General features: G+C 58.6%; 1 protein-coding gene across 2 annotated transcripts; it reads right to left on the bottom strand.

Annotated features, from left to right (window-relative positions):
• Positions 1-476: 476 nt before the first annotated feature.
• HTRA3 (HtrA serine peptidase 3) lies at positions 477-29,961 on the bottom strand. 2 transcript variants are annotated; one of them, XM_040237630.1, is made up of 9 exons: positions 29,344-29,959; positions 16,158-16,257; positions 13,160-13,382; positions 11,091-11,285; positions 10,139-10,171; positions 9,081-9,195; positions 4,973-5,021; positions 3,187-3,282; positions 477-1,606 (listed from the first exon to the last, which is right to left on the bottom strand). In XM_040237630.1, the coding sequence occupies exons 1-9, from the start codon at positions 29,726-29,728 to the stop codon at positions 1,441-1,443; spliced, it is 1,362 nt and encodes a 453-aa protein (XP_040093564.1). In that variant the 5' UTR covers positions 29,729-29,959; the 3' UTR covers positions 477-1,440. The 2 variants fall into 2 exon arrangements, with proteins under 2 accessions (XP_040093564.1, XP_040093565.1); XM_040237631.1 differs by lacking the exons at positions 477-1,606; positions 4,973-5,021 and having other exon boundaries at positions 3,188-3,282; positions 29,344-29,961.
• Between the last annotated feature and the right edge of the window lie 30,987 nt (positions 29,962-60,948).

Raw genomic sequence — 60,948 nt, 5'->3', positions numbered from 1 at the left:
GTCCCTGCCGGCAGCCCCTGCTGGGGTCCTGGGCAGCTGGCTTTGCTCCGCCCTCCCCGGTTCTGCCTCGAGCCCCCTTGCTGGGTGGTCTGCAGTGAGGGTGACGCAGGGAGACTTCACCCCACGGCCTGACCGGGCACGCACTGCACACTCAGTGGGCTCGCCGTGGCCAGCCAGACACCTCTCCAAGTGGCCAGGGGGCACTGCCAGGGGGCAGGTGGTCTCAGGACCCTCCTATGTCAGGGGAGAGGCTCCTGCAATGGGGAGGGGAGGCATCTTGCTGGGGACCAGGGGCCAGGAGTCAAAGTGGGGAGCCTGGGGCTGAAGGCAGACCGGCTGGGGCATGGTGATGTTCAGGCGCTGCCCCTGGCGGTGGACCCCCCGCTGTCTCTGTGCCTGCTGACGGATAGGTTGGCTCTGGGTCAGGAGAAACTGTGCAGCAGCGGGCAGGGGGCCCCAGACACGCCCTTGCTGGCTCAGAACCACGTGCTTGTAAACTTTAATTTCCATACAGTAGAGAAACATACAGTACAAGCAACCGGGGGTCAGACTGCACTGGGGAGCTCACGGAGCCACCTGGAAACAGGCTCCCCGCCGAGAGGGGACCACCTGAGCTCCTGGGCATGCCACGAGTCTCCGCTGCCCGCAGAACAGCTGGGGAGGCCAGCGGCTCAGTCCTCGCCTCCCCTTGCCCGCGGGCCCCAGCTTCCTCCGCAGCCGCCCCCCCCCCCACCACCCCAGGGTCTTCTCCAGGAGGACAGGCCAGCCTCCCGGGAGGTGGGGGTGGGAGTCACTCTCTGCTCCCTCTCTGCTTGCTTCTCTCCCACCTGGAAAGCCAGGGCTGGTCGCCAAGCCCTAAGGCTCGGATAGGTCATCAGGGGATGCTTCACAGTGCCAGCTGCCGGCCAGACCCGCCACACCGGACTCCTCAGTGGGAGCAGGTGAGCCGGGCAGACAGCCCTGGTCATTTAAGGTGATGGGCGCTGTGCTGGGGGCGGGCAGAGGGGCACCCCAGGGAGAGGAGGAGGCTGGGGGCCTGAGACCTGATCAGTGAGAGCTGGGGAGGTGCGGATGGGGAAGGAATGGCAGGCGTTTACAGAGAAGTACCCTACGGACGGGTGCAAAGGCAGGAAGGCGGGAGAGAGGATGGGCTTTGGGCGGAATACGAGAGTCTTCTAGATCTGGGAATGTGGGGGACCCCCCGGAGTATTTGGGGGTGGGGTGGGGGACACCGTGATGCGGCTGAGATGTGGGCCCCCGGCCAAGCCCAGCCAGCCTGTGGCTCCGGTCCTGGACGCCGGGAAGAGTCTGCTGGCTGTGCTGAGGACCGACTCGGGTCCTTCGTCCTGATCCTGTGAGGGGCAGCGGCTCTGGAGGGAGCCAGCCCCAGGGGCCCCCAGTCCTTGGCAATGGGCGGGGTGGGGGGAGACGGCCCCGCCTTCACAGGACCACCTCGGGCGCGATGCTGAAGAGCAGGTCGTCGTTGCCGCGCCGCACCTCCAGCAGCAGGGGCGACTCAGTCAGCACGGCCTCCTGCAGTTCGCTCGAGTCAGCCAGGGGCCGCCCGTTGACCTTGACAATGATGTCTCCATCTTGGATGCCCCCCCCTGCCAACGGGAGAGAGAGGCGGTCGCAGCTCATCCCTGGGTGCCTCTAACAGCCGCAGGTTTAAGGAAAGTCATTGCAACAGGCGAGGACAGGGCTGTGACCGCCAGGCTCTCACCCCGGGCAGAGACCACCGTCCAACCACCGGCTAGCACTTTGTCGGTCGACTTTTCTGTACAGCAGAGGGACTGGGGTCACATTCTGGCTGTGGCCTCCCCACCTGGGCCAGGGACGCAGGCCCGTGAGTCTCGGTTCCCACCACTGCAGCCCTGGATGGGGATATTCTTGGCAAATTACAGCGAGGTCCGGGGTATTGGTTCCACCACCGCTGCAGTTACTAAGGCTTTCCTGTTAGGGCTGGAGCGAGCGAGGCCAGCCCCCTTCTGCACCTGACTTGCCGTGACCTTCCCCTCCATCCAGAGGGCAGGCAGGGTGGCACCAAGGTCAGGTTCACGGGTGACAGGACCCAGATCCACACGGGCTAGCTGCATGACCTCGGAGGACTGACTGCGTCAAGGCTCAGTCTTCCCGTCTGAGCAATGGGACGAGAGCCCACACCTCGCAGGCTGCAGTGAGGAGCCCCTGAGGGGACACACCTGGAACGTCCAGCTCACGACCCAGCCTGGGTCAGCCGCAGCCACCGTCGCCACCAAGCTCCCCTGTCCGGGGCACCCTGCATGTGGCCACTCCCCCTGATGCTGCCTGCTGCCCCAGCACCCCCAAATAGAGACCCAGAGTTGGGGGTGATTATTCTTTGGCATCACAGATCTGTATCTCAAAAATTTTTACTGCAGGGCGGCTGTGGGCTGAGCACGCGTGCCATGTTCCGGGCAGAAAAACTCCAGGGATCTGCGTCTTCCAGCCCAGCACACAAAACAGAGAAAACGGGTCCTGTTGGGTTGAAGGGGCTGGGGGACCCTCCTGCCTGGCTCCACTCGCCCCCCCAGAGGGGCCCCAGACCCTACATGGGCCACTTCTTGCTCCTGAAGCTACAGTTTAGAAGCAGGATGCAAAGGACCGCACCCACTGCGCAGACGGACGCCCGGGGGGAGAAGGGGCGGGCGCTTGTTCAGAGATGATCCAGGGCACAGGCTCACACGTGCCATCACACCCGGCAAGCCTGCTTCAGTCCACCAAGCTGCAACATCCGACCTTTCTCTCATACTCGGTTTCCGAGAAGGCAAGGCTTTGTTCCCTAATTGATCTTGACAGTGTCCCATGGGGGAGGAAGAGTAGGCAGAATCATACCCATTTTGCTGATGAGGAAACTGGCCAGGAAAGACCCAGGCTGACCCGCAAGGCTGGTGAGAGTCAGGCTGGCATGCAGGTCTCAGCTTGGAGGGCGAGGACCTCCACTACACTATCTCTCTAGACCCAAAGGGAAGGACATTCTGGGCCAAGGAGGGGACGGCCTTCACCCTCCAGCCTGAGCCCAGCTTAGAGGACTGGCCAGGATCCCGCCTGCCACTTTCACGTTACACCACGTTGCCAGGAAGCTCAAGGTCATGCAAGGTCAGTGAAGTCCGGCCCAGGCCCCAAGCCCGCCCGCCCAGCCTCCTTGCTTCCTCTGGTGGAGCCTACCTCTGAGAAGGTGAATTCGGAACAACCTCTTGCACATAAATCCCACTGCTGACTGCCGGGAAGTCCGGGTTACTGGCCTTTAGCTCCTCCACCAAACTGAAAAGACAGTTCCACCGTTAAGGCACTTCTTCTGGGCCTCTGAGCTGACTCCTCAGTACAAAGCTGCCCCTCGTCCCCTCCTCCACCCGGGACAAGGAGTCTCCTCTGTGACCCCACGCTGCCGGGTCCTGCCACTGGCCACTCTGGGTTGTCACTGGTTCTTGCCTGTGACCCCCACTCAGCTCGGGCTCCTCGAAAGAACTCTCAGTGAGGGTGGATGATTGGAAGTGTGGAGAGGGGAGAGTGACAGACAGATGGGAGGGTGAACGGGAGGAGGGTTAAGGAGGGAAGGAAAGGAAGAGGAATGTGTGATCAGATGGCGGGACGGAGGGAAGGAAAGAGCGATGGATAGACGGGCAGACAGAAGGAGGACGAACAGACAACGGGTGAATGTGGAGAGACAGAAGGCTGGACGGAAGGCCAGGTGGATGGATGGCAGGACGGAAGGGAAAAATAACACCTTTAGACGGTGAATTGGCACATTGGTCTTGATTCCAAATTGCTTTCAGATTTACTCCCTAGAGGAACGGTTGCCGACACAGGCAGGAATGTCATCTTAGGGACTGTGTGGGTGGGAGGGTCCCTCAGGTGAGCTGAGTTCTCAGGTCTCCCCAGCACAGTGACCTCTTCCTTCTCCAAACCCCTGGACTTTGCAGCTTCTTCCCTTCTGCCTCCCTTCCTTCCTCCCTGTCCCTCCTCTTCCCCAGCCCCTCCCCTATTTCACACACTCAGAATTTGCAGACGCCTGCTGTGTTATAGTCCTGGTCCTGGGGATGAGCAGGACACAGCCCTTGCTCACAAAGAGCTCATGGTCAAGGTTGCAGGTGGGCAGCTCTGCCACCAGAGGACCCAGTGCAAGCTGGGGAGGGAAGCGCAGCTGTGCAAGAGGAGAGGAGACATCTCCTCCCCTCGAAGTGGCCTCGGGGGAGGGAGGATGGTGTCCCATTCCCAGAATTCAGGTCTGCTCAGGCCTCAGAACGTGACCTTGTTTGGATATAGGGACTTGGCTGATGCGGCCGGTTAAGAATCTTGAGATGAGACTAGCCTGACTTAGGGTGGTTCCGAAATCCAATGGCTGGTGTTTTTAATCAGAGAAAGAAGAGGGCGAAGGCAGCAGGGGCCACCCTCCTTGGGCCAGCCCAGCTCCTGCGTGATCAGGCGCTCAGAGTCACCTCTCCCCACGTGGCTGCTCTTGAGAGTCTGGGAGATATCCTGGCTCTAATCTGGGGGCTTTGTGCCCACCATGCAACGAGAAAGGCAGAGCTTGTAGTGATGCAAATGCAACCCAAGAAACACCCAGAACCACCAGAAGCTGGGAGATACAAGGAAGGACCCTTCCCTGAAGCATCGAGGGAGGGCAGCCCTGTTGACCCCTTGAGTTTGGACTGAGGGCTTCCAGAACTGTTGACAGGAAAAAATTTCTGTTGTTTTGAGCCAGTAACTTGGGGGTGATTTGTTGTGGTAGCCCCAGGAAAACTAATCTGGGAGGCTTCCTGGAGGAGGAGCACCTGAAAGGAATCCTTTGGATCAGGCTGAGGGGGAAAGGCGTTCCAGGCTGAGGAACTGACCTGAGCAAAGGCTCAGAAGCCTGGTGCGTCTGGTCCACGGGAGCACCTGCTGGTGGCCAGGGCCCGGGAGGAGGGTGGGGGTGAGGAGCGGCCGGTGCCGGCGTCCTTCAGACACTCACCTTGGCGTGATGGTCCGCATCCGGATGCCGATGAAGCGCTTCTTCCAGTCTAGAAACAGAGCGTGTTGGGACTCGGTTAGAGCTGCCGTGGGAGCCTCAGCGCTCCCCGAGGGGCCTGGCCAGGGAGCAGAGGGCAGCAGGGGCCACCCTCCTGGGCCCAGCCCGGCTCCTATGTCACTAGGTAGCCACAGGCACCTCTCCCCACGTGGCTACTCCTGAGGGCCCAGGAGAGGTCCTGGTTCTGATCTGGGGGCTTTGGGCCCACCCTCATCGTCAGGCACTATTCACCCACATCAGCTCTGACATCTGCTCTCTTGCTGGGCCCGAGTGGACAGTGGAGCTCCAGCCTCCATCCCACAGGCTCCCCAAGTCGCCTTGCTCTGATCTGAACTGGTCACCTTCTCCTGCCTTCTCCCCAAACCAGATATTAATTGATAACACCCAGTGAGCTCTAACGGTGTGGCAGGGCCCCTGGCTGGAGCAATACAAACATAGAAGGCTGAGGTGGTAGCTCTGTGCCCCCAGCCTCTCCAGTCTGTGACTTAGCAGATGCCTTAGACTCCAAAACAACCTCACACAGCCTAACCCTAAACCTGGTGAAGGACAGGGAAGCCTAGCATGCTGCAGCCCATGGGGCCACAAAGAGCCAGACACGACTGAGCAGCTGAACAGCAACAGCAAGCGCTAAACAAGTCTCAGCACGTTTCAAAAATGTCGTATCACAAAAATGTGCTCCCTGGCCACAGCGGAACTAAACTACAAGGTATCTATAAGGTTCACAATAACTGGGAAAGTAAATATACATACTTCTAAATAACCCAACTTTAAGGAATAGAGCAAAAGAGAAATTAGAAAGCATTTTAAATTGAAAAAACAAAACAAAATACAACGTACCGAACGTCGTGGGATGGAGGTAAAGCAGTACTTAGAGGGAAATTAATAGCACTGAAGTACCAATATCAAAAAAAAAAAGAGAGAAAGATATCAAATCAGTGACTTCAGCCTTCTCCTTAAAACTAGAAAAAGAAGATCAAATGAAATCTAATGCAAGCAGAAGAAAAGAAATAATAAAGAATAGAAATCAAAGAAGTAGAAAATGGAAAAAGCAGAGAAAATAAATGAAAACCAAAAGTTGATTTTTTGTAATCAGATACGTTTTTTTAGCCAGACTAATTAGGGGGGAAAAAAGAGACAATGATCAATATCAGGAATTGGAGAGGTGACATCACTACAGATGCTATAGGTTTTAAGAAGATAAGAGACTAATATGAACAACTAGATCTCAATAAACTTGACAACAGAGATAAACGGAATAAATTTCTTGAAAATTTCAGACTACAACAGTTCCCTCAAGAAGAAACAGATAACCTCCATAGCCCTATAAGGGCTTCCCTAGTGACTCAGACAGTAAAGAATCTGTCTGTGATGCAGGAGACCTGGCTTCCATCCCCGGGTCAGGAAGATCCCTTGAAGAAGGGAACGGCAACCCACTCCAGTATTCTTGCCTGGAGAATGCCATGGACAGAGGAGCCTGGTGGGCTACAGTCCAAGGGACTGCAAAGAGTCAGACAAGACTGAAAGACTAACACTTTTTATAGCCCCGTACCTATTAAAGAAATTGAAGTAGTTAAAAATCTTGCCACAAAGTAACTTCAAGCCCAGATGGTCTTACAGGAGAATTCTGATGCTTAAGGAAGATATATATCAGTTCTACACAAACGGCTCTGGAAAACTGAAAATGAGTGACTATTTCTGTGATTCTGTGACTAATAATAAGAAATATATACATATTTTGGTCTTCATCCAGGGTTCCTAACACATAGCTCCTAAAACTTTTGTACTTCCCTAAAGTGATCAGATTTCTAAGGGACATTTTTTTCTCACAGCTCCTGAAATAGTTCCCAGACTCTAAAGGTGAAGTTGTTATCGTTGTTCAGTCACTAAGTCGTGCCCGACTCTTTGCAACCCCATGGACTGCAGCACACCAGGCTTCCCTGTCCTTCACCATCTCCTGGAGCTTGCTCAAACTCATGTTCATTGAGTCAATGATGCCATCCAACCATCTCATCCTCTGTTGTCCCCTTCTCCTCCTGTCCTCAATCTTTCCTAACATCAGGGTCTCTTCCAACGTGACAGCTCTTTGCATCAGGTGGCCAAAATACTGGAGCTTCAGCTTCAGCATTAGTCCTTCCAATGAATATTCCATTGTTGATTTCCTTTAGGATTGCCTGGTTTGATCTCTTTGCTGTCCATGGACTCTCAAGTGTCTTCTCCAGCACCACGTTTTGAAAGCATCAATTCTTTGGTGCTCAGCCTTCTTCTTCTTCTTTTTTTTTTTTTTTTGGTGCTCAGCCTTCCTTATGGTCTAACTCTCACGTGGCTTTTCATTCTACGCAAGTCCCTTTCAATCACATTTGACTTTATGTCAATGAGGTGACCTTTGGAAAGTCCCTAAGGGTGTCAGTTGGTTACAAGGGGAACCGACCACGTAACTGGAGGATTGGAACGTTTCTCCTCAGCCTTCTCTGCCTTGCTTCGGGGAGAGGAGATGAACTAGAGGTTGGATCAATTGCCAGTGGCTAATAACTTATTCAGAGGCTTCCCTTGTGGCTCAGACGCTAGAGTCCGTCTGCAATGCAGGAGACCCAGCTTCAACCCCTAGGTCGGGGAGATCCCCTGGAGGAGGGCATGGCAATCCACTCTGGTATTCTTGCCTGGAGAACCTCATGGACAGAGAAGCTACGGTCGACAGTAGATGGGCGACAGGCCATGGGGTCGCACAGAGTCACACACAGTAGCTTAGTCAACCATGCCTATGTCACGCGGCCGCCACAGAAACCCAGAACGATGGGTTTGAAGAGCTTCTGGGTTGGCGATCGTGTGGAGGTGCACCCAGAGACCATGGGCTCCACATCCTTCCCTCACACCTTGCCCTATGAATCTCTTTCATCAGGCTGTTCCTGAGACATATCCTTTACAATAAACTGGTTATCTGTTGAGAAAACAGTTTTCCTGCTCTAGCAAACGATCCAACCCAAGAAAGGGGTCATGGGCAATTCTGGTTTATAGTGACGTGTGCAATGGACGTCTGAAGGCAGGGCTGAGGGCAGTCATAGGACCAAGCCCTTAACTTGTGGGGTCTGATGCTATCTCCAGGCAGACAGTGTCCGAATTGAGTTAAATTGTAAGACACCCAGCTTGGCAGGGAGAAACCCCACATATTGCTGACCGGATGTGTCAGAAGTAAAATAGCACTGCAGTAGAAAATGGAAAGTAGAAGAGACAGGCAGGGGGAATGTTTTTCCTAAGCCACTTCTCAGCTCATTATCCCAACACCAAAACCAGAAAGAGAACTAGACCCACATTCCTCATGAAGATAGATGTGGAAAGTCTTGAAATGCTTTCAGCAAATCCAGCCTAGCAATATATAAAGCAGGATAATACATCATGACTAAGTGAGGTTTATTCCAGGAATGCAAGGATAGTTTAATATTATAAAACCAACCAAAGAAATTTACCATATCAAAAGATGAAGAAGGAAAACCATCATCTCAAAAACTAGATAGATAAAAAGATGCAGGAGGGGTGGACTCATGAATGAACAGAAGGAAGGATGGACGGAAGGAAAGCAAGAAAAGAAGGTAGAAAGGAAGGACAGGTGGATGAAGGGATGGGTGGATGGATGGATGAGTTGGTGCGTGGGTGGGATGGTGGGTGGAAGGATGGATGGGTGGGTTCGAGAGTAGGTGGATGGGTTGCTGGGTGGGAGGGCAGATGGGTTAATAGGATAGAAGGAAGTTTTTTCTGGGTCTGGCAACTGTGGAGTGGCTCAGACAAGTGAAACCTAGGGGCCACCACCTTAGAGGCGGGAGGTGAGATGGATGATCCCCAGCCAGAGGGGACCGTCTAGAGAGGTGGGGGTGATCATCGTCATGGGGTGAGGAGAGGATGGGAGAGAGGCTGAGGTATCCCGGGTGGGGGTCTCGGGACATCAGGGTGGGCTGGGGAGTGGTGACATCACAGAGCACTGTGGGATCGCCTGGCCCTGCTGGAGGCTGTGAGCTCAGCCCTGGGACAGCGTCCCTGACCCCACGTGGGCGCTCCGTACCTTTGCCGGTCTTGTCCTGGAACTCTGAGAGGAAGCGCGTGATGCGGTCCGAGGGGATGGCAAAGGAGATGCCGGCCGCAACCTTAAGCGTGTTGATGCCAATGACCTCACCGTCCTGGGGAGGAGATCAGAGCGGGCGGTCACTCCGAGAGCCCAAGCGGCCGCTGCCCTCAGTGGCAGAGCAGCGTGTCTGTGCAACTTGGCTCCCAGATGGGGGGCCCTCCCTGAGAAGTTCCCTAAAGGTGCTCCAGGGTCCAAGTCTGAGTCAGGGACCCCCGCCTCTCCTGCCATCTGCCTCCACACCTGACCCCCTGGCTGCATCACTGCAGCCTGTCGGCCTGGGAAGCTACAGTCTGCCCCCGAGAAGCTGTGTCTACTGACAGAGGAATCCCCCAGCCAGCCTTCTGAGGGGCTGGAGCCAAGAGGGACGTGGTGAGGACTGAGGGACCCTCTATCTCCTCTTTCAAGAAGCAGGGTGGGTGGACATGGGGCCAGGGCAGCCCCCAGCATTCTCCACTGTCTGTCCCTTTCGAGCTGGGCTCCCTCCCTGTCCTGCCCCCTCCCCGACATAAGGAGGCAGGTGCAGCTTCGCCTGATCTGCCACCTGAGACCCCACTCCTGGACGTAGCTCCTCCCAGGGGTGCCCGGCAGACACCCCTGCCCCAGAGCTCCTGCGGGACCCTGCCTCCGTCTATCCTTACATGGCCCAGACACCAGCCCCAGGGAGCCTGGGGGCCGAGGTGCATGGCAAGCCCAGCTCCTCTCCCGTCAGCATGATGTCGAGGGGACTGGCCCCTGACCCGTGTCCCCTGCCCCAGGCCCACCACAGGCACCAGGTCCTGCTGCTCTGAGAACTCCCTTGCTCCGCCGACAGCACCAGCTCCCCTGGGGGCAGCACATGCTTGGGGTCGCATCCTCCTCCAGGGCCCGCAGACCGTTGGGTGTGAAGGCGCGAGGGCTGTGTTCTGGGTCCCAAGTCCCCCTTGAGGCTGTGCCGCCCACCCCAGTGTGAACAGGGCCCCAGAAAACCCAAGGCTCCCGCTCCAGGGGACACTCACCAGGTTCACCAGCGGTCCCCCGGAGTTCCCGTACTGCAGGGAGGGAAAGCACGTCAGCTGGACCCTGCACCTCCCCTCCCGGAGGGCTTCTGAAGTTTTTTCTTTAGAAACTACCATCCAACCAGCCCAGAAACACGTAATTGAATTTCCTCCCCCAACAGGGTTGAATGGAGAAGGAAATGGTAACCCATTCCATTATTCTTGCCTGGAAAATTCCATGGATAGAGGAGCCTGGCAGGGTACAGTCTATGGGGTCGCAAAGAGGCAGACACGACTGAAGCGACTTAGTACAACAGGCTTCAAAGGCCTCAGTGCCCATTCCACAGACAAGAAGGCTGAGGCCCACAGCGGCCAAGTAAGTGCACAGCCGTCTCTGATCATCGGGGTCTGAGCTGGCTGGTGCTGTCCAACCAGACCTCATAGGCTCCCTCCAGCCTCTCATCCGTGTCTCTACTCTCCCCAGTGGATGCAGGGCAGGGCACCGTTTCTCATCCCACTGGCATCGAGAGGTCTTTTAAAGACCAACACATCCCAGAAGAGGGTCTAAACCATGGTAAAGCAGAGAGGTGGCGGGTGCTGGGTGTCTGGGCAAAGGGCTTTGTGAATGCAAGAAGTGGCATCCAATAAAATAATAATAGTAGCAGCAATAATAGTGGTAATGATGTTGATGAGGTGTGTGATTTAGGCAAAGATATTTCTGAGGTCTTGGCTGCATTTCTATGACTCTGAAGGGCTGTCCCAGATCAGGGCTGCGGCCTCTAAGACTGCAAGGGCCGGCCTGGTGCCCACGGGCAGAACTCCCGGGAGTCAGAGCTCTACTTAATGTAAAGAAAGAACTTTCAGCCAGTGGACATATTAGAGAGACAGAGGGGCTCTGGGGGGCGGGGCCCTGGGGGCGGGGCTCCGGGGTGGGGCTCCGGGGACCGGCCTTGAGGCCGCTATGCGGACTCACGTTGATGATGGCGTCCGTCTGGATGTAGTCCATGTCCGAGTCCCGGAGGCCCAGCTCCCGGCCGTCCCGCTGGGCTGTGCTGACGATGCCAGTGGTCACCGTGTTCTGCAGGGCGAAGGGGCTGCCGATGGCCACCACGAACTCGCCGGGCCGCAGGTCTGCCGAGTGGCCCAGGAGCAGCGCCGGGAGCTTTTTCTGGGGGTGGGGAGAGGCGGGAGGACACGGGAAGGGAAGCTCAGTGGGGGGCCTTTGGTGGGACTAGAGCCAAATTATGGCCAGGCCCCCGGCAGGGTGGTCCCTGGAGCAGCAGAGCCATCAGGGTGCAGGCCAAAGCAAGGCTTGGGGCCACCAGACCCAGGGCTGGCATCCGCAGAGCAGGGGCTCAGCCCACCAGCGACCACAGTTCTCCCCAAGGCAGGCCACAGGGCCCACGTCAGGGAGGACACAGAAAGGTCTGGCTGGGCACAGCCAGGAGGCACAGCCACGCCCAGATCCCAGGGGCCTCTGCTGACTCTGGAGGTCAGAGGGCAGGACCCTGAGCCACAGACCCTCAGGACCTTGGGCTCCATCCATCTGGCCTCTCCTCCCGTGTCAGGAGCATCCCCTGTGTACTCTCTGCCTCCAAGTCAAGTAAGAAGTTTTCTGCTCTTCACAGCAGCTCTTGATAAAGCAGGAAAAATGCTGTACACAAAAGTGAGGGTTACGGAGGCGTTGAGCAGCTGTGCCCACGTGGGAGGCATGGAGCCTCAACGGGCCTCGTTCTGTGCTGCTGGGCAGTGAAACCTCTGCAAGAGCCACACCAGGTCCCAGGTGAGGACCCAGGGAGTGGCATCTGGGAGGAGGACCCAGAGGGGACAAGGCAGGTCAGCAGCTTTCCCCAAAGCCCAGTTTAATGCAGGGCTGGGGGCTGGAAGTCAGACTGCGGTCAGGAGAACCCCATCTGGGCACCAGGGTACCTGGTCTTACTGACCCTGCCAGCATCTTTGGTGGCTGCTAGGATGCACCCCTCCACTCCCCAGGGGGAGATTCCAGTGCCTGGAAGGGGAGAGACCCAGCGGCCGCCCACCCAGGGCTCTGAACGGCTCTGCCTCTCCCCACAGGGGTCCTCGGGCAGGGGGCGCATACTATGGCCCTCGGCCAAATCCAGCCAGATCCAGCAGCCTCTTCTGTAAACACATCTTTCCCTGGACTGCAGCCCAGCCATCTGTCTGGCCTGTGGCTGCCTTCCCAGGACGGTTCCGAGTGGAGAGGTTGCGACAGAGACCACGGGGCCTGCAAAGTCTACATCGCGCACTGTCCGCGCTTCACGGAAAATGTCTGCCAACCTCTGACCTTGAGTACGGCCCTCCCGTCACCCCCAGTTTCCCCGCCTCCAACATAGAGGTGGTGCCCCAGGCTCAGGAACAACTGTGACAGGGCTCTGAAAGTGGGCGAGGGTCTCCCTTAGGATAATTTCGTGGAGTCACTGAATTCCCTCTCGCATGACCAGGCGAGAGGAGGCCTCCTTGCAAGACATTGATCATCTCAAGTCCTGGCAACTTTTATTCAGAAAGAGCAGAAGTTGGGTGCAAGCTCAACCAAGCTGGACTCACCAGCCCACATGGGCCCACCCCCAGCCCCACCCCCCTGCCACCGCCTCCATGGACTTCATGGCGTGGGCAGGGCACAGGTCAACCCAGGTGAGCCCACAGTGCCCCATGGAGCTGGGACCATGAAGCTGAACAGCAAGAAGCATGCAGGAGGGAGTCTCCCCTTCTGTGACCCCCAGGGGGACAGTGGCATCTCCAGGAATAGGCCCAGGAGGGACAATGGAAGTGTCCCCAGCCCTGGAGACCCTCCACCCTCTGTGTGGGAGCGGCATATTTCCTGGACGGCAGCCTGCTCTGCCCTGCATGGGCCACTTAGGGCCCTGCAGGGCGGTGTCCAGATATCGGGGTTGTAGTCTGACTAGACCCAAGACTAGGACATGTTGCCAGTCCCCAGGGGCCTCGTTCCTCTGAGTGTCTGACAGGAAAGGGGCTGAGAGGTCCCTGAGCCCCAGGGTGCAGGAAGGGCTCCCCCCCACTCACCTTGGGGTGGATCTTGATGGTGGCGATGTCCGACTTCTTGTCGATGTCCTTGATGGCGGCCTCGTAGGTGTCACCATTCTGCAGCTGCACCTTCAGCTGCTGCCGGCCTGAGACGGTGTTGGTGCTGGACACCACGTGAGCGTTGGTGACGATCAAGCCCGCCTCTGACATGATGAAGCCTGAGCCGCTGGACAGGGGCACGTTGCGGCCAAACAGAGGGTGTCTGTGGGAGGCAGGTGGGTGGGCTGGGTCAGGACTGTGGGTGGCGGCAGCCACAGCCAGGGTCTGGGGGAAACGAGCATCCACCAGGCCTTAGGATTGAATCCTGGCTCTGCCACCTACTGGCTGTGGCCTTGGCCAGTCGTTAAGTCTGGACCCATTTCACAGCCACAGAGAGGGGGACAATGGCCTGTGACTTGCCATTTGCGAGGACGAGATGTGAGGCCTGTGAATGTCAGCGCCATGATGGTGCAGCAGGCACTTCCTGCCCTGGAGCCAGACAGACCAGGATTGTAACCTTGAGTCCAATCCCCACTTACACCTGCCTGACTGTGGACAGCCAGGAGGCTGACCCCTCTGGGCCTCAGTCTCCTCATCTTGGAAATGGGCCGATACCACCTGCTCCACCAAGCAGGTGCAGGCAGTTGGTCAACAAGCCATAGGGAAGACAGGAGGATGTGCACCCAGCTCCACGGGACTCAGCAGGTCCCTGGGGAATGTCAGCGTCCTAGATCTCCAGCTGCACAGAGAGAGGGTCATAAACACTGAGGGGCCCACGCTCCCACCTCCCTCCGGTGCCTTGGCTGCCTGCCCCAAAGCCCTGGAAGGCTCAGGGCCTTCCCTGGGGAAGGTCGCCTCTGTCTCTGGGGCCACAGTGTAGGGTCTGGACGGGGCAGGTCAAGCATGCCTGAGGCCGCTGGACAGACGCCAGCCGTAAAGGCTCTAACTGTGACACCAGCCATAAAGCAGAAACGCCCCCTCCCCAGCAGGTCAGGGACTACCAGGGTCACCAAGAGTGCCCACGGAGACAGGGACCGAGTCCCACCGTGCCCACGGCCGCCCTACAAGAGAGAGAGGCCCCCCAGTTCACAGGTGGGGAAACAAGGCCTGCAGCCGCCCGGGTCAGTGGGGGTGGTGTCAGCCCCTTTCCTGGATGAGGAGACTGAGGCTCAGAGGGGTCAGCCTCCTGCCCACAGTCAGTTCACAGGTGGTGACCCAGGCCCGGTGACATGAACCAGCCTCCCGGGTCAGGGGAGGTGGTGTCAGCCCATTTCCTGGATGAGGAGACTGAGGCTCAGAGAGGTCACCCTCCTGCCCACAGTCAGTTCACAGGTGGGGACCCAGGCCCATGGACATGAACCATCCCCCCGGGTGAGGCAGGGGAAGGGCAGAGCCAGGCTTTGACCTGGGCAGCCTGGCCACTCAGCCCCTCCAGTGGTGACCAGAGCATCTGTCTGCTCAGGCCTGAGACCGGCTCCTGCCTCCACCCGGTTCCGTGCGGTTCCCTGAGCAGTGGCTGCACCCGATTGCAGGGCCTCTTGGGTGCAGGACTCGCCTCAGGTCTGAGGATGAGCCCCAGGCAGTCCAGGGCCTCTCCCTGTGCACTCCGAGGTCACAGCCGGAGGTGCCTGTGCTGGAGGACCATGCTGCCCGTGTCTGGGATGGTGTCCACCTCGGCCTCACCCTGCCCCCACCCCAAGACATCAGCCTCCAAGGAAGGCTGGACCCACCATTGCTGCCTCCCACTGTAGTCAGCAACTATCTGGTTCAAGGGCTGGTGTCTGGAAGGACGCTGCCCCCCAACAAGCCACCTGCAAGGCCAAGAATGGGCCATTCACACGTTCGGCTGTCGTTTCCTTAAAGACACATTTCAGGGTCTGGGGCCCGTGGAAAAGGCAGTGAGGGGTCAGCGTGTTGCAGGGGGATGGGCTTGGCTCTGAGATGCCAGAGACCCGGGGGGCAGCCCTGAGCTTGGGGCAGCTGCCTGGGCCTCTGTTTCCACATCCAGAAATGGGGACATGGGAGCCTGCCTTCCTGACCCGTGGGAGGGCCTCGGAGTACGGTGCACGTGCTGTCGGTCAGCGCTGAGGTGTGGGCTGCTGGGCCTGGCTATCTCCTCCGGGAAGCGGCACCAGGCTGGGGCGATGGGAGAAGCTCAGAAGGGCAGGAAGGGCAGCCCGTGTGGCGATGGGCACAGAGCAGGTTCCGAGGACCGTGCTGAGCTCGTGCCCGGCATCTGCTCAGCCCCTAGGCCTCCAGAGGTTGGGGGCGGGACACAGGGGCTCCCACTGATCAAGCTCCACGGCCAGTGGGCAGGGGCGGGGTCCCGTGCCGGGGTCAGGAGTCAGCGTGGGAGCGATTCTGCCCACTCCTGGCCCCCTGCCCGGGGGTGGGGTTGGGGGCGGGCTGCCTCGTCCCCTGTGCTTTGGGGGGCTTGATGACGCTGGCTGCCCCCACTGCTTGGGGAAAGCTGTGAAGTCAAGTCAAGCGAGGCCCCGGGGTTGTGGCTGAGGCCTTGGTAACAGTCCCCTCGAGCAGCATGGCATGCAAGGGGCTGGCTCCCTCCGACCCCAACAGGATGGAAGGGGGGGGTCTGATCCTGTGTGTCCCGTCTGGGCCCCTGCCAGCCCCCTCCACACACAGCGGCCGTGAGGTTAAGACAGAGCTGCAGTGTCGAAGTTGGTCTGGGAGGAGACCCCAGGATTCCACGGGAGCCGGGGGTTTGCAGGGCGCTATCAGCTGAGACAACCCCCGTGACCCTGCAGCAGCTGCTACAGCTGGGTCAAGTGCGAGCTGCTTTCTGCCTCCTTAGGCCACGAGGTCAAGGTCGGGGAGGGGCGTCCTCCCCAGGACAACAGCGACCAGGAAGTCTGAGCAGGGTCCGCTGGACTCCACAGCCACTCTCGTCTCTACTGGCCCCCTTCCCCCCAGTGCTGGGGTCGAGCCTAGTCTGGGCCCAGCAGATGGTGGGGGTGGGGGTAGGAGGGGCTCCACGCACCTCAGGAAGAGCTCTATGTGGACCACAGCTGGCGCGATCTTCTCCACCACATCAGCAATGAAGTTGAACTTGTACCTCGGGCTGGTCAGCTGGTGGAGACCTGCACTGGCAGGAAGAACGAGGTGCATTAGTGCGGCCCAGGCCTCCAGGCACAGGGCTCCTCGTCCCAAGGGTGGCGGATGCCCGGCTTCCCCACCTTATATTGCCAGGGCGGCCAGGAGGCTCAGAGAGGCCAGGACACTTACGCTAGGACACATAGCACTCACAGAAAGTTCGGGCTGGATCTATCTGGGCCAGCCGCCAAGGGCCCTTGCCCTTTCTCTCCTAGACAGCAGTGTGCTGGTGTGAGGAAACCGTCCCCCACCCCAGCTTGCAGCTCTGGCCTGTCCCTGCAGGCCCTGGGCCCGAGCAGTGGTCGGACAAGATCACGGCCGAAGACCCCGGCCGTGGGGCGGCCCCCTCCTGGGCCACGTCGGGCTGCCGCCATCTGAGTTGCCAGGGCCCCTCCACATGTGTCGAGCTTGGCCCGGCCCCAGGACGGCCTGCCAGGCAGCTCGCGACCTTCCCTGGAGCTTTCACTGGCTCAGATTTCTGCTGCCATCAGCAGCCGCCTGCCAGGACCGCAGGCCTGAGGCATGTGGGTGCCACGAGACCCACTCCCCTTGGTCTCCCTGTGGGCACGTGCTGGGGTCTCCCAGGTCCTCCACTAGACAGCAGGGTCATCTGGAGCCCGTGCTGCTCAGCACTGCTTCTAAGAGGCTCCCAGGGCCCGAAAGGAGCAACAGGCTGGGCTCCAGCTGTGTGGCTTTAGGCAAATCGCTTACAGTCTCTGGGCCTCTCCACCCCTGCCCGCTCCAGGGAGCTGAGGGAACAGGCCGTGACTTTCAAACCTTAGGCTCCCTGAAGGTGCTGAGCAAAGAGGGCTCAGCCCGTAAAGCCCAGCTCTGTAGCTGAGGGTCTCTGGGAAGTGACTGGACACCAGGATCTAGAGAAAATCTGGTTTTTCCGGACGTCCAAAGGGACGGGAAGGAGCGCATGCCCACGGTCAGGGCCTCGGAAGCCTCTGTGGACAAGTGAGGTCCCCACCCACAGCCAGACTCATCTCCCCAGCTGTCCAGGGGGCGGCCAGGGCAGGGGTCATCAGTTCCATCCTGAAGGTAGAAAAACAGAAGCTCCGTTGGAGGAGAGCCAGGCTCTGGACGGGGCCACAGATCTCCCTTAGGTGACCCTTAGGCCACCCACCTTAGGGACCCCCTCCCTGCCGGATCCCCCACTCAAGGCCCTGACTGTGCATTAAAGCCTGACTGGGACTCGGGGCCCAGAAGAGAGCTTGCCTTGGGCTCTGTGGTCAGGGGAGGCGAGGAGGGCCCACCCCACTGATCCTGTGATGTCTGCCTCTCAATCAGCCCATGGTCACTGACCGTTCAGGACCCAGCCTCCCGCAGTCAGCCTGAATCAAAGGCCGCCTGTCCAGGGTGGCGGAGCCTAGCTGGGATATGCCCCACTCTTGGCTCCTTGACGATCAAACTGCGGGCCGCCAGGGACCCCCTGCAGAGGCAGAGCCCAGTGGAGGGGTGGCATTTCAGGTTCAGAGGTCGTGGTCAGAGACCTGGGGCCCACCCCAGGCTCCCAGCACACACAGGTGCCCAGCACGCTTATTTCCATGTGGATTGCTAGTGGTCCCCGAAATTCTGGAGGAGAAGCTACTGGCCAGCTAGCCCGTGGAGGCTGAGCCTAGCTCTGCGGCCCTGTCCAAGGGCGCTGGGAACCTGCATTCACGTCTGCCTTCAAGGCAGAGGGGCCACTTCAGGTTCTGTGGTCTCACAAAGTTCTCCCCTACCAGGCAACCCCATGTCCCCAAGGTTCCCTGACAACCCAGGCAGGGGAGGGCTTGGCACTAGGCCTGGATATTCTTTAGCCTGGGCTCGTGCCCACCCCCCCTCTGCACTGGGGCAGGCAAGGCCAGGTGTCGCCCCTCCCGGTGGGGCCACTTACCCCCAGGCCCTGCTCCGTCACCCGCTGTCTGTGCCTCCTCCCACCCGCATCTCCCTAGCCCTCCCCACCACGATGCTCCGGCCTTCCCAGGTGCAGCTCAAGCCCCTCCTCCTCCAGGTAGTTCCCCCGCCCTGCCGGCAGGTTTCTCCCAGATCCTCCTTGGGGCTCCCGGCATAAAGCCTGGTCTGCTGCGCTCGCTCTCATGGGGTGCCGAGCGCCTTCTGGGCACACAGCCCATGCTGGGAACGGGTCAGTGACCGGCCAGTCCCAGCACTGTGCGACCAGCGATGGGACTGAGGCAGGCCTGGGGTGTGCTGTGGAGTCCAGTGCCTGGAAGGGCGCACTGGGTGGTGGGAGCAGAGGTGCAAAGACACAGCACGAGGGCAGCTCCAGGTGGGTCTGGCTGAGCGCAAACTGGACCCAGTGTGAACAAGGCAGAGAAGGGTGAGAGCATCTGGCCAGAGGCCGTGCCACCATGCAACCCCGTTCCTGGCCTCGGGGACCCCGTCCCCAAACTCAGGGGCTCTGACTCCATCCCTAACCTCAGGAACTCTGACTCCATCCCCGACCTCAGGGACCCCGTCCCCGACCTTAGGAACCCATCCCCAACCTCAGAGACCCCACCCCTGACCTCAGGGACCCTGTCTGTCATCTCAGGGACCGCGTCCCCAACCTCAGGGACCCCATCTCCAACCTCAGGGACACTGACTCCATCCCCAACCTCAGGGACTGACTCCATCCCCAACCTCAGGGACTCTGACTCCATCCCCAACTTCAGGGACTCCATCCCCAACCTCAGGGACTCTCACTCCATCCCTGACCTCAGGGACCCCATTCCCCATCTCAGGGACCCCATTCCCAATCTCAGGGACTTCATCCCCGACCTCTGGGACTCTGACTCCATCCCCGATCTCAGGGACTCCAGAGCTTTAGGTACGTCTGCTCCCCGCCAGCTGACCCTGCCCAGCAGGTCCTGCCAGCTGGCAGAGCGTGCCCCAAGCTGCCCAAGCCGCTGAGGCGCTGACCCGGCCGCCTGCAGATCCGGACCTCACATGGACCGTCCCCCAAATGCTCTTCTTTCCAATGCAGCCTCTCCAGAGATGAGCTGAAATAGGCCACACTCGATTTCATGTAACGACTTGAAAACAAAACCCCCCTGTAAAACATTCACAGGTTACAGGCTGGTGGGAAAACACATCACAAGATTTCATGGTGGCCACCAGGGCAGAGGCAGAGCGATGGGCGACTGTGCTTCGGTTTGTGGATTTCCTGAAGGTTCTCCCCTAGGCAAGTTAGACACAGATAAAACAGAGACGGGAGAGAGGGAGGCCTGGCCCGGGCTGTGTGTGCATGCGTGTGTGTGTGCTCGCGCACACGTGTGTGCATGTGTGTGCACAAGTGTGTGCATATGTGTGCACAAGTGTGTGTGTGTGCGTGTGTGTGCTCGCGCGCATGTGCGTGCATGTGTGTGCACAAGTGTGTGTGTGTGTGCGTGTGCGTGTGTTTGCATGTATGTGTGTGCGCATGTGTGCGCTGGGCTAGGGGGGTGTGAGAGCAAGAGGTTGCACGGTGTTTCCAGTGCCGCAAGCGGCAGGGCCCTGGTGGCTGCAGGAACCCCAGGGAAAAGGTGGGCAGGACTTACCTCCCACCCATGCACCAGCTCCTTTGGGACACAGCAGACCTGTTGGGATGCCCCACAGCCCAGCTGTCACCAGCAGAGGCGACCCCCAAGGCAGCCCCTGAGAGGGGGAGGGTGGGAAGGATGGAGAGCAGGGATGCTCTGCCAGACCCCAACTGACCCAGCAGCACACAGTAGGTCTACAAACACCACCACAAAGGTTGTTCAGCCTGCTAAGCAGGTCTCGCCGGCTGGAGATAAAGACAGTTGAGGGTGGACACAGGCCTGGTGCCTCCAGAACCTCTGTCCTCCCTGACCCTGGGCCCCTGCAGAGCTCCTGGGTCAGCCAGCTGGTTCACAGCAACCCTCCCCTCCCCGGAACCAGGTCCTGTCCCTTTAAGAGGGCGAGGTGGGTGGTGGGAATGGGGGGGGAGGCGGGGCAGGGCGGGTTTCCTGGGCCGCCTCCCCACACACAGATGAATCATCCCATGAATCAGTGGGAAACGAGAGACGCGGTTCCCACCGCCGCGCTCCACATGAAAACCTTGGGCCCCACGGCTGGGAGGCGGACTCTGTTTATTTGGGGGGTTTTTGACAACCCCCACCCCGGCCTCACCCTGTCCTGGAGCCAGAGTTCTGAAGTCAACAGTCAGTCTTGACCAGATTCAGCTGTTAGCATTTTGTGTGTGTGTGTTAGCTCTAGTCCGCAGGCCTTGGAAGTCCTAGCCAGGAAGAACTTGAAAACAGAGCAAAGCAGTCAAGGCCAGGTGTCCAGGGGCACCTCCTGGGGATGGGAAAAGAGCCAAGTGTGCCCAGGGCCCGCCTCCTGCGTTTCTGTGTGGCAGCGCTTCCCGGAGGGCTGACAGTGGCGGACCCTGAAAGAGGCTCTACTGTGTGTGCTGACTCTGGGTGCTCACAACGGCCCGGGGAATGGGGGCGGGGGAGTCCCAGCCCAGGAAGGCAGAGGGACTGGCCCAGACACCCCACCCAGGGCCACTTGTATTGCCGCACAGGTTGTGAACTGTACAACCCCGGGGCCATTATTAACAGAGATCACAGCGTGGCAGCTGCCCTTGGAATTGTGCAATGCGCAACCTGCCCAACTGTACACCTCACCTGTCTAGCACACAGCGGGCAGAGCCAGGACTGAGACTCAGGTCTTTTCCCTCTAACTCGGAGGTCACTGCCCATCCTGCAATCAGAAGACTCCCCCGCTACCCCCGTCATCACCCAGCAGTCAGCTAAGAACTGAGGATGGAGGAATCATCAGCAGGTGCCCACAAGGCCCCAGGCTGGGCCCATCCATCCACAGTGCTGACAGCCTGCAGGCCGGATGGCAACCTCTCCCAGGGCTCGGGGACCGGGGCTTCCCCTTTAGTCCTGCAGCCTTCTTAGTGCCGTACTCGCCTCCCGGTGGCCTCGCCTGTGTTTCCCCAAGCACGCATGTTCTGAAGTGGCCCCCTGCCTTTGTAGTCAGTCCTTCTCCTGCAGACCCCCAGGCCCAGGCCCACACACTGCCCCTGGGGAGGCCGCCCTGCCTGACTCAGTGGGCTCAGGCACCAAGCTGTCTCATCTGGGGCCCAAGGTCCTGTGTGACCCCCTCCCAGACCTGTCCTTCGAGAAAGTCCCCATGGCCTGGGCACCCCGACCCACAGCAGTGAGCAGAGAGCCTCAGGGAACGGGGGCCCTGAGAGTGGGTGCATCGTCCCAGGGGCTCCTCCGCGGCCTCTCGTCCACACCCCCAGGCCCCACCCACCACCCACAAGGGGCCGCTTTGCAGCCCCAGGGGCTGCCTTCCGGATCTAATTAGTTCCCAGGATGGCTCCCTGCCTGTGTTTTTCTTTTTCTTGAAAACATGCCTGTCCCGGAGTGAACTGTCTCCCCGCAGCCAAAGACGGTGACTTCAGATCCTGCTGCGGCTCCAGGGGTGGGGTAGGAGGGAGGGGGGACCCCTGCTGTCTGTGACCCCCAGGCTCCCATCCCTGGAACACAGGGCTGAGGGCTGCAGCCAGACCTCCACTCCACAGGCCACGCCAGCCCAGGCTCCGGGCATTTAGGCTTCAGGGATTTTTCACAGCTGTTCTGCAGGGCAGGGATCATCACGATTGTACAGGCGAGGAAAAAGGCTCAGAGAGGTCAGGGCACTCAGCAAGACTCCCCCAGCCAGGTCCCCCGACCCCTGACACGTCTCTTTCTCCTCGTTTGTCCTTGTCCGGGGTGGCGGGCTGTCCCATTCCCAGGAGAGCCTGGCATGGCCGGTCCTCAGCTTGGGGCCAGCCCAGCTCTTCCGGCTATGAATCCCACTGCAGCTGCAGCCAACACCACGGAGCAGAGGGCTCTTCCACCAGCCTGTTTGCGCTTTATGAAGGGGCCCCACAGGCCAGGCAGGACTCCAGGCCACCCAGAAGCTAAGGTGGGGTCAACCCCCTGGTCTTCCTCTTACAGGAAGCCCTCCCTGCCCTACTGGCCCATCAGTTGACTCCTCTGGCCCATCAGTTGACTCAGCTGTGACGTGGGGGCTAAACGAGGCCAGTGGAACCCCCGTGGGCAAGGCCTGGCACATGGCAGCCTTTCTGCCAGCGCTGCCTTCTGGCTCCTTCCCATCCTCAGTGGCCCTGCCTCCCTCTCATAAACTCCATGCACGTCAGAAACGTCCGCTTGGCAATGTTTAGGTTTGTTCCCACCAAGGCCTGTTAACCCTTACATGGGGGTAAACTATCTCATCGACTGTCAGTGATCCAGGGAGGAGGGTCTGTTGGCCCCCCCTTCACAGATGGGGAAGCTGAGGTGTGGAGAGCCTAGACTTGCAGGGCCTCACCTCGGGAAGTGGTGGAACTCAAACAGAACTGGGTCTCAGTCCTGGCTCTGCTAGAGGGCTAAAGCATACAGTCGGGCAGGTTGTGTGCGGCACAACTCCAGGGGCCCCCTGCTCCCCTCTGCAGCAGACCTGGTGTTCTTTTGGGGAGACACACACCCACACGTCCTGGCCATGTCTATGCTACTCTAGGACAAGGAGTCTGTGCTTTCTTTCTTTCTCCAACTATTCAACCCTTTTTTCAAAGCTGGGAGGCCACTCCTCAAGGTGCTGGAGGCCTGCCCAGTGTCCAAGACCAGTCTCAGGGCAGAGCTGTCTCTTCCCACCTGCTGATCTTGGGCAGGCCACTGCACCTTGCTGGGGTCTTTTCTTATAAGGGCCATGACAAATACACCCAGACACGACGGGCATTTAGCCTGCAGCACAAGGCCTCACCTTTGACCCTGGTAAAGCCTGCTGGCTTCTCTCCATCAGAGCAGCCTAGGAAGAGGTGGCTTTCAGTCCCTCTGGCGGGACTCAGCCAGCGGCCCACCGCTCCACACCTGGTTTTTATGAACCCCGGGCCTGCAAGGAGGCCACGTGACTCTGCTTGTCCTCATTTCTCCCAGCCTTTCGGCAGCCGAGGGGCACGTGTCAGGCCAGGTGGACGCCGTCAGTGGGTTGAGCCTGGCACACTTGGACTCCGGCTCCCCCGGCACAATGCTCGCGGCATGACAGACTCAGGACAGTTCATCCCCCCAAGTGGTTGGGTGGTCACCATCGGGTTCCCTTGGGATGTGGACTTACTTGAAGACAAGCTCAGACCTGGATTTGGACGGGGTGGGGGTGGGGCTCCATGGGCCCCGCAGGTCATGGAGGGGCCCCCCACAGTCTGGAGGGGCGATGAGCCTGCGGCCCTGCCCCAAACTCGGCCGCCCCCTCTCAATGGTGCAAACAGAGCAGCACAGCAGCACCAACCCAGGGACAGGGCCGCTCGCCAGCCAGGCTCCTGCCGCAGAAGCCCGTCTCCCACTGGACACCCTCCACGCCAGAACCCACGCCAGAACCTAAGCAGAGCTCTCCAAACCTGCTCTTTCAGGACAGGCCCAGCCACCCGCCTGCCCTGCGCCCTGCCCTCTCAGTCATGAGACCCCAGAGCCTCTGGGGCCTGTCCCCCTCAGCTGCTAGCCGAGCTCAGACCCACTCAGGCACCAGACTCCCACGAGCTGGGCCCCATGCCCCGCTCTGCACACCTGTTACCCAGAAGCTTCAGGGGTCTCTCACTTCCTGAAGATGGCTCACCCTCACTGCTCCTCCCGCCTATGCTTAGCATTTCCTGCTATCCTCCTCTGCACAGGCTCTGCTTGCATCGGCCATCTCCACAGCTGTTTAGATGCCACCTCCTCTAGGAAGCTCTCCCTGATTGCTCCCTCTTCTCATCCCAGAGATGTGTTCTCCCTCCCCTTCACGGCACAGATGATCAAGGATTTCACAGGGACTTGGCTGGTGGTGGTGGTGGTCAGGAAGCAGAGCCCAGGATATACTGAGCCGGTGGGCTGCATGGAAAGTCCTGCTTGGTCCCCAAAGGCAAGAGGGGGTCCCGTGTGGAGGTGCATGGGAAGGGGACAGGCCTGGGGAAGGCAGGACCGGATGGGGTGCTGTGGGATCCCAGCGCACCTCCAGACCAGCTTTAGGGAGTGCGAGGCAGCGGGGTGAGGGTGCCGTCCAGGCCAAGCCCTGGCCGGGAAAGGATGGCGGCACAGCAGTCCAGGCCCTAAGCTCCTCTTGGCCGGATCCCTGGCTCCTCACGGGTCCTCAGGAGCCACCAGAGGCTGCAACTCAGCCCCTGGTCTGGGCAGGGGGAGGGGAGAGGTGGGGGCCCTGGTGAGTCCTGAGTGCAAGGCCCGGGAAGCTGCTAAGAGGATTAAACACCGAAAGTCAACAAAGCTCTTAAATAAACAGAGCCCAGAGTCTCCACTGGCACCTGCTCTGGGGCTGAACAATAAAAGCTGATGATTAAATGCCACGTTGTGAATTGCCCTCCAGGATTCTTGCTGGGAAAATCCCAGGGACAGGGTCGGACAACTGACCTCTCAGCGACTGAGAACGAATGAACTGCCCCAGGGCTTGAAATTCTGAATTGCAGACGCGCAGGCCTGCTGGTCTGCAGCTGTGGGCAGAGGCTGTGAAAAGGGACCTCTCTGCTCCATGCAGACGCAGCTTTCTGGCCTTTACTTTCCCCTTGATGGATACTCATCCCCAACACGTAGCATCTGCCTTGCACAAACATGGGAAGGTGCAAAAGCTCCCTGGGTAGGTAGTGAGCCCACCATCACTGGGGGGTATGCAAGGAGAGACACCCACCATGTGGGCCGGCCTTTCATTCTAACGGCACCAACTGAGCTCAGCTGCTGGACCAGGCCTGCAGAGAACAAACAGACCAGACGTCCGCCCTGTGAGGCTCAGAGCCTGGTGAAGTTGAAAATAAGACATTGAGTCAGAGAAGAAATGAGAGGTGGTACAGAGGAGTCCCCATGGTGTGCCCATGAGGCTGATGCAAGGGACTACCCAGGCAGTCAGGCAGGGCCGCTCATCTAGGCTAAGGCAAGTTGAGGACTCGGTCCTATGAAGGTGAAGGAATGGGAATTTGGTGCAGCAGACACTGCATTTGCAAAGACCCTGAGGTGGAAAGGAGCCCAGTGTGGCTGGAGCAGGGGAGGAGACGGTGTTGGAGGGGTGGGCAGGGCCAGACGGCACAGGGGTTTGGGGCCCAGGGTAGGTGCTGGGAACTGCTGCAAGGGTCCCACCCGTGATGGGCAGCACGGATTTATCACGGTCACCCTGGCCGCCGTGTGAAGAAGTGACCGAAGGGAGGATGAGGGAGGCGGAAAAGGTCCGCGGAGGCCAGCATGGCTGGAGGGACCCTGGGGGGAGCATCTCAAGGTCGAGCTGAGGACCCTCCTGCAGACAGGGAGTGAGAAATGAGGGGAAGTAAGGGGTCAAAGCGTGACGGAGCCTTCTGACCTAAACTCCTCAGGGGTGGTCCTGTCGGTTGAGGATAAGGGCCAGCTGAGACTCAAGACTCCGGCTCAGGGAAGGAGGGGGCTGGAGACAGGACCCTGCGTGCATCCGAAGGCAAGTGAGGGTGGAGCCGGCAGGACTCACGTCCAGGGGGATATGCTGGAGACAGTAGCCCCTTACCTGCGGCTACACGTGGACATCACCCAGTGATTTCTGACCAGGCCCTGGGGAGGGCCCGGGCTGGGGGAGCGGGTAACACCGCCAAGGTTGCTCTATAGAGGTTGAGCCTATTGGCGCTGGAGACCCAGGCCTGATCCTGACCCCAGACCTCGGGGGCCCGCCGCCCTGCCTGAAGAAGAGCGCCAGCTGGACCCGGGCCAGGCCTGCCTCTGTCATTTCCCAGCCGAGTGACCTCAGCCCCATCACTTGGCCCTTCCCTGCCTCCATGAGCACATCTCGGGTGCATGAGTAAGGAACCTATTCGCCAAGTGAGACGGCGCCGGTCGGAGCCCGGGATCGGCTCCAGTCCCACAGGGGCTGGACTCTGCCCCTGCCGCCTCGCGGGAAGCCGGGTGTCTGAGGTCCCAGTTCCCCGGGCGCCGGGAGCAGGGGCGGGCCGCACGCAGACCAGATCGAGGGAGGCTGGGCCCATCTGGCCCCGCCCACCCAGGCCGCCCCGCCCCGCCCCGCCCCGCCCCGCCCCGCCCCGCCCCGCCCCTCCCCGCCCCGCCCCGCCCCTCCCCGCCCCGCCCTCCAATGGCCGCAGCCCCCTCTGGGCGTCCCCTACCCTGGGGGACTCTGAAGACAGGGCTTGCGATCTGAGCGCCCGCCCGGTGCAGCCGGTCCCTCTGCCTCTGCCCGGCTCACAGCTCCTTGCGTCCTCCCCATCACCTGTCCAGAGAGCCCGGGTCACCTCCCGCCGCTCAGCACTGGAGCTCCGCCTCTGGGGTGGCTCCCAGGCCTCACCAGCTGATGGAAAGGGTGGTGGGAGGCGTCAGAAGTGCGATCATGACACACAGAGTAACCGGCCGTCTGGCGACCGCTGGTTGGAGGCTCGTGTCTGCGAGCCGCAGCTCACTACTCTCTGCACCAATTCACCTAAACTGAGCATTCGTCCCGCTTGACAGATGAGGAAACCGAGGAGCAGGGCCTCGCGGGCAGCACCGCGTTCGGAAGAGGGGCAGGGCCAGCCCCAGCTGTGGGCCTCCCACTCCGCCCCTGAGCCCTCTGCGTCTGCCTGTGGCCGCCACGCTACCATTCTCCGCTCAGCCTCCCGTGTCTCCCTCACCATCCGTTTCTCCAGGGCCCAGCCGGGCTCTGCCTCATTGCAAGGGCCTTGTTGCCAGCCCACAGCGAGCAGGACACACAGAGCAGGGGCTTCGCAAGGTGGGACTCCATCAGCCAAGAAGAAAGGCTTCATGACACCCCTGGTGGTCCAGGGGCTAAGACTCTGTGCTCCCAAAGTGGGGGGCCCGAGGTTCAACCCCTGGCCAGGGAGCTAGGTCCCACTTGCTACAACTAAGAGTTCACCAACCACAACTAAAGATCCCCTGGGCCTCAACTAAGACCCGGCGCAGCCAAGTAAATGAACATTTTAAAAAAGAATACAACATTTAAGTTATTAAAGAAAATAAAGGCTTCAAAATGCCTAGACCACCTCCAACCCACTCCAGCCCCTGGTGCCCTGGAGCCTGACTCTAAGAGCATCCACTACTTGGGAGAGTTGGCTTTGGGGAGCCCACCCTGAGCCCTCTGCCTGTCTGACCTGCCAGCATGGCCTGAGATGGGCCCGCTGGCTCTGAGCTCCAAGGCAGAGGGTGCAGTGGGCACGCAGTAAATGATAACTTCCACCCCTGTGACATCGAGTGGCCCCACAGCCCCAGTCTCCCAGGCACAATCCAAGCACAAGCCTGACCACGTCACACTCACTTCTCTTAAAAACCTTCAAAGGCGGTCCCATATAATCACGGCTAATCCCACATAATGTTTCCCAAACCAGGCTCCCTGGAACCCCGGCGTGCCAGGGGGAGGTCCTGTGCATTCTCCCAGGAAGGAGCTCTTTGCTGAAGTTCTCTTGGGAAACCCTGGGTTTTTATCATTTTGGGTTTTTTGTTTTTTTTTTTAACCTTGTTGCAGGCTTTCTCAGGAGCTCTGAAAGACTCAAGTTGAATGTGACTCCCCACTGCAGGGCTGGAGTTTACTTTCAAGAACGTTTGGGCCCCAGGACACTTGTTTTCAGAATCCCAGACCCGATTTGGGAAGCCTGGCCTACAGGGTGAAATCTAAGGTACAGTGTTTATGGGACATGCATGGTCCTGGTCCCTGACAAGCTGTCCAGCCTTGGGTGTCACACACATGCACACATGCATACACGTGCACACACACACACACACATGCACGCACACACACCCACATGCACACACACAAGGGCATGCACACACGCATGTGCATGCACACATTCGCACACACGTGCACACACACACCTCTGCACACCAGCTGCTCTGGGCTGCCTGTTCTCCCTGACCTGGCTCACCACACACGGTAAGGTCTCCATGCGGCGGTTCACACTGCCTTCTCTTCCCAGAAGAGCCAGATGGCCTTGTGCCCGCGGTGGAGCCCATCCTGGGGGTCAGCATCTCCCCAGCTGTGGGCTGAGGGCACACACGGAGCCTGATTCCTCTCGGTTGCTGTGAACTCAGCGCAGGGTGCTGTGCTCAGAGCGCCTAGGAACCAACGGGGGAGCCTGCCTTCCCAAGAGATGCCCCAGACGATCATGGGCACAGCAGGGTTTTCTAGCATTTTCTTTCACAGGGTCAGCCTGTGTGGCAAGAAGCCACCTGGAGCCAACCCCAGGTTAGGGGGTCTACTCTAAGATTGGGCTTCTCCCGTGGCTCAATGGTAAAGAGCTGGTCTGCCAAGGCAAGAGACGAGAGATGTGGCTTCCATCCCTGGGTGGGGAAGACCCCCTAGAGGAGGGCATGGCAACCCACTCCAGAATTCTTGCCTGAAGAATGCCATGGACAGAGGGGCCTGGTGGGCTACAGTCCCTGGGGTCACAAAGACACGACTGAGCGACTTAGCACACACACACGCACGCATGCTCTAAGCTTTGATGGGACTGAGAGATTTCTTACCCCACGGCCTGTCCACCCCGGCCTTGTAAGGGAGGAGCCACCCGCATGCAGGCCGCGGGCAATCTCTGACCCGGCCCAGTTCGTGTCCAGAGCCCCTCACGCAGTCCAGAGACCCCACCCGCTGGCTCACCATTCCTAAACGACCTTCCAGAGACATATTTTAAATGCAGTACAAAAAAAAAAAAAGAAAACGCTGTATGTGGCTCAACTGCTGTCCTATGAATATCCAGACATCGAAGGCCAGAAAAGAGTGCTTTGCATCCAGCACCCAGGCAGCGCAGGGATATGGGGACCAGGGGAAACGAGACACAAGGTGGGTACATTTTAATGAGGCTGGAGAAATGCTGGGCGGACTAGGCCCACGGGGGTGGTCAGAGAGCCCCTGGTCTCACCACCGGTGGGCTACTTCTGCGACCTTGGGGACAGCACTTTACTTCTCCCCGTCTTGGTTCCCCGACCTGAAAACCGGAAGCCTGGTTAGAGATCTCTAAAAGAAATCGTCACTTGTTCCCTGGGGAGCGCTCCGCCCTGGCTCTGAGCCCCGTTTCCCAGGAGACGCTTCTTCATCCGCCCCCCCTATCCCCCTCAGCGATGCTGGCGCTCCCTCCCCGGCCGAGCGCTTACCCGATGGGCAGGCGCCCTTCTGCAGCTGGCGCACTGGCGTCCCAGAGAGCTGCAGCGCGCGGCGGCTGGCCGCCTGCAGCGCGCACACGTTGGCGTAGGTGTGCCCGTCGGTGCCACACACAGCGTGCGCCCAGCGGCAGCGACACAGCCCGCGCACGCACTCCAAGCTCTCCCCGCACGGCGAGTCGACGGCGCGGCCGCACGGCTCGCCCTCGGTGGCGGCGCACACCAGGCAGCAGTTGCAGAGATCCGGCACGTAGCCGCCGGGGCAGCGGGGGCTCGGGCACCGCGACACGTCGCAGCGCGCGGGGCACGACGCGGCTGGGGGCTCCCGGGCCAACGCCAGGGTGGCCAGCGCGGCCAGGAGCAGCGCCCGCGCCTGCATGGCAGACCGGCCGGCGGCGGGCGGCAGCGCGGGAGACCGGCCCGGGGAGGGGGCGCGCACCGAGGCCGCGGCTCCGGGCGCCGACGGAGGGAACGCGGCCACCTGCGCCGGCGGCTTGGGCTCAGGCGGGCGGGCGCCGGGACCGCAGGGACATGCCCGGGGCGCGGGGAACGCGGCGGCGGGGGACTAGAGAGGCGCCCCGTGCCGGCCGGGCCGACGGTCTGCGGGGCGGCCGGCCCTGCCGCGTTTTAAGGCGCCGGCCGCCCGCCCTCGCAGAAAGGGGGCGGCCCGGCCCCTCCGCCAGCCCCGCCCCGGCCCAACCGCCGCCCCCCTCCACCCCCGCGCCGGCCTTCCGGGGCCTGGACCCACCCGCGGCCAAAAGCTGGGCCTGCCTGGCCTGGGGAACCGGGTGATGGTTATACAGCGGGCCCGCCCGGCGTGTCAGGGGCCTTGTAGGGGAGGAGCCACCCGCGTGCAGGCCCCTGGCAATCTCTGACCCGGGAATCTCTGACCCGGCCCGGTTCGTGTCCCAGTTCCAGTGACCTCAGCTACTCCTCCGGGTTCCCCCCTTCAAAGAATGGGCAAGGCCAGACCGTTAGTCCCGGGCCCTCCTCCCCAGCCTGTCTCCTCTCCCTGCCCTACAGCCCAGCGCCCCCACCCCCACCGCGGGCCTCCTGGGCCTGGGTGCCCTCAGGACTCACAGGCCTGGCCCCTGGGTCGCGGGCGGTCGAGGTGGACATCGCCCCCCCTGGGGAGAGGCTGGGGACAGACCTCCAGGAAGCGCCTCCACCCCACCGTCCCCGGCCCTTGGAGCTCAGAGGAGTTGCTTCCCTGGGCTCCGCACAAGGTCTGTCTGGTTCCGGCTGAGCTCTCGGTGCCCTGGGACCCTGGCGGGGTCACCTGACAGCCCTGTGCCTCAGTTTCCTCCCTGGGAAAGGGGAAGGCATAGGGCTGTGTGGTATAGGGGGCGTCCCCTGCGTTGGGGCATGGCATGAAGTCAGCCCACAGGGGGCTGATTATTCTGCACACGTTCTCGGAAAAGACTCTCCAGGCCGGGGGCCCTGCCCCGAGGGCCCAGAGCCTGGTGATTGGGCTGCCTGCAGTGTGACGAGGGCTGTGGGCGGGGTGTGGTCCAAGGAGAGAGAGGACAGAACCCTCTTTGGAGGTGATCTTCAAGAGGGTGTAGAGTCTGGATGTCGTAGTGGGCCTGGGGGCTGCTGGCGTCCAGCAGGAAGCTAGTTCCCCCCTGGGTGAAGGCTCGGAAGCAAAGCCAAGTCAGAGGGGTGACCTGTCAGGCGGAGAAAGCCTTTGGCTGAAGACCCTGGAGCTGAGGGTCCGCACCTTCTCTGCAAGGCCCTGTGGCCACCTGCTGAGGTCTGGAGAGCCCTGCTCAGAATGATGGCTTTACATGCATCAAACAAGCTGCACAGCATTACTGGAGGGGGGGCGCGGGGGGGGGGGGGGCCAAGCCATGCTGTTATGAACACAGTTGTTAAAGTATATGGTAAAGCACCCACCTGCCAATGCCCCAGACTCAAGAGATGCGGGTTCGATCCCTGCATTGGGGAGACCCCCTGGAGGAGGAAATGGCAACTCGCTCCAGTATTCTTGCCTGGAGAATCCCATGGGCAGAGGAGCCTGGTGGGCTACAGGCCATGAAGTCACAAAGAGTCGGACACAGCTGAGCGACTAAACAACAGATGGGGAAACTGAAGCCTTAAGTGAAAGGACCCATCCCTCGCTTTCCTTCTCCCATCTGAAACTGGGGTGCAGGCCCCTGGGGTCGCCTTAGTTTTTGCCTGGAAAGAGCAGGCCCCCTGGTCGCAGAAGCTGCCGTGAGCATGGCTGTCTGGAGGCCCCAAGTGCTCTGTTGGTAAAGGGAATCGTGTTCCAGGTGTCCTGGCAGTGCCCAGGAGACGGAGGGAGCAGTGCCCCCTGCTGGTCAGACTCTGTCCTGCCTCCGGGTGCAAACCAGGACACCTTCAGGGCTTCCCTTCAGGTGGCAGGAATCCTTCACCACCACCCCCTCTCCCCGAATCTCAGTCTCCCCCAGAGCCCCGCCCCTCCTGAGGGTCAGTTCCGTTCAGCAGTCGCTCAGTCGTGTCCGACTCTTTGTGACCCCACGGACTGCAGCACGTCAGGCTTCCCTGTCCATCACCAACTCCCGGAATTTAATCAAACTCCTGTCCATCGAGTTGGTGATGCCATCCAACCATCTCATCTTCTGTCATCCCCTTCTCCTCCCGCCTTTAATCTTTCCCAGCATCAGGGTCTTTTCTAATGAATCAGCTCTTAGAGGCCAAAGTATTGAAACTTCACCTTCAACATCAGTCCTTCCAATGAACACTCAGGACTGATCTCCTTTAGGATGGACTGGTTGTCCTTGCAGTCCAAAGGGCTCTCAAGAGTCTTCTCCAGCACCTCAGTTCAAAAGTATTAATTCTTTGGTGCTCAGCTTTCTTTACGGTCCAACTCTCACATCCATACATGACTACTGGAAAAACCATAGCTTTGACTAGACAAATCTTTGCTGGCAAAGTAATGCCTCTGCTTTTTAATATACTGTCTCGGTTGGTCATAGCTTTTCTTCCAGGGAGCAAACGTCTTTTAATTTCACGGCTGCTGAGGGTGGGCATCCTCAAAGCTCTAGGATGCTCCTGGGTGGAGCTTCAAGGAAGTTGGAAGTTCCTCCTGTTTATTATTCATTTACATTTAATCCCCCCCACCCCACCACTGCTCTCAGTACTAAAGCCCCTTTACAAACAAGATCAAGATTAAAAGGAAAGAAGAGAAACCAAGTAAAGCCAAAAAGAGTGATAGAAAAACAAAAAGCCAGGAAGCCAGAGGTAGGGCTGGTCCACAAATTGTTGCCCTGAGATGCTATTTTTTGGTGCGGTGGTCCCCAACCTATTTGGCACTAGGGACCAGTTTCCTTGAAGACAACTCTTCCACCCACCTGGGATGGAGGGGATGGTTTCGGGATGAGTCAAGTGTGTTACATTTTTTGTGCATTTTATTTCTATTACATTAGCTCCACCTCAGAACATCAGGCATCAGATCCTGGGGGCTGAGGACCCCTGTTTTAGTGCGTGGCTGTAAGTTTGGCTCCCAGCTTCCTAGCAGCCGGGGCAAGGATGGAGATGAGATGCCCGTGTTGCAGAAACAAGCTGTCACTCCAGAGCAGCCTGACTTCTCACTACGGAGAGGAGAGAGCATCCCCAGGGGAGCCTCAGAAAGGATGCTGCGGGATGTCCAGGCACCCCCATAGCGGGTCCCACGTGGCTCCCCAGAAAACAGCTCTCAGTGGGAACGAGGGGCAAGCAGCCTAGGCATGCTCCAAGAAACGCCATTCGTTAGCAGGTGGGATTCAGACTGGCCCCGGGCAGGCAGGGGAGCTCTGCAGTGGTGCCTAGGCCTGGCAGAACATCCTGGAAGCTCATTCAGGAGCGAGAGTGTGTGATACTGAAATTGATGAGAACCGGCCTCACGGATTCATAAGCATGTCTTCCCGGCGCACGTCCTTGCCCCCATGACACATTAAACCACAGGGAAAGAGCTCCAGGAACCTTTGTTCGGTGCACGGCTGGGTCGGCCCATCCAACTAGTGGCCCACAACCCAGTAGGGCAAGAAGGTTCCAGAAGAGGTGGGAGGCCCGAGAGGACTGAAGGCCATCAGAAACAAGTCAGCGAGGGCCCCGACACTCTGCTTCGGGGCCCTCTAGCAAAACATAGCCCGGGGGACCAAGGTAATCTCCCCATAGCCTGGCACCCAAGGGCCCCAAGGGTTGCCCAGCACATTCCTGACCACCAGCAGAGCAGCGGCAGGCAAAGGACAGTCCTGCTCCCTGCAGACTCCGCCTCCTCTGTGAGCTGGGGGAGAAGCGCCCCCCAGGAAACACCCACAAATTCTTGGGCCAAGGGGATGCTTTCTGTGGGGCTCAAGGTCTTGCACCTGCCGGTAGGGCTTCCTGCTACAGAAAGTGATCTTGTTTCAGCTCTCCATCACAATACGGTCACCCTCTAGGTCTGGCTCCCATCTAGACATCAGCCCCCTTGGGGACAGTGTCTCACCTCCCCAGCGCTGGCCAGGCTGGGCGTCGGCCAACGTTACTTCCACTGATGGGAATGGAATCGGCTCCCTCCAGGGGGGGACCTGAGCTGGGCCAGGGTGTGCGGGCCCCCTGGGGCACCCCTATCCCATGCCTCCATCTCTGCGCAGAGCTGGACAGCCAGCGGGGCCTGGGTCCCCAGGCTCTGGGCAGCCTCTGCCCTTTGACCTCAACTTTGTCTACCCTTCACTCTGGATGAGGTCATGACTCATGTCACTTTGGGGACCTGAAGGCCATCCCAGCCACACCTTGGCCTGCAGTAACTCATCAGTGAATGACTCAGAGGGTGGGCCCCTGCACAGGGTTGGGGTGGGGAGGAGGGTCGGGGTGGGTGGGACCCACTCTGTCTTCAGCCCCCACCCCTGGGCCCTCCCCACACTTAGAGGAAGTGAGTCCTTCAGAGAGAGAGACTTCCCTCCCCAGCCCTCTGCCCACCGTGGCCCCTGGCCTCAAGGGGAGGAACACGGACAGGCACCAGCCAGCACTCAGGACTGCTCAGGGAAATAGGGGATATTATGATCCCTGCTTCCTGGGATCCCTGATAGCTTAGTTGGTAAAGAATCTGCCTGGAATGCAGGAGACCCTGGTTTGATTCCTGGGTCGGGAAGATCCCCTGGAGAAGGGATAGACTACCCACTCCAGTGTTCTTGAGCTTCCCTGGTGGCTCAGCTGGGAAAGAATCTGCCTGCAATGTGGGAGACCTGGGTTCGATCCCTGGGTTGGGAAGATCCCCTGGAGAAGGGAAAGGCTACCCATTCCAGTATTCTGGCCTGGAGAATTCCACGGACTGTATAGTCCATGGGGTTGCAAAGAGTTGGACAGGACTGAGTGACTTTCAAAAAAAAAGAAATATCCCTGCAAGTGAGGCAGCTAAGGCCCAGAAAGGTGGAGTAACGTGCCTGAAGGCACACAGCCTGCCCCAGACAAAGCCAGCTGTGGACTCAGGCTGTCTGGCTCCAGAGCACATGCCCACGGCCAGTCCCCGGCGCTGTCTCGGGGCGACCACATCGTGACCGCACATCCAGGAGACGCTGGGGCAGAGGGAAGCCCAGGGACTGGGCGGGGCCACTCTGGGGCCCCCAGAGAAAGAGGGCCTTCCCAGAGCAGGCTCTGAAGACAGGAGGGGCTTGCCAGCAGAGCAAGAAGACAGGGGGCCCCAGGAGAGGTTCAGGGCTGCAAAGAGGGACAGCGGGGCTCAGGGGCTCAGGAAGACAGGCCTTCTCTCTAGGGCAGCAAAGACCCCCGGAGGAGGGGGAGCAGCAGCGTGACGTGGGGTTACCTGAGGGCCCGGGTGGGCCAGAGCAGGGTGTGTCAGGGGCCCGGGGGCAAGCTGATGCTTTGGCCCCAAGTTGTATGCAAAAAAATGAAAGAAAGCCTGACTGCAACTGGCTTCAGCTGAAGAGGGCATATGTGTGCACCTTCCCCACAGGCCCCGGTGGGCTGGCGTCAGGTGTGGCTTGATCCAGGAGCTTCCAGTGTCCTGTGGCCCATCTAGGCTGTGCTCCCTGCAGCACTGGCCCTGGGGGTTGCAGGACAGCTGTCAGCAGAACCAGACCCACATACTCTGAGGGTCCTTTTCCTTCGGAGTCCCAGCAAAAATCTCAGTGTGTCTTTCAGTGGTTCTCACGTCCATCCCCGACTCAGTCATGAAGGCAGCAGAGCTGGGGGCTACCGGCAGTCCAGGTCTGATCACCTCCTGCTGGGCTCAGCATTTTCCAACCAGATGACTGTCCCAGATGGCAGGAAAGTATGCCTCAGAGACTGAGCTGAAAGAAGCTGCCCTGTGACTGACCCTTCACAGGCTTGCACACTCTGCTTGCACACCCCTGGTGACGGGGAGCTCACTACCCGTCAAGGCCCTCTTTTCTGTTGTTAGAATGCTCTTTCTCTGATTGAGCTAAAGGCTGCTCCTGTGACTCCCACCTGTGGGCTTTGCTGGACCCCAGGAGGCTGGGGAGAAAATGCTGATTCCTCATCTCCAGAAGAAGACTGCAAACTTCAGAGGCTGGACCTCACGTTCTTTCTTCTCTTTTTAGTTCCCGTGTGACCCTGGGCCTCAGTTTTCTCTCTGTCTATCTGGAGAATGAAAAGGAAACCCTCCTGGGGTTGCTGAGGACCATCCGAGGCAGGAGGTAGAGCTGTAAGACGCTCCCCAATATTCCTGCGCCCGCTGTACACATCCTTCACACTCTCCTTGAATATGGGTGGGCCTGGCCTAATCTTAAAAGGCCCTGGGCGCTTTCTGAAGTCAGACACACAAGTGTAGAGAGATTGGAAGTGTGAGGGACCCGTGGAGGGGGTCACAAGGCAAGGATCTGAGGTGACCTCTAGGAGCTAAGTGGTCCCCGGCCAACAGCCTGCAAGATAGTGGGGATCTCAGCCCTACCCACAAGGAAAGGAATTCTACCAGCAACCTGAAGGGCCTGAATATGCTCCCCCTGCTGAGCCTGCAGCCGGGGGTGTGGGCCGCTGAGTGAGGACCGGCTGAAACGTGCCGGGGTCTTGACCCACAGAGACCAGGAGAAAATAAACATGTATGGTTTCCAGCCACTAGGTTTGTGGTGAGCATAGAAGACAAATATAGGCAGTGAGGACTGAGTAAGTGGGTGGTTGACTCAGAGGAGCAGAGGGAGCGAGTCAGGGGAGCAGCTGGGGGGCTGGGGGGCTGGGTGGACAATGGCCTGGAGGAGGGGAGGCACCCCTCTGCACCCCGGGGCCGGGCCCCAGCCCCAGGAGACAGCCACTCCAGAGCCCTGCAGGCTGGGCCAGGTCTGCCCTTTCTTGCGAGCTTTTTTATTTAAGTTCCAGGGAGGATACAACAAGGTGGGCACTATTTATACCCACCAAATTGGAGGAGAAAACCAAGCCGGGAGGGCTTGTGGTTTTCCAAGGCCCCAAAGGCATTAGGTGATGATGGACCCAGGGTTAGAATACAGGTGGGTCTGACCCCAAAGCTCATGCTCTTACCTCAGCCCCACATTTCTGTTCTACGTCCATTTTACAGAAGGGAAAACTGAGGCCCAGGAAGGGGAGGTGGGTTGCAGAGACACCAGGCTAATTGATAACAGAAGGTCACACGGACTGAGCCTGTACTACGCAGGAGCCCAAACACCTGTATCTGACCCTGACCACGTGCTCCAGCTGACATGCCCATTTCACAGATGAAGAGGGAACCGAGAGGGTCAGTAACTTGTCTGAGGTCACAGAGCAAGCGAGGGAGCTATAGGTCACGATGGGAACCCAGGCAACGTGCCTCTCCTACAAAAGCTGGTTCAGAACCAGCGGACACTGAGGGCTGGGTAAGGAGAGCTGGTCGGAAGGAGCGGCCAGACGTCTGTGAGGGGCCCCAGCTGAATGAAATGGCGAAATCAGGGCCACCCGGCCAGCAGGGCTTGGTCCTTTTCCCTTCTTTTAAGACAACAGCTTGCAGCTTTGACTGTCTGCAGCCCAAGACTTTCTTGGAAATGACCCTGCCCGCCCCACCCCAAAGCTGATAGGAGTTGGACGTGAAACTTCCCCTAGACGAGACTGCCTCCCCACGCCTGGGAAGGTACATGCTGTCCATCCTGTCCAGCAAGGCAGCTCTCCCTGGATTGCCGGCTCACCCCCCTCCCACCCCAGCTTCGGTGCAGCTGTCCTGGAGGCTGCTTGGCCTCTGGCCACTCTCTAAGGAGCCTGAGACCCTCCTCCATCCTCCCCAGAGCTGTGGCCGAGCAGATGCCCAGAGACTCACACTGGCCCCCCAGGGTGTCAGGCTGGCTGGCTGGGTGGGAGTGCTGGGTGGGGATCTCGAGCCGCTTTCCCCCGGCCCCTGGGCCACACTGCCCTTCGGGACCCCTGAGCTGTTTCCACACATTCCTGGCGGCCTGCTGCACTGAAGACGAGCCAGAGAGGAAGGGCTGCAGAGCTGAGGGCAAGGAGGCTGCCTCTGGCCCTCCAGGGGCTCCCCTCCAAGCTTTCAAGCTGCTAAATGGGGTCCAGGTGCTGCCCAGGCCCCCACCCCCTCAACAGTCCTCATTCGCGCCCTTCCCCACTATGCTCGGCGCCCAGGCTTACCCCTCACAGGGTCCCTGCAGAGAAAGTCCCGCCATCCCCGTGTTACAGGCTCAGAGAAGGGGAAGTGATGCCTGTAGAGTCCCACGGCCAGGGCACGGAAGACAGGGTGCTGGCCCATGGGTTTCACGGCTGGGCCCTGGTTTGTGGGGTGGCCAGTTGGAGACTGAGGTCACACAGTAGCCAAGGTGAGGTGGTCCGGGCCTGCGGGAGCCGCTTGAGAGGCTAAAGGGCCTCTGGGAAACCCCCTGATGACCTGCACCCCAGGCAGGGATGGGAACCCCTCCTGCACACCTGCCAAGGCAGCCTGCCCTGCTTTGTTCCTGGGCCTGGGAGACCCTCACACCCACGTCTCTTGAGCCAGGCTGGGCTCCCCTCTGCCTCTCAGCCCACCCTGTGACAGTACAAGGTCTGGAGGCAGACCCCGGTGCCTTTCTGGAACTGCCTATCATTTATCCATCACTGGAGCCTGGTTTCCTGACCATCGTGAAACTCACGTGGGTCTGAACCCAGTGCCTTCAGGGTTGAGCCCCGATTGGCTGAGCTTATCAGCATATCCTGCCCCCCTTCCATGGTGATTGGTTCAGGGGCGATTCCTTTAGCCAATGAGAGCCAATCTGCATGGATCAATCATTCACTGGCACTGTCAGGAAGAAACATTTCTTTCTACACAGACTCTTTTCCTCCGTGTGGGAGCCATGAAGAGTGACCAGTCGCCATCTGATGGTCTTGAGGGAAGAGCCTGCCTTGGAATGGAGCCGCTTGAGGAGCGGAAATGAGCAGAGGAAAGCAAGCAAGCTGGTCTTCAGCCTGGATTGAGCAAAGGAGAGAAAGCAAGCTGGTCTTGAGCCTGGACTGAGCAGAGGAGAGAAAGCAAGCTGGTCTTGAGCCTGGACCGTGCCATGCCTGAAGCTGTTGTTTCTCAGCTGTCAGATGGACCCTCCGTAATGCTGGTCAGCTTGATTGAGCTTCCTGTGTTACCTACAGCTCAGATTGCTGTTCAGGGGCTGTGCCCAGCCAACCCTGGCAATAAACACAGGTTCACAAGGACTCAGCCACTTGGTGGGGGTTATGCCACTGAACGGACTGCCTGCCATGTGCCGGAAGCTCTCTATTTTACGTCCCCACGACGAGGTTCCCTTTGCATGGGCGAGGATCTGAGGCTGATAGATCATCGACCCTTACCCAAGGCTAGGATTTGAACTTGGGTCTGTCCGACTCCACAGCCCCTGTGGGTTCTCTGCCCCTGGGCAGGCCCTCCCAGGGCACCGCCTGTGAGCTGGAGCCCAGAGCCTGGCCACACTGGACATCTGGGGAGGCTCTCCCATGTGGACCCCCATCCTGCCAGCCAGCCTGGCAAGTCCGCCGGCACTCCTTGGACCGGGAGTGTTGGCTGGCTGGGGGCATCCCTGAAGGGGGTGGGAGGGAGCACAGTGTTGGCCCGAGCCGGCTCCAGGGTGCAGGCGGCTCCTAGCTCAAGTTGTAGGTTCTGCCACGTCCTTAGCTCACCCCTCCCTCCCCAAACCCGAATGTCAGTCCCCATCCCACCCAGTGACTGAGTGGACGCATATCCTGTGGCCCCTTCCCAGGACCCCTCACTGCAGGGGCTTCCTCTTCCACCCTTCCTTGGCCCCCACGCCACATCCTGGATCTCATATCACCAGAAACTGCTCACCTCTGAAATCTCAGTTTCTAACCATCCCCCTTGGTTTTATTTATTTTTTTTAGCTGTGGGATCTTAGTTCCCCGATCAGAGATTGAATCCATGCCCCCCTGCAGGGGAAGCTCAGAGACTTAACCACTGGACTGAGAGGGAATTTCCCCTAACCTTAGTTTGAAAAAATATATAACAACTTTGTTGGGATGTGATTCATATGCCATACAGTTCACCCTTTTATGAAGTACAGTTCAGTGTGTTTTTTTTTCTAGCATATTCACTATGTACAGCCATCACTAGACAGCATATTAAAAAGCAGAGACATCACTTTGCCAACAAAGGTCTGTCTAGTCAAAGCTATGGTTTCTCCAGTAGTGGTGTATATATGTGAGAGCTGAGCTCATCATAAAGAAAGCTGAGCGCCGAAGAATTGACGCTTTCGAACTGTGGTGTTGGAGAAGACTCTTGAGAGTCCCTTGGACTGCAAGGAATCCAACCAGTCCATCCTAAAGGAAATCAGTCCTGAATATTCATTGGAAGGACTGATGCTGAAGCTGAAGCTCCAATACTTTGGCCACCTGATGCGAAGAGCCAACTCATTGGAAAAGACCCTGATGTTGGGAAAGACTGAAGGTGGGAGGAGAAGGGGACAACAGAGGCTGAGATGGTTGGATGGCATCACTGACTCGACGGACAGGAGTTTGAGCAAGCTCCGGGAGATGGTGATGGACAGGGAAGCGTTACTGTAGTCCATGGGGTCGCAAAAAAGAGTCAGACCCGACTGAGCGACTGAACAACAGAAACAACTGTCACTACGATTAACTTTAGAACAGTTCCCACCCTAAAAAGAGACCCTGCCCCTGGCAGCTGTCACTCTCCATTTTCCCCTCACCAGGGCCCCCGACGACCGCTGATCTAGCTTCTGTCTCTGGATTTGCCTGGTCTGGGCGTTTCACAAACGGAATCACGCAACACATGGTCCTGTTGTGACTGGCTTCTTCCACTTAGCGCAAGGTTTTCCGGATTCATCATGCTGTCATTATGTGGCAGTGTTTCTTTCCGTGGCTAGGTGCCATTCCATTCATGGATATGCCGCCTATTGTGTGTCCCTTTATAATCCATTGTTATCCACCAGTGGGTGTTTGGGTGGTGCTCAGATTTTTGGTTCTTACGGAAAAATACTATGAACATTCATATATGTTTATGTGGAGATAACTTTACAATTCTCTTGGATACATACCTGGGGGTGGAATTGCTGGGTCATATGGTAAAGAAAGTGTTAGTTGCTCACGTCGTGTCTGACTCTTTGCAACCCCACGGACTGTAGCCCGCCAGGCTTCTCTGTCCATGGAATCCTCCAGGCGAGAATACTGGAGTGGGTTGCCATTTCCTTCTCCAGGAGATCTTCCTGACCCAGAGGTAGAACCCAGGTCTCCCGCGTTGCAGGCAGATTCTTTACCAGCTGAGCCACCAGGGAAGGATGCTAACTCTATGCTTAACCATTTGAGGAGCCGCCAGCCTGCTTTCCCAAGAGACTGCACCATTTTACGTTCCCACCAGCGGTGAGGCTCTGAGGTCTCCACATCCTTGCCCATCCTTGTTATTTTCTGTCTTTTAAAGAATTCGTGTAGTTACCCCCTCTATATGACGCGGTATTCCACTGTGGTTTGGATTTGCATTCCCCTGGTGCTGAGCGTCTTTTCATGTCTATTGGCGTTTTGAATATTTCTCTTGGAGAAATGTCTATTCAGATCCTTTGTCCATCTTTAAATTGGGTTACATTTTTTTTTTTTTTTTGCTGAGTTGTAAGAGTTCTTTATACATTCTGGATAAAATCCCTTTATCAAATATATGATTTGTAAATATTTTTCCCATTCCATAGGCTGTCTTTCTACTGGTAGCTTTTGCAGGCTTCCCTGGTGGCTCAGGTGGTAAAGAATCTGCAACGTGGGAGACCTGGGTTCAATCCCTGGGTTGGGAAGATCTTCCCTGGAGAAGGGCATGGCTACCCACTCCAGTATTCTTGCCCGGAGAACTCCATGGACAGAGGAGCCCGGCTACAGTCCATGGGAGTTGCAAAGGGCTGGACACAACTGGACGCCTAACACCTGAAGCACAAGTTTCAAATATTTTTTTTAAGCTGTACGGCTAGGGGAATCTTAGTTCCCCAACGAGGGGCTAATCCAGGCCCTTGTCAGTAAGAGCACAAAGTCCTAACCACCGGACCCCTAGGGAACCCCAGAGGTTCGGCTTGGACGGGGTCCAGTTTGTCTATTTTTCCTTTGGTTTCTTGTGTTTTGGGTGACCTATCCAAGGTGCCTTTGTCTAACCCAAGGTCACGAACATTTATTCCTGTATTTTCTTCTAGGAGTTCTGTAGACTTAGCTCTTCTGTTTGGGTCTGCGATCCATTCTGAGTTAATTTCTGTGTTTGGCAAGCAGCAGGGGCCCAGCTTCGGTCATCTGCTATGGGAGGCCAGGGTCTCAGCGCCCTTTGCCCATCCCTGTGGCTTGCTCACATGACCTCTGCAACAGTTCTGAGTGCCTGACCCCCTGGAGACCACCAGGACCTTGCCCCTCTCTGAAATCAGTCTCCCGGGGAGCCTGAAGTTGGCTTTCTGTGGCCAGAGTGTGGGCAGGGGACGTGCAGGGAAAGGAGGAGATGGAGAGGAGGGCTCGCGCAAAGATTCCAAGCTGGGACGCCAGGGGGCGGGAGGGTGGGCTGATGTGTCCTTGAGGGTGCCAAGGGCCGCTTTGTGGAGGGGAGGGGCAAAGTAGCTGAGAGAGCACGGTTCCCCCCTGGGCTGGCCCAGGGTGCCCAGCACTGGGCTCTGCACTTCTGTGGTGCTTTGAGCTGCCAGTATGATGCCTCTTTAACCCAAGCCCCAGAGTGGATGTGTTCCTTGCAAACTCCGCCAGGCTCTTCCCTATAATTTCCTTGCGGATAGGTCGGGAGCTTCAGCCCCGAGGCCCGCGGTTCCCTGCCCCCAAGAGGCCTCGGTGCCCACCCCGCCCTCGGCCGGCTCTGGCCACCCCCAGCCCGCCCTGAGTTTGTGCAGACGCAGCACGTGGGCTCCCGCTTCCCCGGCCCAGCCTGCCCGAGTGACCTCAGCCCCAAGGCATGCCCCCTCCCCACACCCCTTCTCCCTCCCCACTCAGGGCCCGATGCTCTGGAGCGCGGGGCGGGGTGCAGCTCAGGGTCCTCCTCTCCCTCCCTGGGCCTCTCCAGCCCCGTTTCCTACCTCCCAGCATGGCCAGGCTCCTGCAGTGCCGCTTCTGTCTGGAGGTGGACGCTGCTGGCGGTGTGCGCTGTGAATGTCTTTAATGCCCCTGAACTGCACACCTAGAAATGATCTAAAAGGCAGATTTTACGCTGCATCTATTTTACTACAGTTAGAAAGAAAAAGTCCACACCTCCTTTACTGGCAATGAGGGGCCTCCTGCCGTGGCGAAAGTCAGCCTGCCCACCCACTTCCATTCCCTCCAAAGCACCTGGGGAGATTTCGGCCGCAGGGCAAACCTCCAGGGCTCTGCCCACGCCGCTTTCCAGCCAAGTGGAATACCCACTTCATCAGGGGGCACCCTCTGTGTTCTCCCCCTGTGCTGGGCGCCTGTGCAGGAACAGGGACTCCTGGACAGACGGGTGGACAGGGACCGATTCTTGTGTAAGTAAAATGCTGCTCACGATGGGCTCCTGGGAATTTATCAATAAACAATTGAGGCTTGGCTGTGAGTCTCCCACGGTGCTATTTATGACCCTGAAGACTCGTGTGACATTGGTGGCCTCCTGGGAGGCCATGCTGGTGAAAATCAGCCTGGGTCTATGCCTTGTACATTTCTATCAAAATCTGGAAGGAAACTCTCCATGTGAACCCTGGTGGAGGGGCCCTGGGTGAATTTTTCCTTTATTGATTGCCTCTCTCTCCACTGACACGTATGGAGGGTAAGACTTTGAATAGTGGTTTCTAAGAGATGTGTGTGCACATACATGTGCACATACACATGTGCCCACGTGTACATGTGTGTGCAACGTGTGTGTGTGCTGGTGTGGTGAATGCATGGCTTTGGGTGTGCGGTGCGTGTCCATGTGTGTTCAGGGGTGTGTGCGTGTATGTGTGCTCAGGGGTGCGTGTCCGTATGTGTGCATGCGTGTGCAGTGTGTGTGTGGTGGGTGTGGTGTGTGCACACTCTCCCTGGTCGTGTGTTGGCATCCACACTCCAGCCACTGTCCTGCCCAGCAGACAGTCCTGGTCCCTGAGGCAGCCTGTTCCCAGGGCCTGGTCAAGAGAATTCTCCCCTGACTTCCTGTCCTGGGACTCCTTCGGGAGGGGAGGAGGGTGAGGGAGGAGAAGGGGGAAGAGGGAGAGAAGGGGGAGGAGGGAGAGAAGGGGGAGGGGCCGGGGGGGGGGGGGAGGGGGGGGAGGTGGCCGGGGGAGGCCCGGGCGTCCAGCTGGGCCCAGGCAGGGGCCAGGATGCTCAGAGCGCAGTGCTGACCGTGGTTCTGGGAAGGCCAGGCTTCTGGGGACAAAACCTTGCTCTTCCCTTTGTCACCACAGACAGGAGGAGCCGAGCTGGTCCGGGTCTCAGGTGAGGACACCGAGGCCCAGGGAGGCATCGTTGAGCCAGGGAGAGCAGAGGAGTCGGGGGGCTTGGAGCTCCGCGGCCCCGCCCCAGGGCTTCGCCTCTCCAGCTGGCCACCAGCCACACGGGGACAGTGTAAATACGAGCGCTGCGCCCGAGCAGGTGGGTCCAGGAGCATCTGTTGAGCACCACTGCACACACCAGGCAAGACCAGGGGACAAGGGTCCTGTCCACACTTGGCCAGAGTCCGTGTTGCAAAGCATCCTGGAGCCCAGGACCCCATCTCCATCACAGCCCTGCCGCTCACCGGCCCTCGGCCCGGAGCAGCCACCCACCCACCGAGATGCCGTTTCCTCTCCTGCAACATGGGCCGCCACGCTGACCTCACCCAGTGGTCACAGCTGACCACTGAGGCTGACCCCCAGGTGCTGCCCGTACTGCGCTCGGTAAACACGTCAGGGCTTCCCGTCTGCTGCCCCCGACATCCCTCCTCACCTCCCCACGGCCCCATCCTCTCGGGCCATGGGGCCCCCACCCTGTCCCTGCGCACCCCTGAAATGCCTGTGTGATGATGCCGCCGGCAAACGGGCACATCTGTGCCCCCAGGAGTCTGGCCCTGCCACCTGTGTTCCTCAGCTATCTCCCAGTTGCTGGCTCTTTCTCAAGCTATTATTATGCAACTCATTTCCTATTAATCCTACTGGCTGCTTCCAATGATAACATATTATTGTGGCTCATCTAGAAAGTAGCAAAGAATAGACACACAGGTTTTAGAGTCACCCCCTTACAGGAAGTTGGATCGTGGGGCCCTGAAAACTATTGATCCAAGTTCTTAAGCCCCAGGCTGCGACGGGTACATTGTAAGTTTGAGATGGACAGGTACACACTGCTATATTTAAAGTAGATAACCAACAAGGGCCTACTGCATAGCACAGGGAATGATGCCCCGTGGTCTGTAATAATCTAAACACGAAAAGATCTTGAAAAAGAACAGATACACGTATATGTATAATGGAATCACTTTGCTGATCCCTTGAAGCTGACACATGGTTATTCAGCTCTCGTTGCTCAGTTGCTAACCCGTGTCTGCCTCTCTGCGCCCCCTGGACTGCAGCCCGCCAGGCCTCCCTGCCCATCACCAACTCCTGGAGCTTGCTCAAACTCATGTCCATTGAGTCGGTGATGCCATCCAACCATCTCATCCTCTGTCGCCCCTTCTCCTCCTGCCCTCAATCTTCCCCAGCCTCAGGGTCTTTTCCAGTGAGTCAGCTCTTCACATCAGGTGGCCAAAGTATCGGAGTTTCAGCTTCAGCATTGGTCCTCCAGTGGATATTCAATTATATTCCAATATAAAATAAAACTTGAAAAAAAAGGGAAACCAGGCCCTGTGAATGTAAACTTCCTTATTTGGAAATAGGGTCCTTACAAATGTAATAAAGTTAAAGGTCTGGGGATGAGATCCCCCTGTGTTACCAGGGATGGGAGTCCTTGTAAGACACACACAGAGGAGGGGACAATGCCCACGTTACGATGGAGACGGAGACTGGAGGGCATGATGGGGCCACAAGCCCTGGAACGCCGGGAGCCCCCAGGAGGTGGAGGAGGCAGGAGGTCTCCTCCCCACGAGCCTCGGGAGGGACCCGGCCCTGCAGAACCCTTTATTTAGAGTTTTGGCCTCTGAGACGGTAAGGAAATCAATTTCTACCGTTTTGTGCTCACTGCTTAGTCGTGTCCAGCTCTTTGCGACCCCGTGGACTGTAGCGCCCCAGGCTCCTCTGTCCACGGATACTGGAGTGGGTTGCCATGCCCTCCCCCAGAGGATCTTCCTGACCCAGGGCTGGAACCTATGTCTCTTGCGTTGGCAGGTGGCTTCTTTACCTAGGAAGCCCTTCTATTGTTTGAAGTCACTCCATCTGTGGTACTTTGTTGTGGCAGCTCCAGGAAATGAATAGTGACCCCAACCCCAGCTGTCAGGGTGGGTCCCTGTTGACAGTTGGGGGGCCCTCCTCTGGTTCTGAGTCTTGGGGCCTATGTATGTGTCTGTTACACAGTTTAGATTTTACTGAGAGACCTTGTGGTGTCTTCATTTAAAAAAAAACAAACATGATTTCATGAACATTTTCTCATTTTATAAAGTATTTTCATGAATGCATCTTTTGACAGCAAAAATGTGCATTAGAAAATACACCTGTATCTCAAACCTTAGAGCATATGGGAACATACGCAGGAGGAATAAACCGTATGCTGGACAAAGGCAGCCACCGACGACCATCGTTATTGCTTTTCTCCAAGGCAGGCAGCTTGGTCGCAATTTTGCCAGGATGTGTAAAATGGTGCGGCCACTCTGGAAAATAATCTGGTAGCTTCTTAAAAAAAAAAAAATCCATTAAAGTAAACATGTATGTATGACCGAGCTTTCACACTCCTGGGTGTTCATTCCAGAGAGGGAAGACTCACGTTCACGTGAGAACTGCAGGTCATCCTTCAGAGAGATTTTCGGGGTAGTGGCCCAGAGTGGGGACAACCCAGTGTCCTATGTGGGTGGTGAAGCCAACCGTGCATGTCGGTCCATCTCATCTGCACTGTGGACGCCTCTCCCAATGTCAGGGAAAGAGCTACTGGTACACAGCAACCTGGGTGGCCCCCAGGGCATCTCGTGTGATTCCTTGACATCACCTTCCTGGAAGGACAGAATCACAGGGATGGAGAATAGGGGCATGGGTGCCGGGGGTTAGAGGTGGGAGGTGGGTGAGCCGTAGGGAAGTGGTCGTGGCGGGGCAGGACCAGCTCTGGGTCCTCACTGCGGGATGCTTGTCGGAATCTACGCCTGTGCTGAAGGGACATGGACTCACGGGCACTCACACGCGTTCCCTCTGCGAAGCGGTTACCTAAGGTGCAACTGGGTGAAGGGTACACGGGAGGTCTCTGCGTGTACTCTCTTTGCAACTTCCTGCAAATCCATAATCATTTCAAAATAGAAAGTTAAACAACGTCCTGCTAGGAAGACAGAAATCACTCCCGGCACTTCAGACTGGTGACGGGCACCAGGGTGGTGATGGAGCTGCAGAAGAGTGGCAGCAGGGCACGGAGCTGCCACCACCCAGGGGGCCGGGGGTGGGGGTGGTTCCTGAGGTCTGGGACCGCCTGGCCAGGCTTGCCTGCCCGTACCCATCACCCGTCCCTAACCCCTCTGCTCTCCTGAGCTCAGCTGGAAGCTGGCCGGCGGCCTGGAAGGGGTCTTCTCCCCACAGACGCAGGGCAGAGCAGGGAAGACAAAGCTGGGGCTGGGGGAGCAGGGGCCACCGACTAGCAGGGCATGTACAGCGGGCGCTCCCATCATGACGTGCGTCGTGTTTACCGAGTCGAATCCCAAGCCTGCTTCTGGAGGCCACGTGTTGCCTAGCCTGCGTGGGTGGCAGGGTCACTGGTGTAAATGCCTTGAAGACTTGGCACGGGGAGCCACCTTGCTTTGCAGAAAGGTTCCGCTGGAGGCGTTTTCCTCCAGCCGGAACACTTGGCTGGGTGCACCCTTGCCCTCATGGAGTCTCATCTTGAATCATTTGCTGCACGCTACCGCCTGCAGCCCAGCTCCTGCTGCTGGGTGAGCCTCCTCAGAAGCCATCGCTGGGAGAGGTGTCCAGGATGGAAGGCCAGTGGCTCATCTGTGCTCTAGGGGACGCCTGGGGTCTGGTCCGCAACTGCTCTCCCCCAAACCCTCCCCTGGAGGCTGCTAGAGGGGCTGGCCTCACCCTCGGCCGCACCCTCCAACTCCCAGCCCTGGTCCAGGGCATCTCCCTGGCCTGGCTCTGCCTGGAATTGCCCCGGATGCCCCTCCGTCTGCGGCCCCCGCGTCCGTCCACACGCGGTGCCCGTGAGCCTCGGGGACACGTGGACAGCGCTGAGTGCCGTCAGGAGCTGGAGGCGTCGCGGTCACATGGAGCCGGGCGCCCACCGCCCCCCGGCCCCCGGCAGAAGTCTGCCTGACCCCCGGTGGGATCTCCAGCCCCTTCTCTGTGTCCCCTCCCTGCTTTATCTCCTCGCCTGAGGGCAGAAACGGGGGCGTCCGCCCCTGCCCCCCACAGAGGGTTGCACCGTTCTTCTGGGTTACCCCAGCGCGCCCACCCTGGGCCCCGCCAGCTGGAGGAAGGCCTGACTCTGTGCAGGGGACACTGCGCTGGGTGTCCCTGGACCACAAGAGCCCCCATGCAAGTGGGGAAGGCGGGCTTTGAGCCAGTGGGTGTTGGAACTTGGGGGTGCCCATGACAGGTGATCCAAAAACCCTGGATCCAAGTGAGGTCACAACCTGAGGGCGGACCTGAGTTTGGGGGCTGCCACTCAACACCCCACTACTGTCCTCAGGGGCTCCCGGCCTCCTGGAGATCAGAGCTAGATGCTCAGCCTGCTCAGTAGGCAGATAACACCTGCCATTAATTTTTCATCCCATATCGCAGTGACATTTTCTTCCCACTAGCTGTGGGCCCAGGGTCCTCAGGCAACAGTTAAATGAATACACTGGTAATGAGACAAGCAAAGCATTGAAGGTGATGCAGGTAAGGGGGAGACGTGAGTCACATCCCAGCCCCTGCTGGACACGGCCGGGCTCCCGCCGCCTCCCACAAGGGTGAGTCCACTCCAGGCCCTGACCAGCCCAGGGTTACCGGGACAAACCACGTCGGGTGCAGGCTGGGTACCCAGGAGCTGCAGGCACCTTTGCACGTGTGTGCTGCCTTCTCTCCCAGGGGCTCCTATTCACCCTCCAGGACCCACTGTGAACGGCCCCTTCTGTAAAGCCCTTTCTGGGTGCAAGGCCTCCCCGCTGGGACTCCACCTTGCCCTCTACACCTCACTGAGCAGCGCTCTTCACAGGAGACGGTCGCTACCTGGGCGTCTGGGTTCCGTCTTTCTCAACCCTGGGCCTCAGCTTCCCGGAGGGGCTTCGGCCACCTGGTCTCTGCAGGTGCTTCATCCTGAAAAAGCCTCGGCTCCCACCGCCCACCCGGCACGCGTGTGGTGGTTCAGGGCAGGAATTTCCACACGGGTGTTTGTCGAACGCGTACTTCACAGAAGCAGCCCAGCAAAGGCGCAGCTGCAGGAAATCCAACAGCCGCTTGCCTGGCCCATCCTTCAGAGGAAAAAATATATGACAATAACTCACGGTGAAAAATACTGCCCGGGGAAGAGGCGCTTCAGGGATTTCTGAGAAAAGAACTTTCTGTTTTGTGCAGGAATCCGCAAGTCTCCCTCCGTGTGGGTCCAAAGCCTGTTCTTAGCTGTGCAAGACGCATCTGCTGCTGGGGCCCAGGGAGGCTGGCAGGGCGCCCCCGGAGTGCTCCCCTCTGGGCCCAACCCCGGGGATGACTCCCGCCTGCTTCCCAACCAGCCTCACGGAAGAAGGCTGACTCCTCGAGGACCCACCTTCCGTCAGGAGGCCTCGCCCCCGGGCCTTCTGCCTGAGCTTCCTGGGAGCTGGGCCAGAGCCGGGCTGGCATAGACGGTGGATGGACCCACCCTGGACCTCACAGTGAGCAGGACCCCGGCGGGCAAACAGGTGGCGACCATCTCCCGTGAAGAGTGTTGGACGGCGAGGTGTAGATGGCAAGGTGGAGTCCCAGCGGGGAGGCCTTGCACCCAGAAAGGGCTTTACGGAAGGGGCCGTTCACAGTGGGTCCTGGAGGGTGACTAGGAGCCCCTGGGGCAGCGGAGGGAGCACACACGTGCAAAAAGGATGTGACGGGCGGGTTACGGCCCAGTGCATGTAAGTAATCCCTCTGTTCTTTCCTCAAGGCTTTTCCCAGAAAAAGATAAGAACTGTGCCATTTACTGAGGGCTTGTGCTTAGCAAACACACCCTCACATGATCCTTGCCGTAATCCCTGAAATCAACATCGCTATCCCCATGGTACAGAGGAGAAAAACAAAGGTCCAAAGGGGGGTGACTTGCTCACAGATGTGTATCTCTGAGCATCAGAGTGGGGACCCTTCTGACCTTGGACACGCCCCTCCGACCTTGGGCTCCCCCCATCACCGTCCTCAGCCCCTCATGTGCCTGGTGGGGGTGTCAAAAGTCCTTGATACCCCTGAACAGCTCCCTTCTGGGGTCTGTCTGGCGCCTCAGGCAGGCATTTCTTGGAGATGCTACTTCCTGGGTCAGAGGCAAGGTCAGTGTCCTCCAGGAAGACAATGGGTAGGAATACCTCTCTGCTGCAATCTCTCCCCCTACCAATTCCTGTCCATCTTCATTCCCCCACCTCTCTCTCTCTCTCATACACACACACACACACACACACACACACACACACACACAGACCTCCCAAAGGGAAAGAAACCCAGCTCTCAGAGTCCAGACCCCAGACCCAGAGGACAGCAGCCCTCAGGGATGCTCACAGCAGCTGGAGGGCCTGAGGTTTCCCAGAGGAAACCCGCCTGCCCTCCTGCCTCCTGCCTCCTGCAGGGCCGGTGGCCCCCACCCAGGACTCAAGTTCCCAGGCTCTAGGCCACACCTTTTCCTTCCTGCCCAGGGTTGGGGGAGGCGGGGACTCAGACTGCCTGCCTTTCCCAGGCTGCTGGTGTGGATGGACCGCCCCCTCCCCGCCCGCTTCCCTGTGGCCCTTGGTGGGATCCACACCTCCACCCAGCTCTATGAAGCCACTGGTAGTGGTAGTATTTGAGTTGCCCTTGATGGATGTAAGAGGCAGGACGTGTGTGTTAGTCACTCAGTTGCGTCTGACTCTTTGTGACCCCAGCCAGGCTCCTCTGTCCGTGGGATTCTCCAGGCAGGAATACTGGAGAGGGTGGCCGTTGCCTTCTCCAGGGAGAGGCAGGATGGTAGCCTCCAAAGCGTCCACTCCCAAACCTTGGATCCTGTGACCTTTTATGGCAAATGTGTTTAAATCAAGGGTCCTGAGATGGGTGAGCCTCCTGCTTATTTGGGTGACCATATGTGCGTTCACAAGTGTCCTTGTGTGGGGGAGGCAGAGAGGCGGGGGGGGGGAGATGGAGCAGGGATGTCTGAGGATGCGATGCTGCCCTTAAAGACTGATCTGACGCGGCGACAAGCCAAGCATGCTGGCAGCCCCTGCTGCTGGAACAGGCAAGGAGCTGTCCTGCCCGAGGGCGTCCGCGGGCGAGGCCAGACTTCCGGCCTCCAGAACCCAGAGGGTAGCATTCTGTAGTCCTAAAGCCACCCCATCTGTGGGCATCTGTTACAGCTTCCATACGGAACTATAAGGTTCTTGTATACGAGTGAAAAGTTTTTAAAAGGGACTGACTGCCATCCAGACCCCTGTGTGTACCTAACTTGTCCCGTTTTCCCAAAAGGGGCCCCAACCAGCGCGGGAAGCCTGTGGAGGAGGACTTACTTTGGACCAATGCTTGCAGCCCTCTCCAGGTGCCTAGGAGCCCTGGCAAAGCTGTGCTGGGGTCGGGGTGAGGAGGGGAGGGCAGGTCTCACACTTCTGAGCCCCTAAGTTGCGGGGGGGCATGGACCCAGATGGCCAGAAAGATTGGGGCTCTCACTCTGGCTACTCTCAGTCATCTGAGGAGCTTTTTTTTTTTTTTTTTGGAATGTGCTGCCATGCTGGATCTTAGTTCCCTGACCAGGGATCGAACCTGGGGCCCCTGCAGTGAAAGTGAGGAGTCCTAACCGCTGCGCCTCTAGGGAAGTCCCAGCTTTAACTGGTTCTGATGCCAGGTCCCCACCTCCAACTGCTTTACAAGAAAGTTGGGGCAGGGACCGTGCTCGCTCAATACCCATGACCATGTTCAGTTCAGTTCAGCTCAGTCGCTCAGTCGTGTCTGACTCTGGCGACTCCATGGACCATGACCAAGTTACTCTTGGCTTTAGACCTGGGATCTGAGCTCGGCCGCCCTGAGCGGCACCTGCCCAGCCCCTCAGTTCTCAGGGGCTCTCAGACAGCTCTGCTATCAGGGAAGACCTCACCCCCCACCCTCCAGTCCCGGGTGCCACTCTGCTGATGGCCATGGTCCTGCCCGGGGCTCCCTACGTGGAGGGCCCCACTCACGTCCCCCAGGGGTCCTGCACGCCTCGGGCCTCCCAGAGCCCTCTCGACACTTCCTTGTCCTCAGACTGGGGTGGGGGATGCCCTGGCCGGCCGCCACTGCAGCCCCAGCCTCCGCACCCAGAGACCCACGCTGGGCCTCCTTCCTCTCTCCACCCCTTCCAGTTTCCCGAAGGGAGTTTGGGAGGTTTCAATTACCAGAGGACCGGGGGGGGGGTCCCTAGTCGTCCCGTGGTTAGGACAGGGAGCTTTCACAGCCATGACCCAGCTTCAGTCTCTGGTCAGGGAACTAAGATGCCCAAAGCTATGAAGCTAGGCAAAGCAAAACAAAACAGGGCAGGCCCTGGGGCCCTCCTGGAGCTCAGCCACCCTGTTTGATTCACTGCCCCCCACACAGCTGGCCTTCAGGGGACCCTTAGTCCATTTTTTTAAGAGCAGTTTTACATTCATGGAAGAGTTGAGGGGAAGATGCTGAGTCCCCATGTGCCTCTCCATATCCCCGCTCGTGCACAGACCTCCGCAGCGCCAACATCCCCCACCAGAGTGGCACCTTCTTATAATCGGTGAATTACACGGGCACATCACCATCATCAAAGGCTGCGGTTTACTTTGGGGGTCACTCTTGGTGTTGCCAGTTCCAGAGATTTGGACAAATCTCAGATGACACGTTCCAGTCATTAGAGTCGTCCCGAGGAGTCTCCTGCCCTGAAAACTCGTTCCGCCTCTTCATCCCTTCACCCGCCACCCTTGGCAACCACTGCTCTTTTTACTGTTTCTATTTTGTTGTTGTTTAGTCGCTAAGTTGTGTCTGACTCTTTGCGACCCCATGGACTGCAGCACGCCAGGCCTCCCTGCCCTTCACCATCTCCCGGAGTTTCCTCAAACTCATGTCCATCGAGCCAGTGATGCCATCCACCCATCTCATCCTCTGTCATCCCCTTCTCCTCCCACCTTCGATCTTTCCCACCATCAGGATCTTTTTCAATGAGTCAACTCCTTGCATCAGCTGGCCAAAGTATTGGAGCTTCAGCTTCAGCCTCAGTCCTTTCAATGAATATTCAGGGTTGATTTCCTTTAGGACTGATGGGTTGGCTCTCTTTGCAGTCTCAAGAGTGTCCTCCAACACCACAGTTGCCTTTGCCAGAACGTCAGATAGCTGGACTCATGCAGTCTGCGGCCTTTTGAGAGTGGCTTCTGCCACTTAGAGCTATGCAATTGAGTTCCCACCCCCCACGCTTTTCAGAGGCTTGATCGCTCGTCTCTTTTACGCTCTGATTGCTAGCTATTTCTCTATCCATCATCATCGACTGAAGGGCATCTTGGTTGTTTCCAACTTTTCCCAGTTATGAATAAAGCTGCTATTAACATGCATCTGCGGGTTTTTGTGTGGGTATAAGTTTTCAGTTCCTCTGGGTAAATACCAAGGAAGCCTGCCTGCTGGATGTTGAGATTCCTAAGAAACTGCTTTCCCCCGTGGCTGCACCGTTCTGGATTCCCATCCGCAGCCAGCCAGATCTCCCCCTCCACATCCTGACCAGCGTTTGGTGAGGATTGTAGCACCCTGATAGGTCTGTAAAGTGGCGCCTCTTCCCATCTGTTAATCTAGGCTCCTAATCATAAAACGATTCATCTGTTTGGCTTTTACTCTGAACTGTCCAAGCCAAGCCCTTCTGGGATTAAAAACAAAGTCCACTCGATGTCAAGTGCTACTGAAACACAGCCGGTGCTTTTGTTTTTTTTTGTTTACTAATCACTGTGAGGCTTCTTGAGCTTCCCAGGCGGCACTAGTGGTCAAGAATCCGCCTGCCAGTGCAGGCAACTGCAGGAGACTCGGGTTTGATCCTTGGGTCAGGAAGATTCCCTGGAGGAGGAGATGGCAACCAACTTCGGTATTCTCGCTGGGATAAACCCATGGACAGAGGAGCCTGGTGGGCTACAGTCCATGGCTTTGCAGAGTTGGCCATGACTGAAGCGGCCAAGCAGACAAGCATATTAGGCTTCTTAATCAGGTCTGATGAATTCTTGAGCCTTCCTATACTCCTAAATACACACACACACACACACACACACACACAGCTTTGGATACACTCATTCAAACATCTTCTCCAAGCTTGTAGCTTTTTCCCCCTGAGCTTCCCTGATAGCTCAGTTGGTAAAGAATCTGCCTGCAATGCAAGGTAACTTAGGTTTGATTCCTGGGTTAGGAGGATCTGCTGGAGAAGGGACAGGCTACCCACTCCAGTATTCTCGGGCTTCCTTGTGGCTCAGCTGGTAAAGAATCCGCCCGCAATGCGGGAGACCTGGGTTTGATCCCTGGGTTGGGAAGACGCCCTGGAGAAGGGAAAGGCTACTCACTCCAGTGTTCTGGCCTGGAGAATCCCATGGACTGTGTAGACCATGGGGTCACAAAGCGTCAGCCATGCCTGAGCAGCTCTCACTCTTTTCATGCACAGTGGTTTACAATTTTAATGGTAAACAAGCGTCCTTCTGTTCCTCTTGCGCTATCCGTGTCTTTCTGGAGACATCCTTTCCGTGCCAGCTCAGGAAAATTCCCTTTTTTTTCCCTTTAGAAGTGCACATCAGTTCTTCTTTCCGTCCTGTGGTCTTTAATCTGGCGGCAGTGGGCATGAGGAGGCTGTGTGGTCAGGACGCTGTTTCGCCGGTGGGCAGCTCAGGGCCCCTCTGCAGCAGCTGCAGCATCCAGCTTCTCCCTGCAGGCCTGCACGCTTTCTATCGAGTCCACACGTGGGACAGTTCAACACTAACTAGGCTTCAGATTTTCTCCAGTTATTTATTCCTGTCCTGTATCCACGAAATGGGTCTTCCCAGGCGGCTCACTGGTGAAGAATCTGCCTGCCAGTGCAGGTGATGTGGGTTTGACCCCTGGGTCAGGAAGATCCCCTGAAGAAGGAAATGGCAACCCTTCCCAGTGTTCTTGCCTGGGAAATCCCACGGACAGAGGAGGCTGGTGGGCTACAGTCCGTGGGGTCACAGAGCTCAACATGACTGAGAAAATACCCCCCCACGCACGCGTGCCTACACGCATACACGTGCGCATGTACACACACACACGTGTATGCACACACATGCTCGCATCCATGAAATGACTTTGTATTCATAACAAACCATGGGATCTGGCGGGGCAAGGACTCTGAATCGCATGGCTTTTCAGAGCGTTTCCTAGCTCATGGGTGCCGGTCTGCAGGAACAGAGTGGACTTCGGGTCACGTTTTTCCCTGCAGACTTGGCTTCTTGTTAATTCCAAAGCTGTCTGAAGCTGTTAATTCCAAACCTCTCCTGGGGTTTTCTGTGTAAACCACCATCAGCATCGGTGAATAATGTCCATTTGTTCCTGCTTTAACAACCCTGAACCTCTCTCTTTTTCCTTCGTTTGCTGCACTTTCTGGGACCTTCACTGTGATGTTGACGAGAAGGGCCAGTGGGGGCCGCCTGGCCTCACCCTTGACCTTCGGGGACCACATCTCAGGCTCCGCTAGATATAGCAGAGACCCCTTCGCAGGTTGGGGGTCTGCTCCTCATCTGTAAGAGGGCTCATCATGGGTTGGGTGACAGGACGCAGAAGTGTCCACTGCACCCACTGAGGTGGTTCTGGGGGTCTCGTCTGCTCTGCCCCATGGTGTTGGCTGGGGACCCAACGAGACGTGGAGGCTGGTGGAGGGTCGCCGGAGGGTTGCGGGTGGAGCAGGTGAGCTCAGGGCGGCCCCGGCCTCCTTCCAGCCAGGGCCTATCCCGGCATGGAGGGGCCCTTCCGCGTCAGCCGCCCTGTTCCAGGCGGGGCCCACTGGGCGCATCCAGGGGAGCAGATTTCCAGGCCCGCCCGCCTTCCTCCTTGGCTCCGGGATCCAGGCTGTGTCAGGAACAGGCGTGTCTGCTCTTGCTGGATAGCGAAGCCTGCCGTGCGTGACCGTGACGACACTCCACCGGGTCCCTCCCTGCCAGCCTCAAGGGGGCTGCCAGTCTGAGTGGCAGCAGCTGGCTCAGGCGAGATGTGGGATGTGGGGTGCAGGAGGTGGGCAGGGGCCACCCCGCGGGGTGGAGGGCAGGGGGCCCTGCTCCTGGGCCCATCCCAGGCCTGGTGAGCGGCCCTGCCACCCCCGCCGCGCTCCCCGAGGGGTGGGCCTGTCAGAGCCCCAGACATCAGCGTTCAGTGTTGTGAGGGTGTTCCTCCCTCCCCGGCCTTCTCTGGAATCCCAGCCCTGCCCTCCCTCAGCCTCACGGCCTCCCCAGATCGACTAATCCCTGGAGAGGTCACCTCACCCTGCATGTGGGGCTCCCCGGAGCCATCAGAGACACGGAGCCCACCACGTCTGTGTGTTCCAGCATGGATGCCCCTGTCTCCTGGAGACACCCTTACCCTGCACTCCCCCTTCCCGGGATTCAGGGCGAGCCCAGCCCAAAGCCACGATGATTGTGAAATTGTTGAGCACGGCCCCAGGGCGAGCAAGGACCCTGCTTGCGGCCAGAAGTGACTGCCCCCGGGGTCAGGGGGAGTAATGCCCCGCGGCGTCCCCATAGACCCAGGCCCTTCTGGAAGGCTGCCCTCTGCTCCGCGAGGGAGGCCCTGAAGTCCATGCTGCCTGGGGGCCTCAGCCTTGCGGAAGGGCGGCTGAGAGCCTGGGATCCCGATACCCAGGCTTCCCTGTCTCCCTCTGTCCTCAGCTCCTGGTGTTAGGAGCTGAGCCTCAAGGCCTCTTGTGTGGACTTGTAGAGCCTGGAGAGTGTGGGCAGTGGGCAGGTGAGGATGGAGGTCTCTGGGGGAGGGGAGCTGGCCTGTTGCTGGATGTGGGTCCTTTCAGGGGGGGCCCCAGGTTGCGGCACACCCGGGGCTCAGCCTCAGGATTTGTTATCTGTGTTTTGTAACAAGTGATCACAAGCACAGTGGCTCAAAACACGGCTGCTTCTTATCTCACAGTTTCTGCGGTCAGTTCTCTGCTCAGGGTCTCAGCAGAATGTCACCAGTCTGGGCTGTGATCTCATCTGAGAATCAGGAGCCCCTTCCAGGCCAAGTGGTCATTGGCAAAATGCATCTCCTTATGGCTGCAGGAGGGAGGTCCCCCTACCCTGGAGGGCTGCCAGCTGGGAGCCGGTCAGCTCCTCACCTCGTGGCCCCCTCCATAGGAAGTTTGCTCCATGGCATTCTTCAAGCTGGTAGATTCTTTCTGTAGCGTCACAGCTCTCTGCAGGGGAGGCTGGGCCCGCTTATAAAGGACTCACCCAATTAGGTCAGGCCCACCTTGTTTGGGAAACTCAGTCAACCGATTAGAGACCTTAATTACATCTGCAAAACCTTCACCTTTGCACATACATAACCTAACTAACTGTCAAGCTCAGTCCATGGGGTTGCAAAAGTCGGAAATGACTTAGCGGCTAAACCACCACCAACAACAACCTAACTAAGGGAGGGAAATCCCATCACATTCACAGTTTCACTCAAGAGGAGGGGGTTATATTGGCCATTTTAGAATTTTGCCTTCCCTCTGGGTGAAAGAACATCCTTATCTTTACTCATTGTTTTACATCAACCCTGACTGTCAATGACGGGGGAAAACACTAGCTATGCTGTTGTTAGGTATGAGTGGTAAGAACCCACCTACCACCTCAGGAGACCTAAGAGACGTGGGTTCAATCCCTGAGTCAGGAAAATGGCATGGCAAGGGCATGGCAACCCACTCCAGTGTTCTTGCCTGCAAAATTCCATGGACAGAGGGGCCAGGCTACATTCCACCGGGTCAGAGTCAGACCCGACTGAGTGACTTAGCACACAGTCTTGTTATCAGTCTGACGAGCAACCCACCCCCTTTACAGATGAGAAAACTGAGGCTCACGGAAGGCAGGGCACATTGACAAGAGAAAGGTACCTTCTGCTGGGTGCTCCAGGTCACAGCAGGTTGGAGGGAGGCAAAGTCCAGACTTGACCTCGCACGGACCCCTGCCCGGCTGTGGCAGACGGGTCCCACCACCACACAGCCTGTGACTGACAGCCGCCCCCCCGCCGCACCCAGTCAGGCGCCGGGTCCCCACAGAAGCACAAGCTGACGGCTGTCAAGCTCCCCGAAAATGTGGTGGGGTCACAGGCAACACAGACCCTAGTCTGAGGGGCATCTTGCATCCCTTGCAGACTCTCAGGACGGTCTAGTCACACCTCTCCATTCGCAAGGGAGACCTCCGGGGCCTGCTTGCACCCCCCTGCTGACGGAGAGCTCCCTCCTCGCTGAGGTGAGCTCGTGCTGAGACACACCCACCTCCTTGCGGCGTCGGCCCGCCTGTTGTTCGGAGGTGACGGGCTGCCGTGGCTCCACCGTCGTGATGGAGATGACTGACGCTGTGCAGCTTTGAGACAGTCACTCTCCCTCTCAGAGCCTCGGTTTCTTGTCAGAGCTGGGGGCCAGCCTGCGCTTGGTTCTCCAAGGGTGGAGACAGCATGCTGGTGGGGAGCTCCAGGGCCTTGCAGTCAGGAAGGGTGCTGTGTGACCCTGGGCAGGCTGATTTCCTTCTCGGTTTGGGAAGGTGTGTGGGAGAGCCTTCAGGGACTCCCTGCAGGGAGTGTGATTTTATCCTCAGCCCCAGGGTCTCCTCCAGGAGGGGCCACTTGTGGCTCAGCCCATGCCTGGCCCGCAGGGGTCACTGAGCTTGCACACAGTAGGTGCGCAGTGAACCCAAGTGAGAAGGTGCCTGGGTGGACCCAATGGAGACACTGCGGGGGCAGGGCCCCTGGGCTGTCTGCCCCTGTGCCAGGCGCGCGCCTGCCCCACACCCCGCACTCTGCCAAAGGAGGAGGCAGGGGGCCTTGCTTCCCAGGGCCCTGGCCACTGCAGCATCAGGGCAGGACTGGAGCCCAGTCGGCCGGGGCCCACGGCAGCCCAATGCTGGCCTCCACCTGCCTGCCCCATGCCTCGGCCGCCTGGTGGTGCCTGCCTGCTCTGTGCTGGTACACAGCTTCTCTTCATGCTCAGGACCCTGCTGTGGGGTTTGGTTTTGGTTACAGATGAGGAAGAGACGGAGGGTCTGAGAGGCTGGGCGATTTGATCAGTGACTCACGCTCTGGTTCCGGGTTCTGTAGCCTGCGGGTGCTGGCACTCAGCCCTTGGCAATCATCACCGTTAATAGGAAACAGGCCACTATTAGCCCTGGCTCTGAGCTGAGCCCTCGGCTTCTCAAATCCTCACTTCAACCCCAGATGCAGCGATCATCAGCCGTGTCTTAGTTGGGACCAGACTAGGACTCTGAGAAGTAAAGCTTCTCGCCTGAAGCCCCACAGCCTCTACGGGAGGAGCTGGGATTTGAACCCACAGGTTGGACGACCGGGCCTCACCTGGACCTCCAGGTCTGCCGCCCTAGAACAAGGGGTCCTGGGCTGCCCGAGCCCCCCAGGGGCCTAGGGCGTGGGGCTGGGACCCCGGATGGAAGCGGCGGAAACCTAATGGCTCCTGGACGGCCAGGGACGCCGCGGGTTCTGAGGCAGGTGGTGGACCAGGAGTGACCCGGGCCACACCCCACGCAGCGCGGCTGCAGGCCCGGCCAGGCAGCTGCCCAGCAAGCCCGTGACCTCAGAGTGCCGTGACCCTGGGGTCACCATGACAGGGCTTCCTGCCACCTCCAGCACAGGCCATCCGTGTTTTCAATTACAGCGCGGCCTCCGCCCGCTGTGCGAACCCACCCAGCCCTCAGAGAAGGCAGCCCAGGGTCAGGGTTACAGGGAAGTCTGTTGGCCCTGCTGCTGGGACCTGCTCCCTCCCGCCTGGGAGCTGCTGCTTCTGGAAAGTTCTCTGCTGCCCCCTGGCGGGAGAGGCCTGGGCGATTGGGGGGGGCCCTACAGGCAAGTCCAAGCAGGGAGAGGACTTTGGGGCTCAGGGCTCCAGACCCCAGGACCAGAGAATGGTGGAGCGCCCCTGCCCGCCTCCCCCCGACTCTGGGCCTTCCAGGCTCCGCCTCCTGGGCGCAGAAACCAGCCAGGGGTCTCCTGATTCTGTTTCCTTCTGTTAATGAGGGTCCTGGGGAGAGAGATGGGAGGGGCCGTGACTGCTCGGTGGTCCAGGAGGCTTCTTTGGGGACACAGAGATGTTGTGGAGCTAGACAGTGGTGGCTCCACAGCCTTGCAGGTACAGCATATGCCGCTGAATCAGTCACTTTTAATGGGGGTTTGCATGACATGCGGGCTTCCCTGGCAGCCCAGATAGTGAAGAATCTGCCTTCAGTGCAGAAGGCCTGGGTTTGATCCCTGGAGCCCACTCCAGTGTCCTTGCCTGGAGAATCCCATGGACAGAAGAGCCTGGAGGGCTACGGGAGGTCCACGGGACTGCAAAGAGTCGGACATGACTGAGCGATTAAGCACACACATAGGCACACACAGGATGTGCATTTCACGTCATCTAAAGGAGAATCTCGGAAGCGCGCCATGAGGCTGCCCACGGCCTCCGAGCCTCAGCACCCCGTCTGTGGGTCAGGAGCCAGTTTCAGCCCTGCCTGAATTCCCAGCCCTTGGCGGGTCGCTGGGAGGGACAGGAGAGGGGGCGGGCAGAGCTGGGGTAGGTGGTCCAGATAAGCCTCTAACTACACTCAGCACCCAGTGGCTGCCCCTTGGCTGGAGGCCCTGCCTCCGTGTGTCCCGACAGCTGATCAGAAGCTGCAGGTGGGACTGGCCAGGCTGGGCCGGAGGACACCCAGGTGGGGCAATACTTGGAGCCCCTTCTTCTGTCTCCGTCACAGACAAGGGGCAGAGACGTTTGGGGTAGGTCCCTGCCCTCAGGTCCTAACGGGACACATGATGTGAGGCAGGCTAGCAG

The sequence above is a fragment of the Oryx dammah genome, unplaced genomic scaffold (assembly GCF_014754425.2).
Source record: "Oryx dammah isolate SB20612 unplaced genomic scaffold, SCBI_Odam_1.1 HiC_scaffold_3, whole genome shotgun sequence".
NCBI classification, from domain to species: Eukaryota; Metazoa; Chordata; class Mammalia; order Artiodactyla; family Bovidae; genus Oryx; species Oryx dammah.
The sequence above is the reverse complement of the archived record's forward strand: the minus strand, read 5'-3'. Positions and strand labels throughout refer to the sequence as shown.

What these genes read in the sequence shown, in the direction of transcription:
- HTRA3 (XM_040237630.1), bottom strand. Translation starts at nt 29,728, where the DNA reads ATGCAGGCGCGGGCGCTGCTCCTGGCCGCGCTGGCCACCCTGGCGTTG. An exon ending in CCAGGACAAGACCGGCAAAG is followed by an intron (nt 5,022 to 9,080) that starts GTACGGAGCGCC and finishes CTCTGTTTCTAG; the next exon opens with ACTGGAAGAAGCGCTTCATC. An exon ending in ATGCGGACCATCACGCCAAG is followed by an intron (nt 3,283 to 4,972) that starts GTGAGTGTCTGA and finishes CTGTCTTTTCAG; the next exon opens with TTTGGTGGAGGAGCTAAAGG.